Here is a 70,474-nt window from a genome sequence, read left to right as displayed (position 1 = left end):
CCGAGGTTTGTCAAGTGGCCTTGGTATACCACCGGTAGACCACCTATCAAGTTTCGTTCCATTTGGAGGTCGTTCGACGCTCCAACAGTTAACCGGGCAACCGCAAAAGCCTTTTGCATGTTGCAGCAAAACCCCCCTCCAAACAGCCCAATAACCCATCTAAGTCCCCTCCATGCTCTCGGTCGTTCGATCACGATCGTGTGGGCGAAAACCGCACTCCATTTGGAGTCTCCTAGCTCCCTCTAGCTATAAATATGTCCTCCTCGTCCAAATCCGGGTCCAAACCCTAGTCTTCCCCTACCTCCGCGCGCCGGACACGTCCGCCCGGCCGGACGAATCGCCGCCGCCGCCCCGAGCCTATCGCCACGCGCCACGTGGCCCCAGCCACCGCGCGCCGCCGGCGGCCCGCCAGGCCCGCGCGGGGCCCCCGGCCCGCTCCGCCGCCTCGTCGCCTCCCGCTGCCGCCCGCCTCTTCGTCTCCGCCGCCGCCTCCTCCTCTCCCGCCGGCGCCGCCGCCCGCACCTGCGTCCGCCGCCGCCCGCACCGGCGCCTGTCCCCGCTGCCTCCGCCCGCGACGCCGTCCCCGCCGTCTCCTCCCTCTCCGGCGCCCGGCCTCGTCCCCTCCGGCCGTCTCCTTCTCCGTCTCCGGTGCAACTCCGGCGAGCCGCCCCGCCTCGGTTCGCGTGCCAGATCTGGAGAAGTTGACCCCATATTTTCCTCCAAGTCCCGTAATTATCACATTTTGTTGCTCTGTTCATCGCATCATATCTCACCGTATACTGTTCCGTTTTGTGTGCATGATATATCGAAATGTTCATCAGGTTATGCTCTTCATTTTGTTCCATTGTGCAATGCTCGTTTGAGTCCATTTTGATGCCCAAATCTCTCTGGTGCAAGAGTGCTATATGATGTTTACTGCTGTTCCTTACAGAACTTGATGTTTTGTTATTTTTGTTGCATTTGATGTGCGCATCTTATGGGCATGAGCTCTACAGGTGTTTTGATCTATGCCATGCCATCTTTACAGAGGTGTATGCCATGTATTTTTGTGATCTATGTGGTGACTAGCACAAGCATGCAAACTAGGCTTCGTGATGTTTCTGTTTCCAGGAACTTAGGATTTTGCCAAGTCTGTTACTGCTGTTATTTTGTTGCAATGTATCCATGTGTCTACAGTGAGATCCATGCTTATTTTGAGTATGTTCAGTAAGGATGTTTTGTAGATATAGTTGTGTTCTATCCATCCATGCCCCTGTTTTTAATCTTGCTCTACCTTTGCTATAAAATGTTCCTGGCAGATTGTTAACATGATATTCAATTTTGCCAAGGTTGTTGTAGTTGATCCATACATGCTATATACTTTCTCTTGCCATGGTTAGCTTCATAAACATGCCATCTTGCTGTAGGTATGCTTGTTTTGTCATGCATTTCTTTGTGATGAGTGAATCGAGCTCACAAAGATGCCTTCATAATTCTGTTAATGCCATCCTCTGTTTTCTGCCAAGTCTGAAATCTGTTAACGAAACTTGCTATGTTTACATGGGTGCCATCATACCTTCTGATACTTTTTGGCTCATGGTCAGTAAGGGATATTTGTTCTATGCATTTAGTAGATTCATGACATGCCTTGTTTTGCTCTGTTAAGTTCCTGTATCATGTTGATTTCTTGCTCTGAACATTGTTACCTGATGCTGTTTATGCCATGTCCAGTAATTTCGCCAAGTCTGTGAAGCTGATATCTTTTGCACTTTTTCCATGCTTGTTTGAACCAGTTATTTTGTGATCTAACCGTAGCTCAGTGTTCATCTTTTGTCAAGCATCTCCTGTAGATCACTTCCATAGGCTTTGTTGCTATGTTGGGGTGCCGTAGCATAGTTACTTGATGTATTCTAAGTGGCATCATGCTGTTAATCGCAGATTCGTGTCATTCTTGTTTTGCTTGCCATTTGCAAACCGTGCATCCGTTTCCGGTGATCTTTATATCGATTTCGACCGAAATCATCTTATCTTTCCAGTGGCATACTTGGTTTGTCATGTTACTTCCTTGTTCATCATTTTTCTTCCGGAGCACGCATACGCATAGCATATCACATCTCGCATATCATGCATGTATTGCATCATGTTGCTTGTGCATTTCCCGTGATTGATTGTTTTTCCATTGCTTGTGTTCTTGCTGTGGTTAGAGCCGGGAGACGAGTTCGTGAACGAGGAACCTGTTGATTACACTTACGAGGATCAAGCTTTCGACAACTCTGAGAACCTTGCAGGCAAGATGACCATACCCTCGAAATCACTTCTATCTTTGCTTTGCTAGTTGTTCGTTCTATTGCCATGCTGCGCTACCTACCACTTGCTATATCATGCCTCCCATATTTCCATGTCAATCCTCTAACCATCTTTTCCTAGCAAACCGTTGTTTGGCTAAGTTACCGCTTTTGCTCAGCCCTTCTTATGGCGTTGTTAGTTGCAGGTGAAGTTGAAGTGGGTTCCATATTGGAACATGGATATTTTGTCATATCACAATATCTCTTATTTAATTAATGCATCTATATATTTGGTGAAGGGTGGAAGGCTCGGCCTTATGCCTGGTGTTTTGTTCCACTCTTGCCACCCTAGTTTCCGTCATACCGGTGTTATGTTCCTTGAGTTTGCGTTCCTTACGCGGTTGGGTGATTTATGGGACCCCCTTGACAGTTTGCCTTGAATAAAACTCCTCCAGCAAGGTCCAACCTTGGTTTTACCATTTGCCACCTAAGCCTTCTTCCCTCGGGTTTTCGCGAGCCCGAGGGTCATCTTTATTTTAAACCCCCGGGCCAGTGCTCCTCTGAGTATTGGTCCAACCCGTCAGTCGCCGGTGGCCACCAGGGGCAACTCTGGGCTCACCTATCGGGATATGTGCAGCTCCTATCGGGATTTGTCGGCACATTCGGGCGGCTTTGCTGGTCTTGTTTTACCATTGTCGAAATGTCTTGTAAACCGGGATTCCGAGACTGATCGGGTCTTCCCGGGAGAAGGTTTATCCTTCGTTGACAGTCAGAGCTTATAATGGGCTAAGTTGGGAAACCCCTGCAGGGTATTATCTTTCGAAAGCCGTGCACGCGGTTATGAGGCAGGTGGGAATTTGTTAATGTCCGGTTGTAGAGAACTTGACACTTGACTTAATTAAAATACATCAACCGTGTGTGTAGCCATGATGGTCTCTTTTCGGCGGAGTGCGGGAAGCGAACACGGTTTGAGTTATGCATGAATGTAAGTAGTTTCAGGATCACTTTTTGATCATTTCTAGCTTCGCGGCCGTTGCGTTGCTTCTCTTCTCGCTCTCTTTTGCTTAGTGCTTGCTGCAGCTCCACCTCTTTACTCCATCCTTTCCTATAAGCTTAAATAGTCTTGATCTCGCGGGTGTGAGATTGCTGAGTCCTCGTGACTCACAGATTCTACCAAAACAGTTGCAGGTGCCGACGATACCAGTGCAGATGACGCAACCGAGCTCAAGTGGGAGTTCAACGAGGAACGTGGTCGTTACTATGTTTCGTTTCTTGATGATCAGTAGTGGAGCCCAGTTGGGACGATCGGGGATCTAGCTTTTGGGGTTATCTTGTTTTCATTTGGATTTGACCGTAGTCGGTCTATGTGTGGATTTTGGATGATGTTTGAATTAATTTATGTATTGTGTGAAGTGGCGATTGTAAGCCAACTCTCGTTATCCCATTCTTGTTCATTACATGGGATTGTGTGAAGATAACCCTTCTTGCGACAATACCACAATGCGGTTATGCCTCTAAGTCGTGCCTCAACACGTGGGAGATATAGCCGCATCGTGGGCGTTACATGGCACTACAATGGGTAAGATGATGCCTCACGCTGCGGACGGAAAGGTCCGGACACCCCTGCCACCCTGGCCACAATATTGGTCGATCTGTATAAAGGGGAGAAAGAGGAGTTCACTCGCCTTAAGCACCAAGAGGGATTCTCCATGTACAATCCCCCTAGCTGGGTGAGTTTTAATTCCACCTCCTACTCAATCATTTCCCCGACTCATGTTTAATTGACATTTACCCATCCATTTTTAACAGCAATGGCGGAAGGCTATCGCGGGGATTTATAGCCCCACTCCACAGCCGAAGGACCATAACCGAGACCTTGATCCCGGATTTGAAGAGGATCCGGACATATTTATAGAACTCCAAGAGGGAGTCTTCTACCAGGCGAGCTATGATGGCACAGAAGTGGCCATCGTGGCCGATTATCCTAGCCTCCTTCCTGCCTCACATGTAAGTAGCCAGGAGACATCTCCCCCGAAAGAGCTTCCTCATCATGCCTCACCCACCGCACTGTTTCGTGCTCCAAAGGGGAGGTGCTCGGCGCGTCATGCCACACCAGAGGCGTCTCATAAGAGGGCGGCGCCTACATCGGGCGGGTCTTTGAAGAGGAAGGCAAATGACAATGCGGTCGAGCCTTCATCAAAGAGGTATGACTTTTAATATGCCCCCTGGCAGTCACATCGAACCGTGACATTGTCCGCTGTGTTTTATCAGGAAGAGTGTTCGCCGGACTATGTCCGGGGATCCTGCCGGTCGTGCCTCCATCAGTTAGGTTCCAGACCCTGCCTCTAGGGCGGGGGTTGACCCGGGAGCGACGCCGGATTGTCCTCCTTCAAAGGATTCGGATAATGTATCCGTCACGAACTCTGAAGTGGAGAGCGCCATGAATCATCGACGTCGGAGGGCCGCTCTTCGCGACCTTGGCTTTGCTAAAGAGGCATTCGACGCCTTCAGCTCGGCTGATGCGTACATCCGAGCTGCTCGGGATGGGCTTACCAGAGCCACTGACTAGTATTTGAAAGATAAGCGGGTAAGTACGCATTTGTACAGATCTGGTAATCATGTACCAGTAGCCCCCGAGACTTGAAACAGTTGAAACAACTGATTTAAGGATCATTGTATAATTAGGTACTCACAGAGAAGAACAACATGTTGTCTCATGAGCTGGAAAAGTGCCGGACTCAGCTAGCTGTTGTTACCGCCGAACTAGAGAAGTCTGCCTGGTAATGCTCCCCTCCATCCAGAAAAAGTATAATCATGTACCAGTAATGTTAATACTATTGCGTTTCCAATGACAGGATCAGCAGATCAACTGAAAGAGGAATTGAAAGTCGCGCGGGCGGGTGAACAAGAGGCTAAAAGGCAACTGGTCGCAGGCGAGCGTGTGCTGACACGGGTCAGGGATGAGAAGAACAAGTTGCGGGATTCCAACACCCTGCTGGGCAAAGAGCTAAAAGATGTACGAGCCCAACTAGCTGACACCGTGAAGGAAAATAGGAGGCTACGAGGCGGCATATTCAGTATGCTTTTGAACTTGCCTCCGTGTAATTGAGCGAAAAAATGAGCTGACAGATTTGTGTCTACAGGTATGCTGACTGGCCGTCCCGAAGAGGAAATGTCCGGATCTCGGGGTGATCTGCTGCAAGAGCTGTCCCAAGTGCACGAGCAAGCTCGGCAAGCAATGCGGGGCGTTGCCAAGGCTTTGTGGCCATCCGCCTCCCCTCCAGGAAGTATGGAGGAGCTTGTGAAGTTGTTCCAGGGAGCTCGGCTGCGCTTTCGATTATGGAAGATATCGGCCTGCCGAGAAGGTGCGCGAGAGGCCTGGGCCATGATAAAAACACGGTACACCAAGCTCAATCCGAATCATATGGCCCGGGTCGGTCCTCGGGGATCAGAAGGACAAGAAATTCCAGTGAGTTTGGTATATGACCAAGTAAAGATAGCCGCCAAGTTCTCCCAACAGGATTGTAAGCTAGACAGCCTGTTAGACAGCATAGAGGAAGAAGTTTTTGAGTCCAAGTGACTATGTACTTCAATTGACAAATTTTTCCTAGCCAGATTGTAAAACAATTGTCATGGCAGACCTTTTCGCTTCGACCTCTGGACCCGAAGGTGCGGAGTGTTTCCGAATACCGGAGCGGCAATATAGACCGGGGTATGCGTGGAAACCAGGCATATGGGTCATAGTTGCTTGAACAGACAAGTTGTATCCGGCTAGCTGTGTTATATTACTTGTTAATTGTAAGAAACGTCTTCCAGGGAGAATAGTTCCGTTAAGGGTTCCTTTCCCTGGGTGAACATGTGTTAGTGTGCATGCCCGAACTGTGATTGAAAAATCGCAGTATACGTAACATCTGGGGGTTCATAGTGTAATGAGGGTAAAACGTCTTTAGTCCACAGACCGAATATTCCCTTAAGAACGCTAGCTTTCGGCTTCACCCAGTCTGAGGTATAAGTCTGGATGACCCGGCTGTAACAATCGCCAAGGTGCTCCCTTTATGCCCTAGCCGAACAAACGGGAACGTAGGGCATAAGCACAGGAGCCAGGCAACCCAGCTTGGCAAAAACTTAAGTCATAACGGTGCATATAATGGCGAAGAAAAGGTACATATGAGGAAAGGACACATATGTGGGAGCTTGATGCTCGGAAAATAATAATAATAATAATAATAAGCTTCTGTAAAAGAAGCCCCCGGGTATCATGAGCGTATACATTTAAGGATGTGTACGTCGTAGGTGTGCGGTTTAGCCGCACAAGAGCTATAGAGCTGGAAAAAAAGGTAAAGAGAGAAAAAATGGGAACAAAGGGAGAAGAAGACGAACAAAGAGTACGGCTCTAGGCATAGAATCTTCGGAGTCTGGCGGCATTCCATGGATTCGGCTCTAAGCGATTGTCCGATGCATCATGCAGGCGGTACGCTCCTCCAGTGAGAACTTCATCTATGATGAAGGGACCCTCCCATTTGGGCTTGAGTTTGTCCTTTTTCTTTTCTGGCAAGCGTAGAACGAGTTCACCAACATTATAAGTCTTGGCCTGCACTTCTCTGCTTTGGTATCTGCGAGCCTGTTGTTGATAGAATGCAGAACGTGCTTTTGCAACGTCGCGCTCCTCCTCCAGGGTATCTAGACTGTCCTGCCGATCCAGCTCGGCCTCTCTCTCTCTTGATACATGCGCACTCGAGGTGAGTCATGAATGATGTCGCAGGGCAAAATGGCCTCTGCGCCGTATACCATGAAGAATGGTGTGTATCCGGTAGTGCGATTAGGCGTGGTCCGCAGCCCCCAGAGTACGGATTCGAGCTCCTCAACCCAGTGCTTGTCTGATTCTTTCAAAGACTGCACTAATCTAGGCTTAATGCCGCTCATGATAAGACCATTAGCTCGTTTGACTTGACCGTTTGTTTGTGGATGATAGACCGAGGCGTAATCGAGCTTAATGCCCAGTTTAGCACACCAGGTTTTCACTTCATCCGCTGTGAAATTGGAGCCGTTATCGGTGATGATGCTGTGTGGGACACCATAATGGTGCACGACACCGGATATAAAGTCCATCACCGGTCCGGCTTCGGCCGTTTTAACTAGTTTGGCCTCTATCCACTTGGTGAATTTATCTACTATGACTAGTAGATATTTTTTCTTATGGCTTCCTCCTTTAAGGGGTCCGACCATATCAAGCCCCCAGACCGCAAAAGGCCAAGTAATGGGGATTGTTTGTAGAGCGGTAGGCGGCATATGGCTTTGATTGGCGAAAAGCTGGCATCCGACACAATGTTGGACAAGGTCATGTGCATCTGCTCGGGCCATTGGCCAAAAGAAGCATGTACGGAAGGCCTAACTTACGAGGGGCCGAGCCACGACATGGTGACCGCCGAGACCAGCATGGATTTCGGCCAGGAGCTGTCGTCCCTCTTCTTCGGAGATACATCTTTGAAGGACTCCGGTAGCTCTTTTCTTGTAGAGCTCTCTGTCATGGACCTTGTAGGCTTTCGAGCGCCGAACAATGCAGCGAACCTCATTCTGGTCCTCAGGGAGCTCTCGCCTATTAAGGTAGGCCAAGAAGGGTTCGGTCCATGGGGCAATTACTGCCATTATTACATGGGCCGATGATGTAATTTCGGTGGCTGAGCCTCCGATGATATCGGTATCGTGTTCAGAATCTGGGGGTCTAATCAGATCCGGACTGGTGTTGTTGCTCTCACCCTGCCACACCACGGATGGCTTGAAGAGTCTTTCCAGAAAGATGTTAGGCAGGACGGGGTCACGCTTGGTGCCCATGCGAACAAGGACATCCGCCGCTTGATTACTTTCTCGAGCCACATGATGAAACTCGAGTCCCTCGAACCTAGCTGATATTTTGAGTATGGCGTTATGGTAGGCCGCCATCTTCGGATATTTGGCGTCGAAGTCTCCATTTATTTGGGATATTGCGAGATTTGAATCCCCGCGCACCTCCAAGCATTGTATGCCCACGGAGGCAGCCATCCGAAGACCGTGCAATGAGGCCTCATATTCGGCTGCATTGTTGGAGTTTGTGTATAATATTTGGAGTACGTACTGGACTGTGTCTCCAATGGGGGACGTTAAGACGACGCCCGCTCCTAAGCCGACCAGCATTTTAGAGCCATCGAAGTGCATGACCCAGTTGGAATATGTGTCGTACTCTTTAGGGAGTTCAGCCTCCGTCCATTCGGCGATGAAGTCGGCCAATACTTGGGATTTAATGGCTCGGCGTGGTTTGTATGTTATGTCGAATGGCAGGAGCTCAATGGCCCACTTGGCAATCCGGCCCGTAGCGTCGCGGTTGTTTATTATGTCATTGAGTGGTACTTCGGAAGCCACCGTGATCGAGCACTCTTGAAAGTAGTGTCATAGCTTCCGGGATGCCATAAACACCGCAGATGCTATCTTTTGGTAATGAGGGTACCAGGATTTGCATGGTGTGAGGACAGTGGATACATAGTATACCGGTTTCTGGAGTGGGAATTTGTGTCCGTCCTCCTCTCGCTCAACGACGAGCATCGCACTCACTACCTGGTGTGTTGCAGAGATGTATAATAACATCGGTTCGCCGACGTTCGGCGCGGCCATGATTGGGTTGCTTGCTAAAAGAGCCTTTATTTCTTCCAGTCCACCCGTTGCCGCATCCGTCCACTCGAAGTGGTCGGTGCGTTGGAGAAGGCGATAAAGTGGCAATGCTTTTTCTCCTAGTCTGGAGATAAAGCGGCTCAAAGCTGCCACGCATCCGGCTAGTTTTTGGACCTGTTTAAGGTCTTTTGGTGTAGCCAATTGTGACAAAGCTTGGATTTTGGTTGGATTTGCCTCAATTCCTCTATTGGAAACGATGAAGCCCAGCATTTTTCCAGCGGGAACGCCGAAAACACACTTTTTTGGATTGAGCATGATGTCGTATGTGCGGAGGTTGTCGAATTTGAGACGCAGGTCGTCTATTAATGACTCAACGTGCCTAGTCTTGATGACGACGTCATCCACATATGCTTCAACTGTCTTGCCGGTTTTTTTCTCCAGGCATGTTTGAATCATGCGTTGGTAGGTGGCGCCGGCGTTTTTGAGCCCGAAGGGCATAGTGTTGAAGCAGACAGGCCCGTATGGGGTAATGAATGCCGTTGCGGCTTGATCGGACTCCTTCATTTTGATTTGATGGTATCCGGAGTATGCGTCGAGGAAACACAGTGAGTCGTGTCATGCAGTAGCATCAATAATCTGATCGATGCGGGGGAGGGGGAAGGGATCCTTAGGGCAGGCCTTGTTGAGGTCTTTGAAATCGACGCACAGGCGCCAGGATTTGTCCTTCTTTGGCACCATCACCAGGTTTGCTAGCCAGTCCGGGTGTTTTATTTCTATAGTGAATCCGACCTCGATTAACTTGGCTAGCTCCTCCCCCATAGCTTGTCGTTTGGGTTCAGAAAAGCACCGCAGTGTTTGCTTGACCGGCTTATATCCCTTCAATATATTGAGGCTGTGTTCGGCCAACCTATGTGGGATTCCTGGCATATCAGAAGGGTGCCAGGCGAATATGTCCCAGTTCTCTTGCAGGAACACTCGTAGTGCGGCGTCAACCGTTGGGTCCAGCTGTGCCCCGATGGAAGCTGTCTTCTTGGGGTCCGTCGGATGGACTTGAAATTTGACTATTTCGTCTGCTGGTTTGAAGAGGTGGATTTGGGCCGCTTATCAAGGATTACATCATCCCTATCCACCGTGGAGCGTAGTGAAGTTAATTCTTCAGCCGCGAGGGCCTCGGACAGTGCCTCGAGGACCAGGGATGCGGTTTTGTTTTTGGCGCGGAGGGCTATGTCCGGAACACTGGCAAGAGTGATAATATCGTTGGGCCCGGGAATCTTGAGCTTCATATACCCGTAATGAGGTATGGCTTGAAAGCGTGTGAATGCATCTCGCCCCAATAGAGCGTGATATCCACTGTTGAAAGGGGCCACTTGGAAGGTTATATCTTCGGACCGATAGTTCTCCGGCATGCCGAATACCACGTCAAGTGTAATTTTCCCCGCGCATCGCGCCTCCCGGTTGGGAATGATTCCTCGGAAGGTCGTATTACTTTGCTCGATGCGGCTCCTGTCTATTTCCATTTTATTGAGTGTGTCCTCGTAGATGAGGTTTAGCCCGCTGCCGCCGTCCATGAGCACTTTAGTGAGCCGAAAGCCATCCACAATTGGATTGAGGACCAAGGCGGTTGGTGCCCGGACTGACCAGAATTTTGGTTCGTCACTGGCATTGAAAGTTTTGGCCGTGTCGTTCCAGGGGTTTATTGCTGCGACTTGGCAGACTTCGGCGAGGTCGCGGAGTGCCCTCTTGCGCCGATTGTTTGAAGTGAAAGTCTCGAAGACCGTCAATACTCTGAGGTCGTCGTCCTCCGGGGGTGTTGCTCTGAGGTGTCTTTGGTGAGGATATCCTCGCCGCTCTTGGGCACTTGCCGGGTATCCAACATGCTCTAAGGCTGTGGGTTGGTACGGTATCCGGTGTCGTGTGTATTTTTGCATGGCCTATCGAGCCATCCCTCCAGAACGGTTCCGCGTCCCGTAGTGGGCTTAGTTTTCTTCACTATGGGGTCGGGTGCCCCGCGAGGGTGCATCCTTTTTGTTCGCCACAGGGTTTGAGTGGAGACCTGTGGTTCCCAGCGGGCTGTCTCAGTTTTCCAGGCGCTTTCCATTGCGCAGTACTTCTATACTATGGTTGCTAGGTCAATGAAGTGTAATACGCGACGGCGGTTGATGGCGTTGAGGATTCCTTCGTCTGTGCAATTATTGCAGAATACTGAAATTGCGTCCTCGTCGCGGCAATCTTTAATCTTGTCTTTGACAAGGAGGAATCTGGCCCAAAAGTGATGGACTGTTTCCTGAGACTGTTGTCATACGTACATGAGGTCGCATATATCCGGAGGGCCGGAATTCCTTGGCGAATATTGCTTGTGGTGGGTGGGTGGCTTTAAATCCGATCCCTGGCCCAATTTGGAGTCCGGAGTTTGAAGAACTTCCGAGCTTATTAGTTCGGGCTCCGGGATGATTAAATGATTTTCCAGGCTTGACGCCCGATTCTAATTTCGGGGGACCGGGAGTGTCGTCCCGTAGACAGGTATCCGGCTCTTCGAGCTCGGAAATCCAAACACAACTCGTCTTCAACATAGGGGAAGAGTTGTTGTTTTGCTCCTCTACGACCGCTATCTGATGGGTGATCGGCGGAGATTTGATTTCTCTCTGATCGGCTTTAAGCCCAATCTAATCATAGCCTGTAGCGACCCCCATGGCGGCGATGTGATCCAGGAGTTCGTTTAAAGATGACAACTCCGCCGGATCCATCCGTTTGGAGTATTCGGAGTCAACACGGAGACGATTTTCGATGACCTGAGAAGTCATCATCGGCTTGACAGCCGAGCGGGCGGTCATGGTAAAGCCGCCCAGCCGGAGGGTTTGGCCTGAGGCCAGGGCTCCTCCGGAGGTGATAATGTCCTTGATAACAAGGCGAGCCATCAATCCTGTCTTCGACGTCACAGCGGAACTCTCAATGAAAGCACCAATGTCGGCGTCAAAACCGGCAGATCTTGGGTAGGGGGTCCCGAACTGTGCGTCTAAGGTCGATGGTAACAGGAGACGGGGGACACAATGTTTACCCAGGTTCGGGCCCTCTTGATGGAGGTAATACCCTACTTCCTGCTTGATTGATCTTGATGAATATGAGGATTACAAGAGTTGATCTACCACGAGATCGTAATGGCTAAACCCTAGATGTCTAGCCTGTATGATTGTGATTGCCTCTATGGACTAAACCCTCCGGTTTATATAGACACCGGAGGGGCCTAGGCTTATACAGAGTTGGTTTACAGAGGAAGGGATCTTCATATTCGAATGCAAGCTTGCCATCCACACAAAGGAGAGTCCCATCCGGACATGGGAGTGTCATCTTTTGTCTTGTATCTTCACGGCCCATCAGTCCGGCCCACATCACATAGGCCGGACGCCCGAGGAACCCTTAATCCAGGACTCCCTCAGGCGGCTGTGGCTAGGACGGCCACCTTCCGGCCCTCCTCTGAGGCCGCCACGGCCTGGGCCCAGGCCGCCCTGACGGACGCGTCGGCCTGGAGCCACCCCGAGACCAGCTCCAGGCGCCCCGATGCCCTGCTCCGGTCGGGGCCATGAGGATCGTCCCAGAGCCGGTCCAGTGTGGAGAAGGCCTCCTCCAGGGCACCGGGGACGGCAGGAGAACCATGGACCATTGGCGTGATGGCTAGGGGAGGAGACAGCGTCGGTGTCAAGACTGGCGAAGCAGCAGCAGCGGAGAGGGCCGGGGGCTCCGGAGCCCTCGGGTCCTCAGTAGGCGAACTAAGGGCGAGCACCTCCGGGGTCGGCTTGGCTGTAGGGACTATCTTCTCCTGAGGCTGGGCCCCAGAAACTCGGGAGGGTAACCCTGCCGCAGGAGCACAAGAGGCAGCCTCGCCCTTCTGCGCCGGAGTCATTGCAACCACGGTAGGTCGCTTGGCCTCGGCGGCTCCGGTGTCCTCTTTCTTCCTCTTCGCCGCCGACGTCAGCCTGGCATCAAGATGGAGACATTGAGTACTGCGTCGAGATCAAAGAGCAAGGGCAAGGAAATACACTTACTGATCCTCGGTGACATAATCCATCTTCCTGCCCAGGAGCGCAAGCTTCCCGGGCATGGGCATCATCGCGCTCTCACGGGCAGACGACCGTGCGGTCAGCTCTGCAACGGTAGCGGCCAGCGACAAGGTGGAGCTGCTGCCCTGGGGAATCAGCGCCGACCTATCCTTCTTTGGGATCCCCTGCCTCAGCCTCTTCTGGTGGGTGGCCCCGGAACTCATGGTGACCCCAGTGGAGAGCGGCGACTCCCTGACTGGGTGCTCACCGGCGTCGTAGTCATCAGAGAAGGCCCGGAGGAGCTCACTCTGCCACGGGGGAGAGGTCTCTTCTACCTCCTCCAAGGTCGCCTCTGAGTCTGCCTTCTCCTCCTCCTCGGACTCGCCGGAGGACACTGACACTAGGGAACCCAGGGGCTGGGAAGGCTTCAGCGGCACGAGCCTTTGCTCGTTCAAGGCAGACATGACGGCAGCCACCTTCTCCCCGTCCTCGCGATGGTACAGCGGGAGATGGTCTTCTAGAGGGCTGCCCTAGTCCTTCCCGAGCAAGGTACGCACGACCTTGCTCAGCTCCTCGTCAGACAAGACGTCCAGGCGCAACCGGAGGTCAGCTTCCGCACCCTTGAAGCTCCATAAGGGACGCGAGTGCGCCTGGAGCGGAGCCAGGCGCTGCGTCAGGAACTCCTTGACGATCGTGGCCCCCGTCAGCTGCTCCACGTCCAGGTCAGCCGTCATCTGCTCCAGCAACCGCTCCGCCCGGGGGTCGGTGAGCTTCTCGTGAGTCCACCGGTCCAGCTTCGTCGGGAAGGCGGTCGGTAGCTCCAGCCGAGCGTGGGAGCGCTTGGCGTCCATGAAGATCCACCTGTGCCGGAAGTCCTCCACCTTCTTCCCAGCCCTCGAGATCGCGTTGCTGCCATGAGCCGCGATGAAGCTGGCGCACCCAGAGCACTGGTCGCTGCTTATCCGGAGGTAGAAGAAGTGGCGGAACAATGCAACGGAGGGCATCACCCCCACGAACGCCTCGCAGTAGAAGGCGAAGATCGACAGGAAGAGGATGGAGTTGGGACGAAGATGGAGGGCGTGGAGCCCGTAATGGCGGAGGATGGCGTAGAAGAAACTGGAGAGAGGGGGAACCAGCCCAGTGAAGACGCTGTGCAGGAAGATGGGGTAAAAGGTGTCACCCAAGGCTTCCGACTTGGTAGAGCCGACCCAGAGCGTCATCTCTCCCCCCTCATTGCCTTCGCCCGCCGTCAGTGGGAGTACGGCAGCGAGGTGCTTCTCGTCAGCGATGGTGGACGGGCTCAGGGCCGGCTCGAACCAAGAAGCCCAGCGTGTAGCCAGAGCCGAAGACTTCGCCTTGTCGGTGGCCATCAGCAGCGAGTTCAGGGGAGGGATTCAGCAGATCTGAAGGCGCTTGGAGCAGAGGAAGAAAGGGGCCTGGAGCAAGACGAAGGTAAGGCAATAAAGGGTCAGTGGCAGGCGCCAGCCTTTTTGATAGCCGGGAACGGTTGCCGAGGCCGCGTAAAGAAGCGGAGACGCCCATATCCCATCAATCGCCATGCGTCAACCAAGGCTGCAGGCGGTCAGGGCCCGCGGCGCTCCGCACTTGCCCTTTGGCTTCGCCTCGAAGCCAAGCTCAAGCGTGCCTTGGGCCCGGGGGCTACTGTCGGCGTTCTCGGAACAGGGGTACCTAGACTTGCCTGCCTGCGGCCCACGGCATGGCTTCACCGACGGCCTGGTACGGCCCACCTTCAGCATTGACAACTCAAGACCCTCGCGAGGGGCCGAGCCTCGCGAGGGGCCGAGCCTCGCGAGGTGGACGATGCCAAGACCTCCATGAGGAGCGGCCTCCTCAGGCTGGCTCCTGAAGAGCGGAGATTTCTATGCATGCTTCACCTCATGAGGTTCGAATGACGTGAGCCATGATGACCAAGGCCAGGCAGGCACCAGCGGACGCAGTGTACCAGTTTCCTCTTTGGTGCTTAGGAGGCAAGCGCAGACACGGAGTCCCGAGGAATCGGCCAAAGGTTTCCATTCTGGTGCAACAAGACCAAGACCGCCAGGACGGCAGGACGGTGGTCATCGCCGAGCCCACCGCAGCGTCACGACCAGAGGCTTTTTGCAGGCGGAGACTACTTTTGTCAGGATAGCATGTACTAGTTGTCTCCCTTCAAATTTGATCGTTGTGGGAACCCTTCCCGCCTTCATTTTGGGAAGAGGACCAAGGCCACTATAAATAGGGCCTAGCCACCACCATAGAAGGGGATCCGAACCAGCGATATCATCCTCTCCCCCGCCAGCTCAAGAACACACCTTCTAAGGTTGTTCTCCCACTGTACTAGTTCATACTCAGCCCCTCGAGGCCAATCCACCACAAAGCAGGAGTAGGGTTTTACACCGCAAGGTGGCCCAAACCTGGGTAAACTGTTGTGTCTCATTTCCTTCCTATTCATCGAGCTAGGCCGAGAGATTGGTGAGTAGGCAGACTGGGGAGGTTGAGTTCTTCGCACGCACCCCAGAGTTCGAACCTCTCAAGTGTCTGCGGAGCCCGAAATCCGACAGTGTACACTCACAAACACATTAGTCTCTTAACCTATAAGTCTTCAATACACCAAAATCACTAAGGGGCACTAGATGCACTTACACTCTCCCTCATATAAAATTGCAATAAAGATTACCGGTCTAGTTATCGATTGCCTAGGGACAAAATCTTTCTCTTGTGTTACAAAAAGCTATCTACTAAAGAACTAACTTTATTATCTTGCAAATTACTCGTAGTTTTATTCTCTCTAGGTACATCTAGTTTTATTCTTGCAAACCTATCCTATCACCTACAAAATAGTTTCATACTTGTTCTAGGTAAAGCGAGCGTTAAGTGTGCTTAGAGTTGTATCGGTGGTTGATAGAACTTGAAGGGAATATAAATCCTACCTTTAGCTCCTCGTTGGGTTTGACACTCTTATTTATCAAAAAAGTTATAGTTGATCCCCTATACTTGTGGGTTATCAATCAACTATAAGATGTAATCAACACTACTAGCAACCCATATGTACCAATCTGAGTTTTTGAGACAAAGATTGAATACAATAGATGAACTAGGGTTTAAGATGAGATGGTGCTGGTGACGATGTTGATGAAGATTGATCTTCCCAAGATGAGATGGTTGTTGGTGATGTCGATGGCTTCGATTTCCCCCTCTCAGAGGGAAGTGTCCCTGGCGGAATCGCTCCGCCGGGGAGCTAAAGTGCTCCTGCCTAGGTTCTGCCTCGAGACGACGGTGCTTCATCCCGAAAGTCCTCTCTTGGTTTTTTATAGGTCAAAACCCTTCATATAGCAGAAGATGGGGGCCAGAGGCTAGCTGTGGGCCCCATAGGCATCAGGGCGCGCCCAGGCGGTAGCCGCGCCCTATTGCCTTGTGGGCAACTGGTGGGCCCCTTTGGTACTTCTTTGCTCCAGTATTTTTATATATTCCATAAAAATTCTCCATTAAATTGTAGGTCATTTGGAGTTCTGCAGAATAGGTATCTCTGATATAGCTTTTCTAGGTCTAGAATTCTAGCTGCCGGCAATCTCCCTCTTCATGTAAATCTGGCAAATTAAGAGAGAAAAGGCAACATGATGCAAAATGGACGTATCACTCCACCATTGCCAAGGAACGTCACTCCTGAGCCAGTCATTCGCCCTGAACAAACTGGACAAGACTTGGAAGCTCCTTCTCCGCCAAGGCCAACTGAATCAGTGCCTGTGGCCTCCACTGCTCAAGTTGATGTACCCTTGAAATATGCTTCTGAAGAGGGTCAAATTCCTCACTCCGAGCTCTCTGCTGCTCCTTCTCAAGATGCTCCGAGAGTCTCCGATCCCGTTGTGATCGAACAACAACCTAATCCCGTGGCCAACTTAGTACCACCAGCTGCTCAAGGATCCACACCAATTTCTCAAAACAAATCCTGTCCAACAACCGACTGTTTCTGAGGCTCCATTATCAGTAGCACCAACCCCATCACCACTCAAGTTGACAGTTGATACATCTGTGAGAACAAATGAAGCAGGTCCCTTTGCAAGGACATCAGTTTCTGCTTTCCATCCCGACTCCATTGTATATGATGATGATTTCCTTTCGCCAGAAGAAGAACTCAAGTACCCCAATCCTCGAGAGGAATTTCCCATATTCTCTGATGGTGCTGATGTGAAGGGTCCTCTATTCGACAAAAATGTGCATTCACAATTCTTTCAGGACATCAAATATGATGGACCTCGCTCTAAGTGAATTTTTGAGTGGATGACCAAAGGCAAATGGATCAAGTGCACTTCAACGCATTTCACCTCGCATTTTCATTTTCCTCTCTTTGAGCATGGAAATACTGAGATTCGAGTGCACAACATGATGTGATCTCTGATGAAGATTTTAAGTGCACAATGGACAAGGAGAAGATTCGCGACTACTCTGGTCCTCCTCGTCCTGAACATTTAACTTTTGAGAACCAGACTCTATATCATCCGCTCTCCTACACCATATGCCCATTGGCTGGCATGAACACTGACAAGACCATATCTGATGTTCTTTGGAATGCCATCTATGCAATCTTTAAAAGATACATCTTTGATATTGAAGATATGTTTCTGCGCATTCTGAAGGATTCTGCTCAGTTTCCTTTCACCGTAAAGGTATTCGCTCCATGGATCCAGAAAGTCATTGATCATGCAATGGGCACAGTGTATCTGGCAAAGGGAAGCCACAAATGATTTATTCCTCCTGTTCGTCATACCATGCAAGCAATGGAAGATTTCACCTTGGGAAAGTCCTCGGTGTCCCCTCAAGACTACCACCAGAAGTTTGATGGTCCTCTCCTTCCTCAACATGATCGAATGGTTTCTCCACAGCCTCCTTGACAACTTGAAGTCAGTTTGCGCACGCAACAACTGCTTCTGAAACATATGGAAGATGATAGGCAGGAGAATGAACATCTCGCCAATGAGCTTAATGCTATCAATAACCGCACTGGGCTGATGCATTTGATCGCTGATGAGAACAAGAAAAGACTTCGGAAACTACTTTGCAAGTTCTTCACCGAGAAGAAACTCCTGAATATGAACCTCCAAGAGCTCTATGATTATATTGACAAAGGCTTCACAGTTGAAGACTTTCAAGAGCATCTTACTCCTCTACTGCCTGCTCGTGAGCCAACCACCGATCTCCTTCATCTGAAGCTTCGCAAGCTGCTTGAAGAATCCGAAGCCACCTCACCAACAGTAAAGCCCTCTGAAGAAAATGTCTTAACTCGTGTTCCTCAGACAAGACCCACTTTAAGACGCAACGAGATATTGCCATCTGTTAGTGTCAAGTACAACATCTATGCCATGTCCCAGACCTAAGGTCCTCACATGTTCTAAGGATGAGGGTCAACTCACTTAGGGTCTATCAAATGCTACTCCATAACTGGGTAGTTATAAAGGTAGCTTTCGAGTGAGTCGTGAGACATGCCGTGAGACATGGCTGGCCAAGATGGGATTTGCCCCTCCTATTTGGAGAGATATTCTCTAGCCCCCCTCGAGTGATCAGATTCGGAAAGCATGGCCATGCAACTTGGGTTAAGTGTTAATCCAGTTCGGGAATTTGTATCACGGTGTCGAGAATAGAGGTCGAGCTACCACAAGGGTGACAAGTACTCGCCTTGAGTTTGACAACATATATCGTGAGGCAAAAGGGATGTTGGATATGAGACACATTGACGAGGTTCGTCAAACGACTTTACGCACACATGGGAGTTGGCACGTTCTGCTAGGAGCCGCTACCAACAATCAACTCTGGTCATGTCCATTGTACGTGAACCTATAGGGTCGCACACTTAAGGGGTTGCAGCCCATTCGGAGGGGATCCCAGTGGAAATGGATGTAGACTCCTAGTGGGCTCAAGTGTTAAGCCCACCTCGGAGGTCTATATAAAGGGGAGTGGGCGCACCACTTAGGGTTGATCTTTTTCCACCCTGGACAACCGCTGCCACAACTCCCCACACGCATGTCATGCGACCGGACCTAGCAGTCCGCCGCCCGACGCTGCACCCCGCACATGTGGATACCTTGGAGGGATCGCACTTGCGGTGCTTGGATGAACCGTTCGAGGGATCCGCGAGGTGCCATTCGTGGGAGATCGCCGTTCACGGATCTTTGCTGTTCGCGAGAGATCGACGACGCGAGGAGGAGACACCTCGGGAGATCGAGTACACGCATCACGAACTCTACTTCCGTTGTGGTGACTGGGCTTCTAGTGGTAAACTCGATTTCATGATCTATTTCCAGTAGCATGATCTTGGGTGTGTGGTAGAAAATTTTTGTTTGACGCTCGCATCGCGTACCGCATGTCCCAACACCAACACCATGTGTGGTGCCGTGTTGGCCCGTGTGCGATGCAATCACCGATTAGGCCCGTGTACGATGCAACCATCAATTAGGTTTAGTAGTAGGGTAGCTTGCGTGCTAGATCCTTCCCTGTGGTATCCAGATAAAAAAGAAAGGACTGTAATACTCGCCTGACATTTCCCAGGGTGGAAATCTAGCACGAACGAACCATTCCCCTAGGAAGTGGGAAGGGGGCAAGTCAATGTTTCGTGGGAAACTACCCCAGCACGGAGTGCTCCTGTTGGACGCCCTCAGCGCCGCTTAGACTAGTTGGTGCTCGCAGGCGACTTATAACGGGCCGACCTAGTAACCTGCTCTGAAACACAATAAATGATAGATTCTCAAAAACAAAAACAAAAAAAAACACAGAGAAAAAAGTAAATGGGTTATTCCTCACGTTAATTTGGTAGAAACAGGTTATTTTTTAGCGCCTTGGGAATAACTTTTAAATGTAGTTAAATTCTCACATCTGGTTGTATTATTAGTCGAGACGTTCGTTGTACGTGCACACTTACTAGTATTAATATTAAAGGGAGGATTTTTTTTGTTCTCCGCCCATCACTCCTCCTCCTTCCCAACTTCTGTACATTGTCGATTATTCTTGGGTACATTGACTCCTGGGGCCAACCTCATGTGTGGTGCCGTGTAGGCCCGTGTATGATGCATTCACCTATTAGGCCCATGTATGAGGCCCATTGGGCCTCCGGATGTTGCCGCTTGGCAGGAGCTCCTTGAGTGCATTGCTCTCCAGTCATCCAACGTGGATCAGCCGATCGATCACATCTCCTGGCATCTCGAGTCTTCGGGGAGATTCTCCACCAAATCGCTATACCAGGCCTTTGCGACTGCTCCTGGTCCAGAGCGTCTTGTTGATATCTGGGCTATTAGACTTCCACTGAAGATTCAGATCGTCCTGTGGCAATGAATCCGGGGCCGGGTTCCTTCAAGGTGCAGGTACTTAAGAGGAATGGCCCGGGTAATGGAATTTTCCCCTTGTGTGGGACGGCGGAGGACTCGAATCACATCTTACTCGCGTATCCATGCAATTCCTCTGGAGTTGCTTTCGGGAGGTGGTCGGTGAACATTGGTGCAACAACAATTTCCCCGACCTCTTCGCGGAAATCCAGGCCTCTCCGCATTGTGCCCGCCACATTAGGTGGCTGGGTGTTGGAGTTCTCGCATGGACGCTTTGGACGGTCCGCAATAAACTTGTGATCCAGCGTGCGCCTCTTCGACGAGCTACTGACGTGGTTTTCAAAATGTATGTCTATTTGCAACTCTGGAAGCCGCTTAGCCGCCCTCAGGACCGAGACGCCATCTACATCCTCATTGCTGATCTTCGAGCGATGGCCCTTCGCTTGGCGCCGCCGCTTCCTCCTCCACCGCCTGAGCCGGATTAGCCACTTGGTGGCCTGAGCTACCCTTTTTTCGTTTTATTTTGGGCTTGTTGAGTTGTGCCCTCAGCAATACCCTCTTGAACTATTGTGTATGCGACCTGTGTGCGTGCGCGCATGCGGTGTGAACCATTGTTGGATCTTGTGGCTCTGGTGGTTTGCTTTATATATAAAGCGGGGCCATAATACTCACCTAACATTTCCCGGTGTGGGAATCTAGCACGAACAAATCATTCCCTTAGCACGGGGGAGGGGGGACGAGTGAACGTTTCATGGGAAACCACCCAGCACGGGGAGCTCCTGTTCGACGCCCTCAGCACCGCTTAAACTAGTTAGTGCTCGCAGGCGACTTGTAGTGGGCCGACCTAGTAACCTGCTCTGAAACACATCGAACGCAAGATTCTAAAAAGGGCAAATGTCAACGGGTTATTTCTAACTTTAATTTGGTAGAAGCGGGATGGTAGGAACATGGATGGCCGTAGGCAATAAGCACTAGGTCGGGCTCATTTAGTTGTCCACTAGAAGAAAACAGTGCTATTTAACCCTTTCTTTAGTAAACATATACTACTATATACCCAACATAATTTATATGAAATCGAAAGCATAAATCTGAAAATGAATTCTTCAAACTAGTGAAAACAACCACAAATTTTAAAAAAAAGGTTTATAAAAATTGGAAAAAATCACATAAATGAAAAATGTTTGTGAATTTGATAAAGTTCACGAATTAGGAAAAAGTTCATCAATTTGAAAAAATTTCACAGATTTTGAAAAATGTTTATGAAATTTGGAAAAAGTTCATGAAATTTGAAGCTAATGAATTTGAAAAAAAAAATCACGTGTGAAAAGATCATGCATCTGACAAAAGTTCATATATTTGAAGAAAATATTCACTAATTTGAAAATTTTAATCAATTTTGAAAACAAGTTCACAAATTTGAAAAAAGTACCTCGACTTTGAACAATAGTTCATTGATTTTCGAAGAAGTTCATTGATTTTGAAAAAATCATTGATTTTGAAAAAAATCATCGATTTTGAATTAAAAAGAATCACAAATTTGCAAAAAGTTCAGCAGGTTTTTTTAAAAAGTTCACGGATTTGAAAGAAATTCATATATTTTGATAAAAAAAGTTCATGAATTTGAAAAAGTATCACGAATTTGGAAAAAGTTCACCTGCTTTTGAGAAAAAGTTAATCTATTTGAGAAAAGTCATCAAATTTGATAAAGCTTCATATTAAAAAAATCATGTATTTTTAGAAAAAAGGAAACCCTGAGTAAAAACCAATGAAAATCGGTCAAACAAAGACAAAAAAATAGTCCGAAAGGCACGGAATAAGAAGTTGAAGAAGTTTTAGTAGGCTCATTTGAGCCGTCCTAGTTGGTTACCACATCTGGAAGTAAACACTGAGGTTCAGAGTTCCAATCTCACCACCCACAGATATTTTTGAAGGTTAAAAAAATGAATATGGGCCCAGCCCAGGAAGCAAGGGGGTGTGCTCCAGTTTGTTTCATTGCCTTTAACGGCTAAAGGCACCAAATAGGGAGAGCAACTCTGGGCGCTTCCTCCCGATTTTGTTTTTTTTTCGCACGCGTTTTTCGCTTTTTAAACGGTTTTTTCCCGGGTTTTTTCGACGTTTTGGTTTTCCACCGGTCTTCCTTAACTTTTCAAAAAAAACGCGAAAAAACGCGTTTTTTTCCTTTCCCAAGAGTCACGGTTTTGCTTCCGTGAGAGGCACGGTTTTGCTTTCGCGGGAGTCACGGCCGTGCCTCTCGGAAACGAAAAAAAAAACGCGTTTTCTGTTTTTTTCCCTTTCGTGAGAGTCACGGTTTTGCTTCCGCGAGAGGCACGGGTGTGCTTTCGCGAGAGTCACGGCCGTGCCTCTCGGTCTCGGAAACGAAAAAAATGCGTTTTCAGTTTTTTTTTATTTTCACGAAAGTCACGGTTTTGCTTCCGCGAGAGGCACGGTTGTGCTTTAGCGAGAGTCACGGCCGTGCCTCTCGGAAACGAAAAAAAATCATTTTCTGTTTTTTTTCGCGAGAGTCATGGTTTTGCTTCCGCGAAAGGCACGGTTGTGCTTTCGCGAGAGTCACGGCCGTGCCTCTCGAAAATGGAAAAAACGCGTTTTTCTGTTTTTTTTTTTCCTTTCTCGAAAGTCACGGTTTTGCTTCCGCGAGAGGCACGATTGTGCTTTCGCGAGAGTCACGACCGTGCCTCCTCGGAAGCGAAAAAAAGTGTTTTCTCTTCTTTTTTTCTTCCGCGAGAGTCACAGTTTGCTTCTGCGAGAGGCACGGTTGTGATTTTGTGAGAGGCACGGGCGTGCCTCTTTCAAAAAGGGAAAAAACCCATGCTCTCGGTTCGGTTTTTTCTTCCTTTTTTTGTGAAAAAAAGTTCGTCAAAACCTATCAACATGAGATCTAGTTTTGAAGATCACGACGCGGGGAATCCAACGGTGAAAGCGGTTCGAGATTTGGACGCACGGTTTGAGAGATAAAACGTTTTGGATAAACGGATCTACGAAAAAGGGAAAACTCCCAGGTTGCGACAAGTGGCGCGCTGCATGTGCGTCACCTGTCGCAACCATGGGAGTTGGAGTGATCTTTGCAACGAGTATTCCTCAACTAGTGATTTCGCCAAATAGTCGGTCCAGCACAACCCCCTTGACCTCAAATTTTTTGAGGCTATTAAAAACAACATGTGGTAAGGAAATTGGACCCAAAAAGGGCCCAACTTTAGTACCACAAAAAACAGGCCTTAAAAAAGCTAAAATAGTTGCGTCCGACTTAATTAAATAAAACCCTAAAAACTTAATTAAATAAAAACATACAAATTTGGCATCCGTTTTATAATAAAAATACCGTGTAGCTGGCGATTCAAAATAATACATATACTGTATGTACTTTTATGCGAAAAGTTGCCAATGTCCAAGAAAGTAATTTGCCATAGCTCTGAACTGAAATTGAATTTGCCATGGCATCTAAATTTGCAAGTACATGGCAAATTTGCATACTGAATAATAAAAAGACCTATAGAAATTTCACCGTGGTCTTATAATAAAAATGCCATGCTCTATATTTCTTTGTCATAACATATAAATCACATGCATTAAAAATAAATTTGACACGGTAGAAACAATAAAAGTGCCATGTAATGCATCAAAATTTGCCATGGTTAAGATAAAACACTGCAAACATATGCAAAGATGTTGTGAAAAATAAATTGCCATGGCACTAAAAATATTTGTCTTGGGGCCCAGGAAAAACTAAGTTGACACGATGAAAATAAATTTTCCATGGCTATGAAAATAAATTTGACATGGTTTAGGAAATAAAAATTGCCATTGGCCAAGAAGAAACTAAATAAATTTGCCATGACATTGAAAATAAATTTGCTATGGTCCAGGGAAAACCTAAGTTGCCATGGCTACGAAAATAAATTTGCCATGGTCTAGCAATGCAATTTCCCATGGTTTATGAAATTAAACGATCTCTAGCTCATGGCAAATGTAGAAAAATTTATGTCATGACAAATTTACAAATTTTATTCTCTAATTGATGAGAAATTCTGAAAGAACATAGTACATTGACATGGCAATCGCTCTACAATTCATAGCAATTTGCCATGGTCTATGAAATTAAAAGGCCACATATGCAAAGATGACAAAATGGTTGTGTGCAACCAAACACGCCCTTGTTCTCCCATGTTGAAGATCCAAAAATCCAGACAAAGTTTGGCTCCAGTTGGACCACATTGATACTTCTACATGGCACTTGCTGCAATCCACTAAGGCGTGGTGGATAGGTTTATCCGACGTGACCGTCCCAAACCGCAAGGCCATGGCCTCTCTAACCATGCTCATCTCTTGTATAATTTGGAACAAAAGAAATGCACGGGTTTTTCGACACAAGAGCACTCCTCCTACGATCCTTATTCAAAATATTAAGGCGGAGTTATCGCTATGGGTGTCCGCGGGTGCGAAGCAATTGGGCTTAGTTATGTCGCGAGAGTAGCAACTCTTGTTGTAAGGGTGTGTTGTAACGCAAGACAATCGAACTCTTTCCCCACTACATTCATACTAGATAGGAAACGCGCATTGGCGCGTGGTTCCTGGCTCAACCCATTATCCAAGCGTATAAACAAAGTATATATTATTGCAAGAAAAGTTGCCGAGAATGGATCAGTTTAATGCATAGAAGTGAAAAATTGCCTTTATAGATAACATGGTTGTGTCCAATACATGGCATATGCCCAGACAACACTAAATGGGCAGTGCAATCAGTCACACCAAATGCTCAGCAGCATTTTGGCACCAAAAATAAACCAACGTGACAGGGCACACATAATATATATTTCAGAGGTAACAAATGGCACACATAATATAGATAACTGAACCATCATATGGATTTCTAAAAGTAAGATGCTTGTGATAGTAATGGTTCGATCATGATAGACGATTCGGATGACATGTCTTCCAAATGCCGAGGTCACAGAAATTGTAACATGGAGAGAAACGATATGTACTGTCCATCTACGACATATGTCAATAGCAGTGTATCATATAACTTTGTCTGAACATCTCGCTCGCTTGGGTGTTGTGACGAAAGACCTGCTGATGGTGATCACGTGCTCGATCCGTCTCGCCGATGTGGTAGGCCATGGCGAGCAAGCCAGACTTGCTCGGGTGTTGTGATGTGAGGACCTGCCAATGGACATATCATGTCAGCAAAAGAATTCAGTGTGTTTTATTTATAGTGAGAATATAATTCACGCATCGACCTTCTCATAGCTTATTAGTACAGCTCCACATGCCAGCCTAACAATCATCCTCGCCATCATAAATAAGTGGATCTCACCATTGCACTATGTCCGGCATCAAGGATCTATTTTTCTAAAACATCTCAATGTACACCTAGCATCAATTGGCCCAATAGTAGTACTACAAATAAAATGTGCCACTGTTAGAGCATGCCCCTATTTTTTACTCTAGCCAACAAATGAGAAAATATGGTAGTTCATATAGTCTTAGAGCTTACATTAAAGCAGATTTTATTTTGGTACATAACCATAATATGGTAGTTCGTGCCAGAGTCTAATTCGGTCACCCAATGAGAATTGATATTTATAGAGAACCACACTATTTCAATAATATAAGTACTTTGACTAACAATGAAGATTACAGTTACAACCATACCATTCTGAAAACCCATATAGACTAAAATATTTTAGTAGTGCGAGCAACACAAGTGGAAAAAATCTGGAATGAGATGGCTACATAGTACTCCAATTTTTTTTGAGTAGTGAATAGAAAAGACCACCGTACATGAAGACAGAGAAGCATGGAAACACATTTGTAAATTGGCAAACAGATCTTAGAGGCATATCCTTAATATTATCAATCAAAAGGTACATGGAACTGAAACTATACAAGAACATTTATATCCTAAGAGCTAGTTTCAGTTCCCATTAGATCCGAAACTCAACCAAACGCGAGATTCATGTCCAGAACAGCAAGCAGACTAACCAGATGTTTTCCCTGGACCTGCATTTCAATCGTTAAGGGGTAGGTATGCCTTTCTCCTCTCCGGCAGATGGTGATGTGTCCCCCACCATTGCGAGCCTCCTCGTCGCTGGCCTGCATCGCTGCGAAGGAGTGGTGGCAGCGGCTGTACCTCCTGTTGATTGCCGAGGAGCAGCGGCTGCCAAAGTCCAGCTGCGAGACGACAAACGAATCAGGAAAAGACACACAATAGACAACAAGAAGATGACCGGACGAGAGCAGAGGAAAGACTACATGCAATTGTGAATAATTATTAAGGTTGTTCCAGATTCACTAAGACATGAAAAACTGGTACAATAGTTTTTGATTTTCAGAAGACCTTGGTTATTTTCAGCTTTACATTACCAAGGAAACCTACATGTACCTACTCTATGGGCAACCAATAATAATATATAGTACTATCTATCCATTTCCAGCTTTGTATAGAAACATCAGAACCATTCAATAGATACTGATGCCACATACAAAAAAGCATAGAAGATATAATAGACGACTGGAGCATTTTTCATGCTTGCCTTACCCTTGATGCCACAAAAGCAGTATTAAGCCCGAGCATATCAACAAAGGACTCGCAAAGAAGATGAGAACCTCACCATGGCAAAGCTATACCATTCCTTCTGCTTCATGGTGATGAACTGATGATTATGAGCTCCATACTCACCGCCGCTCCGCCTTGATAATCTCCTTGTTATCCACAGCATGGCACCTCGCATCAAAGAAATAATTTTAGAACCTGTAAAACCATATTTGGAACTAAGGAGACCTAACATTTTGTAAGATCGGAGTCGTTGAATATATGCAAATGTGCAGGAAAACAGCGGTTGTCTCCTAAATTAGCTAAAGCTATAGAGAATAATCCATACTTGTCCATGGACTCAACATGCCAGAACTAAATTGGCAAACACTCGATACACACACCCTTATCAGGAACAGGACCAGTATAAGCAAAACATAAGTTCGCGACCAACTCGCCACCTCAGACCGAGTTCCTTAGTGTCTTGTAGCAACACAAGTTTTTAAAACATCTCTCTTAGCAACACCCAGTTCCCTTCCCCGAGTAAAGTTGGAGAGCATACCTCTGTTCGGCTTGAAGTTCTACTCCAACGAGTGAGCTAACTGACAATGTTGAATGAATAACAGGTCCAAAAATTTTTATAAGATCCAATAGCATTTCGAAAGCAACAATAGCGTTCCTACAAATTTGAGGCGACATAATTAGAAGACACAATAGTTGCTGCTAAGCTAACCATTTTCTACAGCAGGATGCCAATATAAGCATTCCTTCACATATTGCAGGATAAGTGTATGGGTCTGAACAACACAAGATGATCTTTCTATTTCAATAGTACAGATTTGCAAGAATAAATAATATAAGTATTAACAAGAAAAAATACAAAAAAGAAAAATGAGAATGAACCTTCCACTCTCCTATATTATCTGAAAAGCAATGCTGCTGAATCAAAACAGCGAGTCAGATTTTTTTTCCTTTGGAAGGACTGTGCAGGCAGTCTATGGTTGTACTTAAGATACCTTCTGTTTTTTTAACATTCAGCAAGACGGGTAAACTTATTTCAGAAAGCTGCAATGGAAATTAAAATAGTAGTGTTGATTGAATACAACTTAGGATGTACTTTAGGAGATGCTGAAAGTTATAGCACTATTACATATAGCTCGAGTCTTGCAGGGAAACAAAAACAGGGATATTGCTGCGACATAAAATCCAACAGGAGTAAGAAAGCTTTCTTATTCATAAATATTCCATTCCCATTCGTATCACACTTAATAGGATTTGGAGCCTACTATAATGCAAATGTAAATTAATTATCACAATGCAGGGGGGAAACCATTGCGTTTCAACGGATACAAATGTTTTCACTTGTAATTAAATCATGACCATTAATTATACAGGACACGACACCAAACAGAACTATCCTTGGACTCATGAAAATAATTGTGAATACTGAACCTGATGTACAGTATAATAGAACCGGAGCCGCATGTACATGTGTGCAGAAGAATAGCAATAAAATTCAGTAGCCAAAGAGAAAAAAATCATGTATTCGAGTATATACTAATACAACGCAGGACAATCAGCTAACATGATAACATACAATTGTCCATGAGCATACCAACAGAGGGACAGGACAATCAGCTAACATGATAAGACTAGGGTAGAACACAGGCCCTCCTGGCATATAAACAGAGCCGATCATTTTGTTCCAATCCATGATATTACCAAAGACATATATATAGTCAGACCAAACAACTCCAAATTGACAAAAATATTACCATGTTGCAAAAGAAAAGACCACGATAGTAATAGCACATTTCAAAATGCCCCAGCTGAGGCACACCTCAGGCAAAACAGGAAGATGATGCCTGCACGATATCTGCCATAGCGAACAGTAAAGAAAAACAATGTTTGGGATCAGTTGGTCTCTTGCGCGACATATACATTGGTCCACCCCTCCAAGCACAGATCCATCGTGTCACTCACGAACATATGAACGAAAAGGCAGTTGGCAGTATGTCGGGTGGTAGGTGCGACATATGCCAACGGGTGGCTTATCATTGTGGGTGCCAATAAGACGTCGCCGGTGCCTGGAAACGGGATGAGGCGAAGACATGCACGCCGGCGGATCTTACCCAGGTTCGGGGCTCTCCGAGGAGATAACACCCCTAGTCCTGCTCTGCGGGGTCTCCGCATGATCACTAGATCAGGAAAAGTAGCTACAATCGCTCCTAAAGCTGTTGGGTTCAAGGGAGAAGAAGAACAAGGCTAGCTCTTGCTTCTCTCTCTCTATGGTGTGTGTGCTATGCTCAGAAGCCAACCCTTTGCATGGGTGCCCCGGGGGGTTTATATAGGCCTACCCCCCGGGGGTACAATTGTAATCCGGCTGGGCTCTGGTCCCAGCCGTCAGTGTCTACGCTCGCCGGCTGTTGGGGCCCGCCGACTAGTGGGTCCCGCCGGCTGCCGGCCTCTTGGTCGACAGGCCGGCCCCACCGCCTAGGATCTTGTCGGCGGCTGCTTACTGTAGCCTCGCCCCTGATGACGAGGGCTTCGTTGAGGTAATCGTGGCTACCGTGGGCCGCCTCGAGAGCCCTCACTGTAGCCTTACCTCGTCTTGTCTCCTTAATGTGGCGCATGCTTCGAGGGAGGGTGTAGCCGACTTCTGGGGGCCGGCTACGCCCTTGGCCGACTAGGGGAGGTCGGGCCGCCTCCGTGCCTCTCTCTGGCTGAAGGGGCCCGCCGCCCGTGGGCCGTACCGGTGTCTGCCGTGGGTGACGTCGAGGCTAGCATGGCTACAGTGCCGAGCCGGACGGGGGATGGCCGTCCCGTACAGCGTCCTATGGCCATGCCTGCCTCGGGCTTCGGGGGTAGTGGGCCGCACTGTGGCCTCACCCGTCTTGTCACCGTTATGTGGCGTAGCTTGGGTGGTTGCGGTCTTGGCCGGCTTCTTGGAGTCGGCGTTCTTTACGGCCGGCTTCCTGGAGTCGGCCACCCCGTGGTTATCCTGGGGGGGAGGTTGCTGAGGTTGGGCCGCCTTCCGTGAGTCGGCTTCAGAGGTAGCCGGCCAGGGAAGGTGGTCCAATGCTTGGAGTGCTTGAAGGCCCAAAGGCCTGATAATTTTTTAGAAGAGCCAGGGGGCAGTCGGTCAGGCTACCCGTGGCCATTTACTCCGACAGTAGTCCCCGAAGCTGATTGGGCTTCGAGGTTGGGTAGGAGTTGAGAAGCTCGATCGGCTTCCTATCTTGACAAGTCGGCAGCTGGGAGCCGGCTTTGGTTAGGCGCGCCGCCTTGGTCGAAAACTCCGGAGTCGGAGGGCGGGAGCTCGCCAGTGCGTGCACCGGGCCGCGGGCCGGCCACTTGCCGTCTGCGAACCACGTGGCCTCTCTCGGCCAGAAAGCCTGCCAGCCCACGTGCGCGACGGGACGTCGCCGCAGGGCGAGGGCCCGCCACGTCCACGCCCGGGCCCGGGCCCAGGCGCGGATTCTCTGCAGCCCGAAACCACCCGCACGTCTCCTTGCGGCAGTTTCGGCACGCCTTTAGGGCGTAATAATCGCGAGGCGTGGGGGGAGTGGGCGCAGTTAATCCCACGTCTCACCCCACGTCCGGCCTCCCCGGCCTCACCTCGCGAAGCTATAAGTAGGGGGAGAGGGAGAGCGGCAGGCTCTCGCACGCTCCTCCTCCTTCCACCATCTTCTTTCTCTTGCCGCTTCTTGCGACAGCGCCTCGCCGCCGCGCTCTTCCACTACTCGTTCCTCCGCCACCGCGCTCGTTTTCACCATGCCTCCCGCCACGGAGAAATATGGCGGGGATTGGGACGGCTCCAACGTCCACGAAGATCACATCGAGTTCCTCCGCAAGACGCGGCGGCTGCCCAGCGCGGACAAGGTGGAGGTTCGTCTCGCGCCGGCGAAGGAGCTTACGCCGGAGCCGCGGGAGGGCGAGCGGGTGGTCTTCCGCTCGCATTTCTTGCGCGGAATCGGCCTGCCCGTGAGCGCCTTCTTCCGCTCTTGGCTCGAGTTCTACCAGCTCCAGCCACACCACCTCACCCCGAACGCGGTGGTGCTGCTGTCTGCCTTCATCTCCTTGTGCGAAGGCTACCTCAGCATCCTCCCCACCCTCGATCTCTGGGGGGAGTTTTTCCAGTCCAAGCTGGGCACGCGCTCGCAGGGCGTGCAGGCTCAGACTGGCGCCTTCATCGCGGCGCGGAGGGTGGTTGCCGACAACCCCTTCCCCATCATCATGCTGATCCAGTCGGTGAAGCTATGGCAAAATTCGTATTTCTACGTCAGAAGCATCGCCCCGCAGGGCGACTACGTCAACCTGCCGGCTTACGTAGCCAGCCCACCGGCGGGCAGGCGGCCCCAGTGGTCCTACCGGGCCGTGACTCTGACGCCGGCTGGGTCCGCAGCCGTCGCCCGAGTGCGAGCGATGACCCAGTCGGAGGGCTTGACGGGGCCCGACCTGCTAGCCGCCTTCGTCACGCGCCAGGTACTTCCGCTCCAGAGCCGTCCTCATCTGATCTGTCAGATGAGCGGTCAGCTCGATCCGAGCCGGATGTGCACCAAGGACATGCCGCACGAGGAGGTCGCCTATATGGTGAACTACCTCACGAATTGCAAACTCTCCGAAGAGTGGCAGTTCGGCAAGGAGCCATATAGCCGAGCCAATCCACCGCCCACGGTATGCTCTCCTTGTCTCTTCTTTTCCTCTTAACTTTGTCGCCGAGTTCCTTTGGCCGACTCTGACTAGTCGGCTTGTCTTTGACAGAGTCCGCTCCTTCGACCTGCCAGCGGGTCGGATGCGGAGCGCCGATTCGTCCCCGATCATGCGCAGCACGACCTGGAGGACCCCGACTTGGGGGCGGCCGCTATGGACGACAACACCGAGTCGGGTGGTGGCCAAGCAGGCGGCTCCGGGCACGGAGTCACCTTCGACGACTGGCCGGACGATGATGAGGCCGAAGCCGTCTCGCGCCGCCGGCCGGCGTCTGGACGTGGCGCGGGTTCCTCCGCTGCACCGCCTGCTTGGGGTGGAGGGCAAAAGCGTCGCGCCGCCCAGGGTTTGTTCGGCAGTCGGACGAAGGAACCCAGGGGCGGGGCGGCAGCGACCAGACGGGAGGAGGCGGCCACGAAGGCGGCTCGCTTCCGCAAGACGGTGAAGCAACCACAGACTGTGTCGGCGTAAGTTCGAATTCTTCTGTATACTCTTTTTTCTTTCTTTTCTCTGGTGGTTCCTGAACCCTTGTCTTTTTCTCCAAACGACCAGAGCTCCGTTGTCGCTTGAGCGGGCGGCTGCCGCCTCCGTCGTCGAGTCGCCGAGGGGGTCTGGGAGCACCACTCGCCGCGTGGACCCCCGTGCCGACCTTCAGGAAGCGACAGAACGGAACGCGCGGGAAGCGCGGGAGGAGCAGGAGGCGCGAGAGGCGGAGGCACGGAAGGCGGCGCAAGAGGAGGAGGCGGCGAAGGCGCTCGCCGACGCCGCAGCCAAGGCCCAAGCGGAGGCTGCAGCTGCGGCGGCGGCGGAGGAGGCCTTGATGGTCACCCCGCTGCGCGTCGCAGCGCCTGGGGCCATGGAGCCCTCGCCAGAAGGAGCCGGCGGCGACCAGCCAGGGCTGGAGAGGGACGACGACGTCATCGTCCTGGAGAGGGCGCCGGTGCCGACCCCGCCAACTGGGGCGGCTCAAGGCGGCCGGCCTGATCTGCCGCCTACGCAGTCGGCGGGGGGCGAGCCGGTCGCGGGGACTGAGATGGCGGTCCGGATGCCACCGAGCCGTCGTGCGGGAAAGGCTGCGTCGGAGCCACAGAAGGCCGCGTCGGAGCCGCAGCCGGCCGTGGGCTCCAGCTCGTCGGCCCAATGTGGAGGTGGCCAGCGCTACCTCGGGGTGGACGCCAGGCGGAGGGACGGCCGTGATGAACGTGGCCGCGCAGGACGTCCGGACCCGGCTCCAGGCCCAGGCGACGGCGCTGAGGCATTTCACCGACGAGTTCCTTGCGACGCGGGCGGCCATCCGGGTTAGTCTTCCCATCCTGCTTCTTCTTGATCTTGATTTCTTCCGTGGGAGCGCGCCAGTGCACCCACTGGGTGTAGTCCCCGAGTTCCGAGTCGGCTGCTGAGCAGGCGGCTTGGAACTTCTTAGTGGATTTGGCTTTGCTATTCTTGTTCTTACTTCGATCTTCTGTCTATCTTGCAGGACTACCACAATCTTCGTGCGGCCGCCTTCAACTCCCAGGCTCGGGAGCTGACCCAGAAGACCGCCGACCTCACTGAGAGCCGGGGTACGTGCCTTGTTCTTTATCTCACGTGGGGGCGCGTCAGCGCACCCACTGGGTGTAGTCCCCGAGATTCGGGCCGACTGCTGAGCAGTCGGGTCGAATCTTCCTCGACGACTTCCTCTTACTGTTCTTTCTTTCTCTGCCGTCTCTGCAGCGGCCAACGCCGGTTTGAGGGCACAGCTGGGAGAGTCTCAGACTGCCCTCCGTGCCAAGGATACCGAGCTCGCCGCCTTGGTGCAGGAACGCGACCGCCTGGCCAAGAAGTTGGCCGACCAGGAGGAGGGCCACAAGGCGGCTCTGAAGGCGGTGCAGGACCGCGAAGCCGCCCTCCAGGCCGAGTATGAGACGGAGGCAGCTGGCTGGGCTGAAGCGAGGCAAACTCTGGTCTCTGGCTATGGTCAGATCAAAGATCTGGTTGACGGTAAGCCGCCTACTTCTTCGTCCTTTCTCGTCGTCTGCCGCTTTTGGCTCGTTTTCTGACTTGGTGTTCTTTTCTTCCTTTCTTCTTCTTTCTTGCACAGAATATTTCCCTGGCTATTCTACCGCAGCCAACCAGATCATCGAGGCCCGCCGCCAAGCGCGAAGGCATGCCGGCTTCGAGATTTCACCAACCGCCGGCCGTTCGCTGGAGGAGCAGCTCTTGGCGATCCAGGCCCGCATCCAGCCGGCTCACCGACTGCTCCGCCGGCTTCAGCGTGCCGGGGCGCAAGTGTTGGCTGCCCTCTGGCCCGGCCAAGTGGTTCCTCGCACCCCCAGTCGGACCGCCGACTGGCTGGAGGTGGCAGTCGGCCGTTTCGAAGCCTGGAAGGCCTCGGCGGCTCGGTCCGGCGCCAGGCGGGCGCTGGAGTTCGTCAAGGCCTGGTATCCTAGCCTGAGCCTGGATGAGCTGGCTACCTGGCGGCAGCAAGCCGACACGGAGCTGGAGCCGGCGCGGCCGGCTATCATCCGGCGGGCTTCGGCGATCGCCGACTACACCAACACCAGCGTCTTCGCCCCCGAGGTAGATGAGAACGGTGTCGCCCAGCCGGAGGAGTGGTTCGGGCTGAACCCGGTAGATGGTGAAGACTCGGCGGAGGAGATCGACTCCAGCGACGAGGGCGAAGAGGAGGAGGAGGAGGGTGAAGACGCCGAGCCGGCTGGTGGAGCAGCCGACCAGCCTCAGCCTGACCGCGCCTCCAGCACCACGTCGCACGCGAGTGCGTCGCCTGCCACTGGTGGTGACCAAGCCGAGACCCGCTAGGCGGCCACTCCTTCAGCCGGCGAGGCCGTCTCCACCGACCAGCTCGGCTCCCGCACCACGCCCTAGTCTAGTCTGCCGTCTTTTGTTTTCCTGTCCTGTTACTTTTGGAACTCTGTTAAGTCTGCACAATTCCACCCACTGGTGGTGTATTTGAACCATGTTGATTGCCGGCCTGTTGGGGGCTTTATATGTATATATAACTTATGCATGCATTTGGCTTTTCCTCGTACTTTGCTTTTTATCCTTCTGCTGTTTCCTTTGCCGCCCTCCCTTGGTTGCCGCCTCCCCAGTCAGACAGTTGCTCTGCAATCTGTAGCTGGAGGAGTGCTTGGCCAATTGGGGGGGGGGGAAGTACTCTAGCTTTGCTGGACTAAAGCTAAGTGTTTAGGAAGCCGGCCAGCCGGCTGTTCTGACAGCCGGCAAGCATGGTTGGAGGCCGTCTTTTTGCTATATAAGTTCGTTGGTCCTTAGCCGTTTTTCGTGTGGGCATCCTTTCTGCCTTGCCTCTTGCTAGTCGGACAGTCGGTTCTTCGAGCTGCGACTTTCAGCAAGAGAGGACTCGGGAGCCGGCACACTACTTGTCTGACTTCAGGTAGAACTTTTAATATAGCTCAAGGCGGCCAGTCCCCGGGCCGACTAGTCGAACCCGGTGCCCAACAAGAAATCAAATGTAATAATACATTCATGGATACGACACTTGTCATTCATAGATAAACAAAGGCAGTCCCCGAGTACTGTTCGGGGGGCCTGTTGGTTTGTACTTAATACAAAAGGGTAGCATGATACTTACTGCTTTCAACTGTAAAATCGTCTCAGGAGGTTTGCGTTCCATGGTCGCTCCGACTCCTTGCCGGAGTCGTCTCTCTTGCGTGCTCTTGGTTTTTGCGCGTTGATCAGGTAGTAGGAGTCGTTGCCTAGTGCCTTGCTGATGACGAAGGGGCCTTCCCAAGGGGCCGAGAGTTGTGCTGGCCGGCTGTTCGCTGGATCAGCCGGAGCACAAGGTCGCCCTCTTGGAAGGATCTTGGCTTGACCTTGCGGTTGTAGTAGCGGCGCAGCCCTTGCTGGTAGATGGCGGACCGGCTGAGTGCTAACAGCCGGCCTCTTCCAGTAGGTCGACGCTGTCTTCTCTTGCTTCCTTGGCCTCCGCCTCCGTGTACATGGTGATCCGAGGCGAGTCGAACTCGATGTCTGTTGGGATGACAGCCTCGGCACCATACACGAGGAAGAATGGAGTGAAGCCGGTTGACTTGTTGGGTGTAGTGCGCAGACTCCAGAGGACAGCCGGCAGCTCATCGAGCCAGCAGCCGGCCGATCGCTCCAGTGGTACAACCAGCCGGGGCTTGATGCGGAGAGGATGAGTCCATTTGCTCGCTCGACCTGGCCGTTTGACTGCGGGTGGGCAACGGACGCTAAGTCCAGTCGGATGCCCTGCGTCGCGCAGAAACGTGCCAGTGCTCCTTTGGCGAAGTCCGTGCCGTTGTCGGTGATGATGCTGTGCGGCACGCCGTACCGAGTAGTGATGTCAGTGATGAATGTCACGGCAGTCGGCCCGTTCAGCTTCTTAATCGGCTTTGCTTCGATCCACTTTGTGAACTTGTCCACAGCGACAAGTAGATGCGTCAAGCCGCCGCGGGCTGTCTTGAAAGGGCCCACCATGTCCAGTCCCCAGACGGCAAAAGGCTAGGTGAGGGGAATGGTCTTGAGGGCAGAAGCCGGCAGGTGTTGCTTCGAACTAAAAACTTGGCATCCTCTGCAGCTCTTGACTATTTCTTTAGTATCCTCCAAGGCAGTCGGCCAGAAGAAACCATGGCGGAAAGCCTTGGCCACAAGTGATCTTGAGGCTGCGTGGTGGCCGCATTCGCCTTGGTGGATATCTTTGAGGATTGTCACTCCTTTTTCTGGCTCGACACAACGCTGGAAGACTCCAGTGACGCTGCGCTTCACAAGCTCTCTGTTGATTATTGCATATGCTGCGGCTCGTCGTTGCACTAGTCTTGCTGAGATCTCATCAGCCGGCAGCTCTCTGCTGACTAGGAACTTGAGGATGGGCTGGGCCCATGACGGAGTTGTGACTTCTTCTTCTGTTAGTGTAGCCACCATGACTCGGGTGGGTGGGTTGGGTGGCGTGGAATTGGAGTCGGCCACTGCTTCTTGTGTCGTTGCAGTCCCCGGGCCGGGTTCTGAAGTCCCCGGGCCGGGTGCGACTACGGCAGTCCCCGGGCCAGTTGTCGAAGTCCCTGTGCCGCCTGCGGGGTTCCCCCAGTCGGATCCGGCTGTATCTGGCGCAGGCGGTACGAAGATGGAGTCCGACTCTGGAGATGGTTTGATGGACGGCTTGAGGAGGCGCTGGAGGGAGACGCCAGTCGGTATGGCTTGTCGGGTGGAGCCGATCTGTGCTAGGGCATCTGCTTGGTCGTTGTCGGCCCTTGGCACGTGAAGGAACTCGCACCCTTCAAAGTATCCGCTGATCTGCTGGACGAGGAATCGATAGCTCGCCATGTTCGCGTCCTTGGCGTCCCAGTCGCCAGACGACTGCTGGACCACCAAGTCTGAGTCGCCGTAACACAGGATCCGGCGTATGCCGAGCTCTTTGGCTAGCCGGAGCCCATGTACGAGCGCCTCGTACTCGGCCACGTTGTTGGAGGCGGCGAAGTGGATCTGCAGCGTGTACTTGAGCTTGTCGCCTTTGGGAGAGGTGAGGACGATGCCGGCTCCCAAGTCGGTGCGCATCTTGGACCCGTCAAAGTGCATCCGCCAATGAGTAGAGTCGGGAGCCGGCGGTAGGTACTGGGTCTCGGCCCAGTCGACGAGGAAGTCGGCCAATGCTTGGGACTTGATGGCGGTGCGGGGTTGGTAGAAGATCGTGTAGGGCGCCAGTGCAATGGCCCATTTAGCCACCCGGCCGGATGCATCCCGGCTGCCTATGATCTCGGCGAGCGGGGCGGTGCACACGACCGTGATGGGGTGCTCTTGGAAGTAGCGCTTCAGTTTCTTGGCGGCGAAGTATACCCCATAGCACATCTTCTGGTAGTGCGGGTAGTTCTGCTTTGAGCTGGATAGCACTTCGCTTAGGTAGTACACCGGCCTCTGGACTAGCTGGGCTCGGCCTTCTTCCGGGCGCTGGACCACAACAACAGTACTGACGACTCGGCTAGTCGCAGCGATGTAGAGGAGCATGGGCTCCTTTTCAGTCGGCGCTGCCAGGACAGGCGGAGTGGTCAGCATTTTCTTCAACTCATGGAAGGCTTGGTTGGCTTGGTCGTTCCACTCGAAGTGAGTGGACTTCTTCATGAGTCGGTACAGGGGGGAGCCTTCTCTCCTAGTCGGCTGATAAAACGATTCAGGGAGGCCAAGCAGCCGGTGAACTTCTGCACATCTCGCAGTTTGGTGGGAATCTCCATCCTCTCGATGGCCTTGATCTTGACGGGGTTGCACTCGATGCCGCGTTCGGAGACCAGGAAGCCTAGCAGCTGGCCGGCTCGCACTCCGAACACGCACTTCTCGGGGTTGAGCTTGATTTGGAATCAGCGCAAGTTGGCGAATGTTTCTTTTAGGTCTTCCAGCAAGGTGCCGCGCTTCTCTGTCTTCACCACAATGTCGTCTACATAGACGTGGGCATTTCTGCCGAGTTGTTTCAAGAGGCATTTCTGCATGCAACGCTGAAAAGTGGCACCGGCATTCCTCAAGCCGAATGTCATAGTCAGGTAGCAGAAAGCTCCAAAGGGTGTGATGAAGGCAGTCTTCAGGCGGTCAGCTGGGTCCAACTTGATCTGATGGTACCCTGAGTAGGCGTCCAAAAAACTCAACAGCTCGCATCGGCTGTGGAGTCTATCACTTGGTCAATCCGTGGCAGAGCAAACGGATCCTTTGGGCAGGCCTTGTTCAGGCTGGTGTAGTCTATACACATACGCCACTTGTTATTCTTCTTCAGAACCAGAACTGGGTTGGCAAGCCATTCTGGAAAGAACACTTCCATGATAAAGCCAGCGGCAAGGAGCCGGGCTATCTCTTCTCCCACGATTCTTCGCTTCTCTTCTGACAGTCGGCGGAGGGGTTGCTTGACCGGCTTTGCGTCGGCGCGGACATGTAATTTGTGCTCGGCGAAATCCTTCGGGACACCCGGCATGTCCTTTGGGGACCATGCAAAAATGTCTCGATTCTCACGGAGGAAGTCGACGAGCTCGCCTTCCTATTTACTGTCCAAGTTCGCCCCAATGACAGCGAACCTCTCCGGGTTCTCCGGGTCCAGGGGTATCTTCTTCGTCTCTTTGGCAGGCTGGAAGGAGCCCTGCGCATCACAATCTTTGGGGTTGGGGGACAGGGCCGGCTGCTTGCCGGCCATGGCCACAACCCGCTCCAGCATCTTCTTCTCCTCTACCACTACGAGGGATTCGGCCAGCCGGCTGCTGGCCATGGCACACTCGATGGACTTCTTGTAGTCGCCGGCTACCGTGATGATCCCCTTCGAGCTCGGCATCTTCATCTTCAGGTAGGCGTAGTGGGGCACAACCATGAACTTGGCCAGAGCAGGTCGGCCAAGCAGAGCATGATAGGGGCTCTCCAAATCCACTACCTCGAACCAGATTGCTTCTCGGCGAAAATGATCTTTGTCTCCGAAGAGAACATCCATTTTGATCTTGCCGATTGGGGAGCAAGACAAGCCGGGGACGATACCATGGAAGACGGTGCGGCTCGGCATAAGCTGCTTCGCTTTGATGTTCAGCTTCTCCATGGTATCGCGGTACAGTATGTTGATACTGCTTCCGCCATCTATCAGGACGCGGGAGAATCGGGCAGCTCGCCTCTCCGTCGCGAGGGTGACATCCAAGACCATTGCATAGGAGCCAAGAGAGGGCATCACCTCTGGGTGGTCGGCCTGGCTCCAGCTGATTGGCTTCTCTGACCAGTGCATGAACTCGGGGGCGCTAGAGGCGACTGCATTAACTTCTTGATGCTGTCTGCGCCGACTGCGCTTGTCGTCAGCTTGACTGGTGAAGACGACGTAGGCGGCGTGCTCTTCGGGGAATTCGTCTTGGATGGCGCTGACTGCCGGCCGAGCCGCCGGCTGCTGGGGGGCTGGAGGCGGCGGGCCGGGAGGCGGAGGCGGCAGCAATCCTTCGCCCTTGGTGATTCGCGTGAGCCAGTGGCATTTTGGGGTCGTGTGGTTAGACGGCTTCGCGCCGCTGTGGAACTTGCAGGGGGCGTCAAGAGCCTGCTCGTACGAGAAAGCCGGCTGCCAAGCCGGCCTGCCACCCTTCTTCTTGGGAGCGGGCCGTTCTTCGGCTGCTCATCTTCAACGGTGGCCACCTACCGACTGGTGGAAGTCGGCATGGGGGCCTTGCACTTGTGATCGTTCTGGTAGGGGCGCCGATTAGGGTCGCCAGCCGGCGTCTTGGGAGCCGGAGCAATCACCTCCCTGAGGCGTCTACTCGAAGCTCGGTCTTCATCGAGGAGTCGGCCGTGGCGTACTTGTCCGCGATGACCAGCAACTCGTCGAGGGTAGCCGGCTCGTCGCAGAGGAGTCGGTGCTTGAGGAGGGTGCCCTCTCGGCACCCGGCGGTGAAATACTCGATGGCCTGAACCTCGTGCACCCCCTCGCAGGAGTTGCGGAGCTTGGCCCACCGCGTGAGGTAGTCGCGGGTCGACTCGTTGGGGCCTTGGACGCAGAGGGAGAGCTGGCGAGGCTTGGGAGGCCGCTTGTAGGTGCTGGTGAAGTTGCGAACGAAGACTTCCGTGAAGTCCAGCCAACTGTTGATGCTGTAGGGCTTGAGGCTGTTGAGCCATGTGCGCGTCGTGCCTTGCAGCATGAGGGGGACGTACTTCACGGCGACGCGCCGATTGCCGTTGGCTATGCTGACGGCCGTGGAGTAGTCGATGAGCCAATCTTCCGGCTTCACTGAGCCGTTGTACTTGGGCGTGTCTCTGGGGAGCGAGAACCCTTTGGGGAAGGGCTCGTCGCGGATGCGGGGGCCAAAACATGGCGGGCCGACATCGTCTTCTTTTTCTAACGCCAAGGATCGAGCGAGGCGGTCGATCCGGTGGCGGGCGTCGTTCTCGCCGACTCCTTCTCGGCGGCCGAGTCGGTCACCAAGAGTCGGGTGCGTGATAGGCGGCGGGGTGAGATGTCTTTCTCTTCGAGGCGGGGGAGGAGGCAGATTTCCTTGGTGCTCCACCGCTCGCGGGCGGCCTTCCGCGTCGCGCTCGATGGTGATGCGAGTCCGGCTGCGGCTAGTAGCCGGCTCTTTGTCTTTCTTCTGGCGGGCGCCGCTCGCAGTCGGCGAGCGGGATGTCGCGGCGTGCTCCCGGCGCGGGGGATGACTATCAGCACGGGCGCCGGCTTCGTGCTGTTCTGCAGCCGCGCCGATCAGCTGCTGGATCCGTCTTGTCATGTAGGGGAGCTCATCGGCTCCCAGCCCATTGAGCTCTTCTGTGGCCGCCTGAGCGGCTCGCAGGTTCTCGAGCGGGGTGGCGTAGACGGGGCGATCTGCCCCCAGCATGCTGGCGACGGCCGCGCCGCGCTTCTGGACGAAACCGGCTCGGCTCGGGCCGCTAGGCGGCGGCGTACCGAAGGCGGCGCGGTCAACTTCGCGCTGGTGGGCCTCGGTGAGGCGTCTCATGGAGGCTATCTTCTGGCCTTCCGCGATGAGGGCGAGGCGGCGTGCCTCCAGGGTCTCGGCGTCGGCATCGGCCGGGATGGGGACGGAGAGGTCGTGCATCGCCGCTTGCAGGGCGTCGTGGGCGTTCTCGCCCGAATTGGCGGCGTGGCTGATGACCAACACCTCGATGACAGCGCTGCTGCCGCTGTCAGCTCGAGGGAGAGGATCGTCGAAGACCACCACGTCGGAGGGGTAGGCGTCGAGCGAGGCCGTGTCGGAGTCGACGAGCATCGGGTCGGTGGAGCCGACCGACTCCACATCTGCAGTAGGCTCGCCGGAGACGTGAAGCTGGTCGAGGAGGCTGACGAGGCGGCTCTCGGGGTAGTCCGTGCCTGCGTCGGACGCAGGCTCGTCGGAGATGCGAGTCTCGCCGAGCAGATCGGCGAGGCAGCTCGCTGCGCAGGCGTCGTCGACGCCTTGCAGCGCGTCGAGGCAAACGCCATCGGGCGCAGCAGGCTGGCTGCGCTCGCGGGGGAGGAAGAGGGTTCCCGTCCAGAACAGGTCTCCGGACGACGGTGCACTTGGCCCCACAGTGGGCGCCAAATGTCGGGTGGTAGGTGCGACATATGCCAACGGGTGGCTTATCATTGTGGGGTGCCAATAAGACGTCGCCGGTGCCTGGAAACGGGATGAGGCGAAGACATGCACGCCGGCGGATCTTACCCAGGTTCGGGCTCTCCGAGGAGATAACACCCCTAGTCCTGCTCTGCGGGGTCTCCACATGATCACTAGATCAGGAAAAGTAGCTACAATCGCTCCTAAAGCTGTTGGGTTCAAGGGAGAAGAAGAACAAGGCTAGCTCTTGCTTCTCTCTCTATGGTGTGTGTGCTATGCTCAGAAGCCAACCCTTTGCATGGGTGCCCCGGGGGGTTTATATAGGCCTACCCCCCGGGGTACAATTGTAATCCGGCTGGGCTCTGGTCCCAGCCGTCAGTGTCTACGCTCGCCGGCTTCTCCGCCGGCTGTTGGGGCCCGCCGACTAGTGGGTCCCGCCGGCTGCCAGCCTCTTGGTCGACAGGCCGGCCCCACCGCCTAGGATCTTGTCGGCGGCTGCTTACTGTAGCCTCGCCCCTGATGACGAGGGCTTCGTTGAGGTAATCGTGGCTACAGTGGGCCGCCTCGAGAGCCCTTACTGTAGCCTTACCTCGTCTTGTCTCCTTAATGTGGCGCATGCTTCGAGGGAGGGTGTAGCCGACTTCTGGGGGCCGGCTACGCCCTTGGCCGACTGGGGGAGGCCGGGCCGCCTCCGTGCCTCTCTCTGGCTGAAGGGGCCCGCCGCCCGTGGGCCGTACCGGTGTCTGCCGTGGGTGACGTCGAGGCTAGCATGGCTACAGTGCCGAGCCGGACGGGGGATGGCCATCCCGTACGGCGTCCTGTGGCCATGCCTGCCTCGGGCTTCGGGGGTAGTGGGCCGCACTGTGGCCTCACCCGTCTTGTCACCGTTATGTGGCGTAGCTTGGGTGGTTGCGGTCTTGGCCGGCTTCTTGGAGTCGGCGTTCTTTACGGCCGGCTTCCTGGAGTCGGCCACCCCGTGGTTATCCTGGGGGGAGGTTGCTGAGGTTGGGCCGCCTTCCGTGAGTCGGCTTCAGAGGTAGCCGGCCAGGGAAGGTGGTCCAATGCTTGGAGTGCTTGAAGGCCCAAAGGCCTGATAATTTTTTAGAAGAGCCAGGGGCAGTCGGTCAGGCTACCCGTGGCCATTTACTCCGACACAGTAAGAGCCTCGAAAAGAGGCACAAACGACTAACGCAAGCAAAAGATGCATGTGACAAATTAAGGAATAAAAGAAAAACACCCCAACAGACCTAGAAGGGGGAAAATGGCAGTTTGAAAAAGATTAGAAGGACGCAGGTATATAGATACCAAAATACAGGGGAAAGAGCATGGCTCGCCTAAAGACGATAAAAAACAACAACACAGACCAACCAAAAACACAAAGTCCTGAAATAGAAAGATGTAGCAGAATCAACCACAACAAACATCATAATCAAAGTAAATAAGAAATCTTAGAATCACGACCGAGGCAACCAAACAATTACCAGTATATCAACATAGGTAGCATTCAAATCGCAACAAGCAGAGTATCAGAAAACAAAAATCGACCAGAACAACCAACAACAAAGCAGCTATGTCTCATATATAATTATAAACTGGAAACTTGGAGCTGATAGGATAACCAAATTAATTTAGCACCCAAGAACAACATTTCAGTCGACAGGACTGCAACCACAATAAGCACATACCCGAGAGGCAGGACATGAAATCTAAGTTACATATCTGAATAGTAGCTACCAGCTCAAGTTTGACACAATCAACCATGGAATAGAGAAGAAGGGAGGAGGAGTGAGCTGTAGCGAGCAGATGTACCTGCTTGAGTTGGCCCCTTCTCTTGGAGAGGACGAGACGACGATCTGATTGTTGAGCATCTTCCAGGCCCTTGAAGCGAATCTCGACGATGTCGACGGCGGAATTCCTGCTGTCGGCCACTTCACCGGCCAGGTGGCACTACTTCACCGCATTCAGGAGCGACCCGGTTGCCACATCGAGTCTGCTACGCTCCTGCATAACCAGTTTTCAGTCCACTTCCAATCTACAAAATAAGATAAAATCGTGATTGAGAAAGAGATGGACCTGTAGGTCATCGACAGTCACTTCGATGAATTTTTTCATGGAAGTCATCGTCACATTCCCGAGAAAGCTAAAGTTCTGGTGTTATATCGGAACCTACAAATACAGAAGATCGACTGTCAGACATCATGTTACTGAATTAAATTCAGAAAAGGGTTCAATCCTTACAGTCAATATCATGGACCAATCCCATGTATCAAATAATTTAAACTTCTGGAGAGTCATTATCACTTATCATATCACCACCCTTACAAAAAAGAGGGATGAAGCAAACAATGACGGTAGAAACAAAAAAGAAACATTGTGGCACAATAGACTTACAGTGTGTGGGGCATCCAAATCCTCCATCAGTTAATGATTCAATCGGGTTAGATCTGACATAAATCAGTGTAAACTAATCAGTACTAAATGGCAAATTACACCACTGGAATGAAGAGATGTAAAAAAACAGTCTAATTTGCACGGATGTGTGTGTGAGGAGAAAAGAAGCGAGTAGGAAGATGAACTGGGGTAATCCGTTGATCTGAAACCAGCGGATCTGGACTGGATATATGTTGCCGCTGCGTCCCCAGCATGGCGACAAGACCATGCTATCCACTGCGGCTCCATGGAGATGTTGTGATTTTGAGCACCAAGTGGCGGCAGCCTAAGTTAGGATCAGCTGCCTCAAGAGCACGTCGGCGGGACGATAAACGGGGAAAGAAGAAGATTCACGGATGATAAACGATTGTACTGTACTTTGATTATTTATTTCACCTCTAACTGAACTGTTACTACTCAAAACAAAAATACACTGCATATGTACCAAGAAAAGTAATCCTTGATTTCCCTTTACACAGCAATAATGAGATTAAACAGAGGAGAACATGATGCTTACATAGACATGATAATTAAGCACTAGAATTAGATATTTTGTCAGTAGCATAGCACACACATAATAAAGTAAAAGCCCAGGAAAAGAAAATTTTGTGAGAGGAATGGAATATGGAGAGAAACAACCTTGGAATCATAGTGAAAGAGAGACCACATGTACGTGTTGCTTCCAAGAATTGCCTCGTTCTTCAGGCCATTGCAGATCTGGGAAATAAAAAGCAACCGAGGTTGACATCAGAGAGAGAGATGGCCGGGGTGCTTTGCTCCCTGATGAACCGTGGCGAGCCAGCGTGCTGCACAGGAGCAAATGGATGGAATCCAAGCAAGAAAGCGACAGATAGAAGAAGAGGGATGGTGGACCTTGGCATCCTCGAGGTCTCTCCCGATGGAGCGCAAGAAGAAGCATGCGGCCTGGGGCTCCTCTCCCAGCGTGCGGCCCAGCTTGAAGAAGCACTTGACCACTGCCCGACCAAGGAAGAACGGCGGACGTTGTGTCGGGAAGAGCGGCATGGCGCACGCCCATCCTCCCCTTGACCCGCGATGCCTCCGGCGACCGCTGCGCGAACCCGCGGAGGCACGCGCACACGCCGTTGCGCCGGCATGGGTCCATGACACCGGCGACGCCTCCCTCTCTGGTCGCTTCCTTCACAGCGCCGTCCGGTAGGTGGCGGCGATGGCATGGCGGCGGCGGACAGGGAGGATGGGGGCGGCGGTGGCGGACGGGGAGGATGGCGGTGGCGGACGCGGAGGATGGTGGCGGCGCGGCGGACGGGAAGGATGGCGCCGGCGGCGGCGGACGGAGAGGATGGCAGGCGACGACGGCTCGAGCGAGGGGGAGAGATGTGCGCGAGAGAGGGACAGGTGAGGAGAGCCGAACCCTAGCACTGATTGGGGAGGAGTCAACGAATCGGAAAATGACACGTGTTGACCTAGACGTGAAATGACGAAAATGCCCCCGGCGGGCAGTCTAATTACACGCGGTGGCACTGCTTTCTCCCCGATATCTGTATCTGCTTTCGGACGGCCAAACAAGCAAGAAGAAGCTCCCATAATCCGCCTTTTTTCTTTCGTAAAATTAACTGTGTAACTATTCATTGTAGCAGTAGCTCCGGGTCGATCCGACGGCCCAGCTTCTCCCACCGCTCGATCCGACACCCGGAAACGCATCAAGCGACTCGATCCAACGGTCGAAATGCCATGAGCTCTGAGAAGCCTCAGGTTCCCCCAACAAACATATTTCGTGATACGTGGTAAATCTTTTGCCCGGTTTAAAACAAAATCCAGACAAGGAGAGAAGAGCGTGCTTCATGCAGACGCCGTGAGTGCCTGGACTCTCGCACGCCACCCCATGCCAGCAAGCAGGCTTTGCTTCCCTCACGTCACGTGGGATGGCCTGGTTTCTCGTGGGCGGACGACGCACGGGCACGGGCGGCCACGCGCCAACGGACACGCGCGTCCCACGAGTGCCCGCAGCGCACGGCGATCCGTGGCAGAGACGCCCTCGGCCCTCCGCTGCTCTGACCGCGCGGACACCTGTATGCATCACCGTTTCGAGCTGACAGTGCCATCTACCGCCGCCGGTTCTGTAAGAACGCGGCTGAGAACGTCGTGTGACGGCATGACCCAAACATTGCTCCAGGAGACGCAGCGCATCGCTTCCCCTCTCTTGGATGCACCGTGTGTGCACTCCGTTTCCGGCGGCATGAAAACGACGGCAGGACAACCCACCCAGGCCACCGGCCGGCGGGCGAGCAGCAGAGCAGGTGTGTTATTTCATTTCATTTGACGATCTGCGTTGGTCGCGAGCCAGCGGCGCTCCACAACTGCTCCAAATGCAGCATCCCCACCGAATACAAAACACCGCATATTTCCATCTCCGTTTTCGTCGGCGCCTCCGTGGCAGGGAGCTTAGCCATCCCAATACTATGTTTGATCGAAGCATTGACCAACCACCACGAGGCGATCACACAATCAATGACGGGTTGTCCACTTGGACGCGGTGCAGATTAGTTACAAGAAGACTACACGAACAAGCGAACAAGTTCCCGATGGATGGACGGAGTCTGCTCAGAGGAACCCATCCATCCGGCCAAACAAAGCCACCGCCACCACCACCACCTCACCGGCCGGCCGGCCGGTGACGAGCAAGTCTGGCCAACCGCTGAAGCTAGCGAACGACTAATCCGTTGTATATGTTTTGTTTCCGCCCTCCCGTCGCTTTCCTGCCACCCGATCCTCCACTCTGTCACCGCCCGTTTCTTTCCGCTAACTACCAAGCAACAGCACAAGACCAGCGACCCTTCCTCCTGCTGCCACTGGCACAGCAACGGCAGCTCTCAAGGACACATTGCAATCATAAGGTTCGTGGCCAAAATACACAGCACATGGTGTAATTCAAAAAGGAAATGTTTCTCAAAAGACATTTAAAAACTGTGCACATATTAATTATATTCCTTTAAGTGATACTACTAGACACGTTCGCGGCTCTTTTCGAAGATAGGAAAGGGAGAAAAATAAGTAGCGGAGGTGATCAGCAGATTCTTGCCATTTGCTTGTAGCTCTGGTTCCTGTCTTCTTTTAATCACGCTGAAAACGACGGTTAAACTTATAATATGATGGATATCTTGTCCACGGATATTTTCATCGGTTGATGGGGCGTCTAATCTAACGAGAAATGTTATGACGCGACAACGAAGGAGCTTGTCAGAGGTTGCAATGGTCACTAGCTAGACTCAAGGCGACAATAAAGAGAAGAATGGTGACACATCATAATTCTTCAGAGAAAAATGACACATCATAATAGTAGAACGCAACCCAGATTAACCCATAAACCTTATTTTACAAGTTTTAACTAGTGGCATGGAGCTTCGACAATGACAAACACTTGTCGAATCTGTTCATCGCGATTGTTTTGTTCAAAATGCCCTCAGAAAAGCCAACGACAATGGTTTCACTAAAACAACTTCATTTTTGAAAGCGGAGGACCCTGTCATCTGCATTAATTGTTGCATTCGATCAGACAAGTTGCTTAAGACAGATCCTAAAAATGGTGACAGGTTCAACCCGAGAGAATACCTATCCGTCCAATTGAATTCTCGACGCATATCTTATTCTATCTACGCATAACAAAATGAACATATATACATAAAGAGATTATGAATGCCAATGTAAAATCCATAGGTAATTACTACAATATGTGCACATGACCCGCAAGACGCCTCAGATATGAACATGTCATCCTAGAATTTGCGATCACCCTGTGCTACGAGCCGCACGACGCCCAATGGTATGGAGATCGTGTCGTAATGCATAGCTCCACATTTCTTGAAATCTATAAATCCAGTCATTGTGCGATCGCCCTGTGCTACAAGCCGCATGGCGCATCGAATGTTTTTTTTTTTAACAAGGCAAAATATTTGCCATTTAATTGTCAGGAGGATAAAGGAACATGCCCATCTATGGGTTCTAGTGGGTGCGAAATACTTGTGTAATGCAATGCCGCGAGAGTAGTTGTTTTCTTTCCCGCGTTGCGGGCATTAGTCGAATGGTATGGAGATCATGTCGTAATGCATGGCTTCACATTTCTTGAAATCTATAAATCCAGACAATGTGATTAAAATAAATTACGCACTCTATTTTTCTTCTTCCAGATTTTGCAACTACTCCCTCCGTTTCAAAATAGATGACTCAACTTTGTACTAACTTTAATACAAAGTTGGCTCATCTATTTTGAAACGGAGCGAGTAGAACGGAAGTACAAGATCAACTATTATCCTCTCCATGGACCTCATCACAATGGCTGCTTTGTAAATAAAATCTTTACTCTCCCCCTTCCCGGTCAAAATCCATCTCCTCTTCCCCAGAGCGACATTTGCTCTCCACCATCCCGTGCCTTTCCTCTTCCTCCCCACCTATTTCATGGTGCTCTGACCTACCCAAGCTCCAATCCCACCCAATGCAGCTCTAAAATCTCTCCTGTACTCCACCACCGCTGCTCCCCTCCCTAGAGCTGCCGCCGCGCGGTAGCTCCGCGCCACCGCCGACGCCTCACACCCCCGCAGCCTCTCCGCCGTCGCTGCCGTCGCCGCGCCTCATTGCGACGTCGCGTCCCTGCCGTCTCCACCCCGTCAGCGATCTCGGGCGTTCGTTTTTGAGGTATGAGCTCGTGGCCATCCGGCGATTCCCAAAACCCAAACCAGCATCCGCAAATTTTCTAGATCCGCCCCTCCGGCCCTCCCCGCAGTTAACTCAGTCAGTTAATCCGGCATTTATTAACAGCTTCCGAGTCAGCCGAAATTGGAGTCTCATAATTGATCCGTGATGATTTTGATTTTGCATCAATTACATCTTGCTTTGCCTTAATTGATTGTATTCTGTTTTTTTCAAGGTATTGTGGAGAGCTCTTCAATTTCATCCGGCTCTGTTCTTCTGAGCAAAGAGTGAGAAGAATCTTTCGCCTGATTGTCCCCAAAGATGCCAGGAATCATAGTGGATGGAGTTGTTACAGAGGAGATTCAGCATGAGGTGGGTTCCTCTCAAAACAAGGAGAATTTGACGGCCCCGACCATGGCGCCAAGCATGCAGAGTGAGACACTTGAGATGCACGTTGAGAATTCTGGTGCCGGGGAGCCCTCGATTGAGCAACTCTACAACAACGTGTGTGAGATGGAGAGCTCAAGTGAGGGTGGTGGATCCCCATCACGCGAGAGCTTCGGGTCGGATGGGGAGGAATCAAGGATTGACTCGGAGCTTCGCCACCTTGTTGCTGGGGAGATGGAGGCCATGAAGGTCATTGAGGAGGAGGAGGAGAAGGAGAAGGAGAAGGGGAGTGGAAGTGTTACCAATGCGGTACCTACTGCTGGGAATGGGACCCCTGTCAGGCCTCAGTCTTCTAATTCATCCAAGAAGAAGGCTACAAAATCACAGCTTGAATCTGATGCTTCTGTTGGCCCCAATGGCAAGGCATCCCCCGAGGAAGCCGAGAGTGAGGTCAGCAAGCCCGGAAGCCGAGTTGGCCGTCGCCGGAAAGCTAGTGCCAAATCACAGAATGGAACAGAAGATGCTGGTCTTGATAACCCAGACCTTGGTCCATTTCTTCTTAAGCATGCAAGAGACTTGATTGCCTCTGATAATCCGCGGCGAGCGCTGAAATATGCTCTCCGTGCCACCAAATCATTTGAGAAATGTGCAGGTGGAAAGCCAAGCTTGAACTTGGTCATGAGTTTGCATGTTGTGGCTGCAATCCACTGCAATATGGGAAAGTACGAAGAGGCTGTACCTGTGCTACAACGATCCCTCGAGATTCCTGTGACCGAGGAAGGTCAGGAGCACGCTCTTGCCAAGTTTTCTGGTTGCATGCAATTGGGTGACACCTATGGGATGCTAGGTCAGATTGCCCTCTCACTGCAATGGTATGCCAAAGGGCTTGATATCCAGAAGCAGACATTGGGGGAGCAGGATCCAAGGGTTGGAGAGACTTGCCGGTACTTGGCTGAGGCTCATGTGCAGGCACTACAATTAGATGAAGCACAAAAATTGTGCCAGATGGCTCTTGACATTCACAGGGATAATGGCCAGCCAGCATCACTTGAAGAAACGGCTGATAGGAGGCTAATGGGTCTTATTTGTGACACAAAGGGTGACCATGAAGCTGCGTTAGAACATCTAGTGATGGCGAGCATGGCCATGGTCGCCAATGGCCAGGAGACTGAGGTGGCCTCAGTGGATTGCAGCATTGGTGACATTTATCTCTCATTGGGTCGATATGATGAGGCTGTATGTGCTTACCAGAAAGCTCTTACAGTATTCAAGACTAGCAAAGGGGAGAATCATGCCACCGTGGCTTCTGTTTTCCTGCGGCTTGCTGATCTATACAACAAAACAGGGAAGCTGAGGGAATCAAAATCATACTGTGAGAATGCTCTCAAAATTTATCAGAAACCTATTCCAGGCACATCTCTTGAAGAAATTGCCACTGGTTTAACTGATGTTTCAGCCATATATGAGACCATGAATGAGCATGACCAAGCACTGAAGTTACTCCAGAAGGCCTTGAAGATGTACAATAATTCTGCTGGCCAACAGAGCACGATTGCTGGAATTGAAGCTCAGATTGGTGTCTTGCACTACATCTCTGGTAATTATGGCGATGCATATGACTCCTTCAAGAGTGCGATTACAAAGCTCCGCACATGTGGTGAGAAAAAGTCCGCCTTCTTCGGTATTGCCCTGAACCAGATGGGGCTGGCGTGTGTTCAAAGATACTCCATAAATGAAGCTGCAGAACTCTTCGAGGAAGCTAGAACCGTTCTGGAGCAAGAATACGGGCCATATCATGCAGATACTCTAGGAGTATACAGCAATCTTGCTGGAACTTATGATGCAATGGGAAGGTAAGCTCCGTAGTGATTTCCTTGTCAAGTTGTTTCTTCTATAATGCAAAATAGACCATACATGTTTCTTTGACCATTTAACTGTTAATTTCAATCTTGCTAATATGTTTGTTTGACTTCTCATTATTGTCATCCTTCTAAGCCCTGCATAACCTACGTGTGAAATTTTATAAAAGTGAAATGCTTCCATGCGCACCTCGCCTTTCTTATTATCCATGATTTATGGATCCATTTGGGTGCTCTCAAGTCTCAACTAGGCCACTAATTACCTGTTCCATGTTAGCCCTCAGATGTCCTGGATATAGTACAGGATATGAGTAAAGCCATAAAGTGCTCCTATAAATGGCAACTGTCGAGCCTTTGTTGTTGTTTAGCATCTTCCAGCTTGGCACATGATTAGTCTCTTTATGCAGCTTTATGCAGCCCAAATTGAATTGGGCAGATGCGGATTGCGATAAAGTTGGGCCTACTTAATTGAAGTAGGACCATAATAAAACCATCTTTAGTTGCTTGTCGTTGGCTGTTGAGTAAAAGAAAGATCACAATGCTTATCCTCTTGCTTTACCTTCTCCATTTGCATCTTTCTGTCCGTGTGATAACTTCATGCTGCTTTGTTAGACCTGTGTGTCTGCCAGCTTTTCTGTAATATTCTTCCTAATCATGATGCTAGTTCTGAACTAAGAGTAGCCAGTTGTACTCTGGTCTAGCTGGCCAGATCAGGTTTCTGAAGCAACATGCTATCTCAGCTACTTCTGAAAGCAAATCTGAGATTAAGAGATTGAAAACTGCATCTCCCTCTCAGAATATGTCCAGTTGATAATATTTCTGTTCTTTTGTGTTGCCAGACTGGATGAGGCCATTGAGATCTTGGAATACGTTGTCGAAATGCGCGAAGAGAAACTAGGTACGGCGAACCCAGACGTCGACGACGAGAAGCGGAGGCTTGCCGAGTTGCTGAAGGAGGCTGGACGAGGGAGAAGCAGGAAGGCAAAATCCCTGGAAAATCTTCTAGAGACCAACCCATACACCATCGGGAAGAGGACTACAGTTGCAACGTGAGTGAACTACAGCTTTTGAAAGAGAAAAAGGAACACTATGACGCTAAGAATTTGTGTATCAATTGGTTTATTCAAATTTGGTGAGAGGGGTAAATGGGAATAGCAGTAGCGTTTTGAGTATCGAGATACAAAAATGGTCTGATTGATTGTTGTAAAGTTGCAAAGGCTATTTTCACTTGTTATTACTTGCTCGGTGTCTAGAGCAATTAACTGTGCTCGTTGAACAGGTGTGTTTTGCCTAGTCCTACTAGTTACATACACTACAACAAATAATGAACAGTTATAACCCTTCTGTTTAGATGGCACAAAAATGATCTGGTTGGTTGTTGTAAAGTTGCAAAGGCTATTAACACCAGGAATGCCTTTTAATGCTCGGCGCCAGTGAGTGCGATCTTTTTCGCAAAATAATCAAAATTCATATTCCAAAGTTTTGAAAAAATCTGATTTTTTTTCACATTGTCATATGGATGCATATTACATGATTAAATACATTAACAAGCGAGCTACGCAAAAATGACAAATCAATAATTTTCACCCTGTGTAGCTCGAGTGTTGATGTTTCTCGTGAAATTTTACACACATGTACTATATAGAATTTTTTGAAACACTAAAATGTGATTTTTTAATTTTTTTAGAAAAAGGCTACATGGAGCTCGAGCACACAAACACAACATTCCACTTGTTATTACTTGCTCAGTGTCTATAGCATTAACCATGGTTGTTGAACAGGTGTTTCGCCTAGTCCTACTACAACAACTAATGAACAATTACATGTTAGAGCAACTCTAGCACAATCGACATAATTTGAATCGACGTCCGTCATATGAAGCACGCTCCGTAATGATTTGCAGGCTACCCAGACTGGGGGCAAACACGTATTCGACAAACGCATCATTCATACTCCCCAAGCTCCCTTCGCCTCCCTCCTCCCATGTCCCCGACCACGCATCGCGCCCAAGGGCGGCTCAGGGGAGAAAGATGCCGCTGTCAGGAGGCACCCTATCGTCCTCCCCTCGATTCGCCGCCACTGGAGTTCCCACTGACGCAGTCGTGCTAGCTCCAAGGAAGGTGACGGGGGGCTCGAGTCGTAGACGATGTTGCCGCCCCTTCATCAAGCAGCGGTGATGGCCCCAAGGTGGCGACCATGGTGAGGTCCTGGCGGTTTGGTTTATGGCAGCAGCTACCTCTGGTGGTGCGCCGGCCTGGCTGTCAACGAGCAAGCGAGTTTTCGCGGCAATCCCCTTGCCAGTGCGCCTTCGGCCCCGTCGGCCCCGAATCTGCGTCTTCTCCAGCATCCATGGCCCACCGACATCTTTGTACGTGTGGTTCCTGGCTGTGTTCTTTGGAAGCTACATTCTCTTCCAGCTTCCTGGCGGCTCCGGATCTGTGTTCCCCTCCAGACGTTGGCTCATCGGCATCGTCAATCATCATCTCATCCCCTACATCGGCTCTCTCGGCTCTACCGTCTCTCCAACCCCATCCTTCACATGCCTCGTCCTTCTCCCGCCAGATTGAGAGCTCACATGTCCAGTGGCATCCGCTGCTACCTTCTTCTTCGGCGCCGACACAACTCCTCTTCCTGCGATGGCGGTTCCAACCAGCGATCTGACTTCCTCGTCTCTGAATCCTGATTCGACATCTTTAGGATTGCTCAGACAGAGACTAGAGAAAAATCCCTGCTCGGCTTGCCGATGCTGGCAGCGGCGACACCCACGGTGTCCTTCCCTTCTTGGAAATGCTGCCATGGCCTTTGTCCATGCCCCTTTTTGAGCATCGGGGGAAACCCTAGATTCAATCCACCGGATCGGACAGCGATGGCGTCACGCCGTCGTTCCCTTTCTTTGAGGCACTGTCTTGATTGCTCGTGGAGTCCCCGGTGTTGGATTTGGAGATGTTGGATGTGGTTTGGGTGCTTCTGTTGGCGTGGGCATCTGGGCGAAATGTATGACTTCGCTGGTGCTTCCTTCTTGCTTCTGCTTCTGGCTCAGCCTGGTCCTGCAACCCACTCGCCGACTCTCTGCACTTATGGTGGGGCGTACGTTAATTGAGTCGGATCTGGAGTCTTGGCTGCATGAAGAAGGTGGCTCGTGATGTTCGTGGGGAGGTCTGGTACCCTGTGTCTCATCTCTTCGCCTCCATGGTGGAGTCCCGGCAAGGTGAGCTCAGTTGTGTTGTATCCTCTATTTGGGTAGTGCATCTCATGTTTCTCTGCTTCGAGAACCATGCTCATGCCATCTAGCATTCGTATTGTGTGATGTACCCTCCCTTGTACTCATCCTAACTCTTCTATCAATGAAAAGGTACAAAAGCTTTGCGTATTCCGGAGCTGAAGCCCTTGCGGGTGCTGGAGCCTACGGTGCCGTGGGAAGCGGCAGGTCCCCCGTGACCGCCATCACGGGAGCCGCCACTGCCATGCGTGCCACCAAAGGAGGATCCATTGACTGTCATGGCTAGTGTGCCGAGAGCAGAGTTTGCACCGCCAGTGCGCCGTGCCCAGGACAATGTGGCTAGGGTTTTGATGATGGGGACGCCTCGCTGCAAGGCTTATATAGGCACGAACAGTTACGAGAATTTGAAGATGATGCAGTGCGGCAGCCACCCGTCAAACCGCCACGAGAATTTAAAGGAGTGGCCGCGTCATTAATACAACGGTGTCGTGTACTGGCGAAGAGAAAGCTTCAAAACCTGCTTGTGGCATACTCTCTCCATCTTTAAAAGAGTGTACTTCCAACTTTGTTGGAAAGTCAAATTTTTTTATGTTTGACCGTATTTATACAATAATAGACCAACATCTATGCCATCAAATTTGTAAGATTAGATTCATGATAAAATATATTTTCGTCATATATCTATTTGATTTCACAAGCATTGACATATTTTTTCATAGTCACAACTTTAAGATAAATTGACCCTCCAACAAAGTTGGAAGTACACTTTTTAAAGGACGGAGTGAGTAAGGAAGAAGTTTGAAACTTCCCTCCGAGCAGTTGGGTCTAGAGCTTCATCATACGAAGTCGTTTTTGGAGCTAGTTCTGATCCCGGATGATATTACCTCCATAATTTTTGACCGGTATGGCAACTAGCGTGCCATTTTAAGAGACTGCTTCTACGTTGCACTCCCTCTATAAAGAAAGATTGTGGCAATTTCAAACAATTTATTCTATAAGCCGAGACGAATTATCAGAAGAAAAGCCAAATGTCACTGAAAATTATGAAATAGAAGCACGACATCGAAGGTAGTAAAATTTCACATGCAGACACAAACTGAGACCCACCAAATTCACACTTAAATTCCAGAAAAACAGAGAGATCCATCAGTAGCTCTCAGGGACGATTTGCTGAACAGTAGTCGACAAGGATACATGTGGTTTAACAAAAATCCAAGCTCAAGGAACATCAACCACCCATCCACTATTCTTAACCAGGAGTTACCACTAATAGCACTAAAGTACGATAACCATGAAATAACTTCGCCCCCCGGCCATGACTGTCTTAGTGACCATACTTCTGGAACTCCCACTCGCTGTTGTCTGCAATGCAAAATAGAATTTCAGGATAGTGAAAAGTAGCAAGCAACAGTGATGCTGGGGAAAATCGATAGGGAAACAAACCTAGAGGGCACACTTGACGGGTCTTGAGCCAACGGCTGATGCAGTGGAAGTGGAATGCATGGTTGCAAACTCCTGAGAAAATACAAACAGGCCATTAACTTAACTCGGTTAATAGCAAGCCCTTAAACCACATAGTCAGGTGCAATCCTCTGCAAAATGAAATGTAAACAACAATGCAGTGTCCAAGGAATCACTAGAAAATAGCGACTATGATAATCTTCCAGGGGAGAAAATTCACTACCAGGGATAATTGCACATAATGTTTGTCTAAATGAGTAAGAAGCTGATGTAGTGAAAATGCAGACTTTGGTATTATAGAACAGAAACAAACAGTCCACACATGAAAGATCAAGAAACTATTTATCAAACAATGATATCATCATATGCAATATTCTTGAAATGACAGCTTCTGATCTAAATACAGATCCCTTGATACGCAATTGAAGTCCTAAACATGATGACAAGAAATCACTTCAGATCAATTTCCTATAACACCTGACTCAGGTTTTGACATTGTTTACTCTGTGGTAATTGGTAGGTGCTTCACAAAAAAAAAAACTGGCAATTAAAAATATGGAGACTGAAGTCCAAGCCATTGATCCACATTCTAACCTCTAGTCCTTTCAAGTTCAAACCAAATGCCATGTTATTACTTCAAGGCGTAACCATGGTTAAAGGCGTGCCTAGGAGTGCGATAGCAAAAAGCCTAAATCCTAATGTGTGCATAATTGCACATAAGTGTGTGCTTTGGTCAGAACAGCGCAAGTCGGTGGCAAAACACACAGTTAACGGCTAGATGTGAACAATTATAAATGGTTAACTGCAAGGGAAGTCATATTTGCCTATCTTGTTAAGTGCACAGTAGTACCTTCCTTTCGCAATCAACAGATGCTATACCTGAATACAAGAAATGCCTTACACTATATGCTGGAAGATCATAGAAACTATTGGGACTTATATTTGCAAATGGAGGGAGAACTAAGTGCAGATACGAACATAGATTAAACTGAATATTGTGTCACTTTCCTAAATTGATTTCAGCCTACAAAGAAGTGAAGAACAAATGAAAAAATTTCATTATCCACGTCCAACTAAATTCAAGTCACTGTCAGTCAGATAAGGGGAACCATTATTACATGTACATAACACATACCCAGCTTCATGTGACAGTGCCAAATAAGTAAATCCCCTTGCACGGAAACCACGTGAATCCAAGAACTCCCAATGCCATATAGGTTGTAGTATATAACTTAACATGGCTCACATCAGACAAGCAATATTGAGCAAATAATTAGTAGCACAGCAAAACGAACCAACCAAAATATATATTACATTGTAACAGAGCCACAACCAAAAAACTATCGTGAGGCATCAGCAAATGGCATACAAAATTCTCCAATAGTTCAATCGATGAAACCCCTAACAAAGCCACGACAGACTAAGAAACTTGTTAAGAGTTCTAAAAACACAGAAATATTCACAGCATGACCAATACCAGATTGAGCAGCTATTAATACTCTAATAACCCTTACATTAACAATGACAACTACGGCAATTGCAAGATTATACAATAGTAGGGGAATTGCAACATTATACAGCAGGAAACAGGGGAAGCAAGGTATGAAGATCTGTATCATACCCCAAGCGACGGTGCACTCCTCGCTGGTGGCGCTGGCCTGGTTCGCCTGGCACTCGATGCCTGCATACACACATAAACGTCACAGGTTAGATTTCACACGGAAAACCCTAGAATCGTCGAAACAAAATCGAAGCGACGCGGCGAAACGCGACGCGTGCTCACAGAGGTCCATGATGTGGTTCCGGCAGATGGCGCAGTTGTCGACCACGATGTCTGCGCGCAAAATACGGAAGGACGAGATCAGAATCGCATCAGGTCAGGCGAAAATCAAGCGAAGGAAAGAGCAGAACGCGATCGATTGAGCGAGAATAGGTTACCCCAGGCCCAGAGCGAGCGAGCGAGCGACAATAGCTTACCCCAGGCCCAGAGCGCGACGGCGTTCCACTTTTTGATCTCGAAGCGCTTGCCCTTCTTGCAGCCGGCGCCGGCGCAGGAGGAGGAGGGGGCGGCGGGGGGCACGGCCACGGCGACGTCGCCCTGGTCCATCGCGAGCGAACCCTAGGCGAGCGGAGGGCAGGAGGAGGCTAGGCGAGACGGGAGACCGGAACAGAGCTTTCAAGTTTGGTCAAGGGGACGGGGCCAATAAAAGGGGGCACGCGAGAGGTAGGCCTGGGCGTGCGTGGGCTGCCTAGGTTTGCACGATCGACCGCATCTTAGCCGGACTCTTGCTTTTCACGGATTATTATGGGCTGATTTTGTTCTAATTTTTTTCGACGGGCCTAGAGTTGCACTTTCCCGTATCCTTTCGACACAAAAATTAAAATTGATACTCTAGACGAAATCGCTAATTAAGGAGTGCAAAGAACACTCCACTCTCCCAGATCGCGACAAGTGGCGCACATGCAGCGCGCCACTTGTCCCAACCTGAAAGGTTTTCCTTTTTTAATCAGTTTATTCAAAACGTTTTATCTCTTAAACCGTGCGTCCAAATCTTGAACCGTTTTCACCATTGGATTCCTCGCATCGAGATCTTCAAAACTAGATACAATGTTGATAGGTTCTGACGAACTTTTTTTTCAAGAAAAAACCGGCGAAAAAAACCGGGCGAAAAACTGAACCGGGAGCACGGTTTTTTTCCTTTCCGAAAGAGGCACGCCCGTGCCTCTCGCGAAATCACAACCGTGCCTCTTGTGGAAGCAAAACCGTGACTCTCGTGGAAGAAAAAAAAACAGAAAACGCGTTTTTTTTCCGTTTCCGAGAGACACGGCCGTGACTCTCGGAAAAGCACAACCGTGCCTCTCGCGAAAGCAAAACCGTGACTCTCGAGAAAGAAAGAAAAACAGAAAACGCGTATTTTTTTCCCTTTCCAAGAGGCACGGCCGTGACTCTCGTGAAAGCACAACCGTGCCTCTCACGGAAGCAAAACCGTGACTCTCACGAAAGAAAAAAAACAGAAAACTCGTTTTGTTTTTCCCTTTCCGAGAGGCACGGCCGTGACTATCGCGAAAGCACAACCGTGCCTCTTGCGGAAGCAAAACCGTGACTCTCGCGAAAGAAAAAAAAACAGGAAACGCGTTTTTTTTGTTTCCGAAAGGCACGGCCGTGACTCTCGCTAAAGCACAACCGTGCCTCTCGCGGAAGAAAAACCGTGACTTTCGCAAAAGAAAAAAAACATGTTTTTTTTCGCGCAAAAAAATATTTTTTTTGGATTTTTTATCGAAAAGCTAAAAAAGACCGGGGAAAAACCAAAACGTCGAAAAAACCCGGAACAAAATCATTTAAAAAGCCGAAAACGCGTGCGAAAAAATAAAAATAAAATAAAATCCGGAAGGAGCCTCCAGAGCGCAACACGTGGCGAATGGCTGAGAGCGCGCCAAGTGACGCTGATCGTTACGAGGCTCCCGAAGGAGCGCTCGTTAACTAGTTGCTCCATACTCTAGATCCTCACAAACAAAAAAGACTCTGGATAGGCTTTCTTCCACTTTATATAACCATCACAACCAGTGTCACAAAAAAAAGCAACCATCACAACCAAACAACAAGTTCAAGCGCCGCATCGAAAATAAAAAGTAGTCTTTTGATGCATCAACACAAACACAAAATAAAGAGGGAAAGACCACCATGTGGTCGGTAGTTCAGGAGATCTGCGGCGAAGCAAGATGGCGGGCCGCTGCAGTCCAGGCGTTCAACATGAGTCCAAGGCGGTCGTGATTCGCAGCCTAGAAAGCAGGCGACAATGTTGCAAAATACAAGAAATTTGAAGAACGAGTTAGAGCCCGCCCAAGAAAGACCCGCTCAATAATCATCTTGTTATCGTCTATAGGGTCCAAGCTAACGCCACAAATACAAGCCAGAAGAGGCGTCTCCTCCTCCCGGTCTGGTTGGCATGGTTTTATAGGAACCCAACCAGATCTAGGGCCTCTCAATCGGCCCAAGAGCCCCACAGATATAGCTCCAAAGAGCACTCGCTATCGAGCATACGGAGGAGAAGATATACGTCAATATCTCTAAAATATTACAAAGGGGACACATCCCATCCGCGTGGCCGCATCGCTTGATCGCCTCCGTTCCGAATGGGAGGCGATCCCGCAAAAGCTGCCAAACAAATTTCTTTTCTGAGAGGTAAGGGGCTTTTTCATAGCGGAAATGTCCAAGAAAGGGAAGGCTGGCGACATAAGGCATGATAACCTAAGCCAATAGAAAAGATCCCCAAGGGGGTCGGCCGCCAAGAGACGGTGTCCGGATGGTCCGCAAACACTCGGCGGGAGGGTGACCTACAAGTTGGCCCACTCAGCAATCTCTACGGGGCCAAATGTCTGTCGGAACAAGATGTTCCAATGACCATCGTGGGCGCCATGGAAACCAACAACATCGGATCCAAGCAGATAGCAAACACGCTAGGAAACTCCATACGCAACAGCGACCCACCAATCCATGGATCTAACCAGAAAAGGATCTCCTCTCCATTGCCAATGGAGAAGGATATCACATAGTGAATCTCATGCTTGATCTGTTGGACGGCTCTCTAGCATGAGAGCTCTCCCTACGCGCAAAGGCAAGGAGGGGCTGGGCCTGCAGGTGCTTAGCTTGAATCAGTTGTAGTCATACCCCCACCCCCCGCCCCTTCCCATGGAGGATCCAGACCCATCTCGGCATAAAGGGCACATTCATGTGATGGGATGCAAGGATGCCAATCCCTTCCAAGTCCTTTGGAATGCAGATATCAACCCACTTTATCATGTGGTATTTCTGCAACCTCTGCCGCTTGCCAGAAGAAGCGGGAGAGGTATTTATCGAAAGAGGTATGCCTCCCTTCTAGTCATAAACATGAGACTAGACAGGGAGGGGTCGATAAGAACGGTCTTACTCCCTTTGGATGTAAGACGACCGCACCATGGCTCTGGACGCAACCCGACCCATAAGTGGGTCGAACTCACTCAAGGGTGTCCTAGAAACAGATAGTTGCATCCTTAAGTAGGTAAGTAGCTTCCCGCCACATCACTCGAGGGTATCCTCGAATTTTGTACTCGCCCTTCTAGAAAAAAAGTTTGCCAAATTTCACAAAATGTTATGCCTTTGCACAAAGCATTTTCTCATGCTCTGTTGTTCCTTTGCTAGTGGACAGTTGGACAGAGTCGACTAAACAAACTTTTATTTCAATAAAAGATATGCACGCGGTTTGTATTTTTTTGCATGGTAATACGTGTCTCATTCATATCATAAAGAACAAAGTACAAGTCACGTAAAGACCGACATGACAAAATTGAAAAGATAGCAGAACATCTCTGAGCTTGACACCAACGCCTGTAACCTGCCTCCGGCACCACCACAGAAGCCACCGAAGAAAAGAATGATGAATCACCTCCTCACCCGAGCTCGACGCGGCTCCATCGCTGATATGCAGCTTTGCGGACCTCCAAGGTGGCGCACAAAAAGTGAAGCCCTTATTGTTGAACGAATCAGACCGAGACAACACCCCGGACACGCCATCGAACTCCAGATCTGGCACCCCACCACGACTAAAACGCCGAAGGAGGAAACCATATCTGCCATCCACGAACCACGAGCCTAGCACATGCTCCGTCTTCCAGATGTCGTCGATGTAGACCACAATCTACATCCGCTCCTGGACTACCTCCCAAGCTCCGCGCCGACGCTGGAGCAAATGCCGTCGCAACGGCGGAGCCCGAGGACACAGGTCCTGAAGGAAATATGCCCTAGAGGCAATAATATAGTTGTTATTTATATTTCCTTATATCATGATGAATGTTTATTATTCATGCTAAAATTATATTAACCGGAAGGGATTTTTACATCTGTGCCCCTGGTTCCTTAGCCATACTCATTCATCCCCACGCTCTTAACTTTTGCTCACTTTACCCCACTCCCTTGCCCGAAACCCTCAGAACTGGTCACAAACGGTGGATGCCGTCGGGTCAGTGCTTTGACCATTAACTCTGACGAGTGGGGCCGCGCTGACTGTGTCGCCCGTTGGACCTGATGAGTGGGGTCGCGTCGGACGGTGCCGCTGTTCGCCCGTTGGGCCGTGGTTAGACTGTTGGGCCGTGCGCGCGCCGCAACGCCAGAAGCCTGTTATGCATGCACGACATGTCTAGTTAGCCTGCTATGCATGCATGTAGCTAGCCTACCAGCATGCGCCGCTACCCACCGCCACGATGGGCTGACCGGCTTCTTTTTTACGGGAGCCGCCACGGACGCAGGGACGGTTGCTGTCGCTGGTTTGTCTCATCTCCCACGCGTGTCTCCTCGATGTAGATTATTGTTTCACACTTTTCGATCCACCCGCATCTATTCAACGTGGCAATTAAAACCTATTGGCAATTAAAGTGGCATATCGATCGATCGATGCGGCTCGTTTGAACGTAAGCGCGACCGGTGCCACTCCCCTTCCCTTCCCCTTTACCTATTTAAACCACCACCCCTCCACCTATTCTCCACACATCCATTTGCGCCGCCCCCTTCTCTTCTTCACCCAAACCCAGAGCACTCTCAAAGCGAGGCGAGGATGCAGTACAACGGCCCACCTTCCAGCACCCACTGACCGTGCCGGAGAGACGGTATCCGGCCGGCGCCGTCGTGGAGAGGACGCTCCGCATGTGGGCGTTCTTACGCTGGAGGGGTGCAAGGGGGTTTTCCCAGTGGTTCCTCGGTGCGGGCTTCGCCCACCTCCCGGCGGGCTCGCCGGTGATGTTCCGACTGGAGGAAGTGCGTCCAAACTCCAGGACTCCACCGATAGGGCTCACCGTCACCTTCACCAACAGATTTGATGCGTACTACCTCCTTGGCAAGGTGTTTTGGTGTGGATGTGAATTCATCGCATTCACAACCCACAACATCTTCACAAACTTCGTCTGCATCTTCCCCACCTGCGACGGTATGCACAGCCTCCCCTACTACATCGGCGAGGACGGCATGAAGAGGAGGAGCAGTGAAGAGGAGGCACAGTGAAGATGGTGGTGAAGGCCCGGTCTCGTGAGCTTGTCTTGCCCTAGGGTGTTAGGGCTTTTTATCTTTTATATATTTCTATCTTAATTATGTCGTTGGTTGTACCGTGAACTCTGTCGTGTTATCCCCTAAGAACTATGTTATGCTTGCTACCCTTATTTGATATGTCATTGGTTATCTGTGTTTTGCTTGCTGTGTCTATCTTATTTGACGTGAGATATCACTAGATGGATATGGTGCCGTACGCGAGCCCTTGTGCTAAATCAATCAATGAAAGGGTATCGCTCAATGAAAACCAGCAAGTTTTGGGGTTAGCCTTGTAAAAATGGTTGGAGGGTAGCCCATTCGTCTTGTTATATTCATGGTGTGTACTTGTGCAGGTCAAGTTTAAATGGCCCATTTAGAGTAGGGTCAAGTTTTCTCACGCGCGGATAATGCACTAGCTGAAGTGTCAGAAAGGAAACTAAAGCTAGAAAAATGAGCCATGTTGAATTGTTGGTGGCCCTATTCCGTATATTATATGAATAAAACAAGCTAATTTTTGAATAGTTTGTGGCCTATGCTATGCTTTAGGGCACCTTATGTTTTATGTAAGAAGTATGCTATGGTTGCTACTTTCTATGTTATGGATGTATGCTTGCTACGTGAGATATCCGTAGATGGATATGGTGCCGTAGCCGAGCCCTAGACATGCTCTCTAGATGGATATGGTGGCTAATGGTGCCACCGGACTTTATTTTAGACGTGGTTTCAGATGCATATCATGATCTACATAATTAAGTCTGACATGCTCTTAATAACAAAAACAAAAACAAAAAAATTGTGTATACAATATTTTTATTGCAACAAAAACATGTTTATAATACCCGCATGTCAAAAAATCAAAGTGTTGGGCCGTAGGCTATATACAGAAGGAAAAGGGAAACCCCACGATATGTACAAATAAATTTGACATGGGCAAGTCCAACAATAAAGGATTTACCATGGCAGTAATCAAGGAAAAAAACAGAGCCAGCGCGTGCACTATTTTCTAGGCCTCTTTTATCTTTGTGGGCCTTCGACACTCAACGCAATGACAGGGCCCAACCAGAGCTTAGTTTCAATTTGGGCCCTAGATCTACGGTTTTTTTTTCTGCGGTCGGTGTTGTCTGACGAAACTGAAGAAACTGAAAGTGTACAAATCTGATGAAACTGACATGATCCACAAATTAAGCAACACGGAGCATAGAGCACATGATCTACAAATTAAGCAACACAAAGCATAGAGCACATGATCCACAAATTTAACCAAATCCTAGAGCACATGATCCACAAATTTAACCAAATCCTAGAGCACATGACACCACACTAATAACATCTCTAACGAGTGATGACCAGCAAGTAAGCAAATCCTAGAGCAACTACACAAAAGTAAAAGGGATAAAATCCTAAAGCTATCAGATTCGGCTGCTTGTTCAATTGAATCATCTGCTTCAAGTTCTTGTTCATCTTCTTTATTTCTCCCTTCAGAGCTGCATCCCCAACTGTCAGAGGAGCACTTTCAGAGACCAAATTCGTTGGTGCTGACGGCAGATTGAGCTCCCGGGTTGGGGCCCCATTGAATTGAATCCGCTTAATGTAGTCATCCAGCCATTCAAAATGTGTGCATTTCTTCACGATCTGAAACGAAAACATGAACCCTAAATCCTAGATCGAAAAATAATTAAAAGCAAATAGAAAAATAAATCATAGAAAAATCATGAGATTTAACCTGCCCCTCTAGCTTACTCTCGCATTTCACGAACTCGCACCCATAGTTGCCATTCTTGACCTCCTTCGAAGTCAACCGTATCAGTGGCGCGCTACATGGGCAGTCAGGACATCGCTCCATGGGAAGTGGACCGTACTGGGTCCACGAGGGGCGGGAGGCTGAAGTGGAGCTCGACATATTGCCCAAAGTCGCCGGAGAAGGAGAAGCAGAGGAGTGGCTCCTCTCATCGCCGGAGAAGAAGAAGCAGAGGAGGAGTGGGTCCTCTCGTCGCTGCAGAGTAAGCACCGGAAGAAAGGGGAGGCACAACCAACAAGTCTCGCGGATCGCCCCATGATCCAACGATGTGGAGCCATCCATGCGATCCAACGGCGCGGAGTCTGCACGCAGCCTGCCCTTGGAATTCCTTCTAGAAGGCCACATTTGACGTTTGTCGCTTGGCGCTAGGGTATGATCGGACGACTGACGTTCGGAGCTAGGGTTAGGCGAAACCCCGCGGGGTTTAGAGGGTTTTGAGCTGGTCAACGGGGTATCAAAGGCTTTGATTGAGCATAACTAATTTAAAAAAATCAAAAAAATATGAAACCTTCGCTGTTCGTCGTTTTATAGGACACACTAACAAGGAAAAATACTAAACTTGGTATACGTACATTTAGAGAAAAAAAACCAAGTTAGCACGATCGAGGTCAAATGAGCACCATTAATTAAAAAAATCAGAAAAATAATAAAACATGCGCACAATGTTGTCTTGTGTGACATGTTACCAACCAAAAATCATAAACTTCGTCTATGGACATTTTCATGAAAAAACCTTCACACATATGAGCTATCACGTACAACATTTCATAGTGACCAAGGAGAGGAGGTAGGGTTTCCCTTTGGTTTTTGAAAATTAAAAAAAAATCACCAAAGCTTGATTTCAAAGTGAATAAGAAGGATCTGAACTTAGTTTTCCATTTTCATATGGTAAACGTGTTTTTAATGGTTTTTCTATTAAAGTATATTTTTTTCAAAAAAAATGTAAAAATAGAAAGATTAATTCAATAAATAGTGATTCTTCGAATCTACACTATATATTTGGCTCATTTGGAGTAGGTCCAAAAAAAACTTGATTACAAATGGGGCTGTTGTTGGGGAACGTAGTAATTTAAAAAAAATTCCTACGCACACGCAGGATCATGGTGATGCATAGCAACGAAAGGGGAAAGTGTGTCCACGTACCCTCGTAGACCGAAAGCGGAAGCGTTAGCACAACGCGGTTGATGTAGTCGTACGTCTTCACGATCCGACCGATCAAGTACCGAACGTACGGCACCTCCGAGTTCAGCACATGTTCAACTCGATGACGTCCCTCGAACTCCGATCCAGCCGAGCTTTGAGGGAGAGTTCCGTCAGCACGACGGCGTGGTGACGATGATGATGTTCTACCGACGCAGGGCTTCGCGTAAGCACCGCTACAATATTATCGAGGTGGACTATGGTGGAGGGGGGTACCGCACACGGCTAAGAGATCCAAGGGATCAATTGTTGTGTCTATGGGGTGCCCCCTGGCCACGTATATAAAGGAGTGGAGGAGGGGGAGAGGGCCAGCCCCTATGGCGCGCCCTGGAGGAGTCCTACTCCCACAGGGAGTAGGATTCCTCCCCTTCCAAGTAGTAGGAGTAGGAGACAAGGAAGGGGAAGAGGGAAGAGAAGGAAGGAGGGGGCGCCGCCCCTCCCCCTAGTCCAATTCGGACTAGTCATTGGGGGGCGCGCGGCCTACCTCTCTCTCTCTCTCCCCTAAAGCCCAATAATGCCCATATACTTCTTCCCCCGTATTCCCGTAACTCCCCGGTACTCCGAAAAATACCCAAACCACTCGGAACCTTTCCGATGTCCGAATATAGTCGTACAATATATCGATCTTTACGTCTCGACCATTTCGAGACTCCTTATCATGTCCCCGATCTCATTCGGGACTCTGAACTACCTTCGGTACATCAAATCACATAAACTCATAATATAAATCTTCACCGAACGTTAAGCGTGCGGACCCTACGGGTTCGAGAACTATGTAGACATTACCAAGACACGTCTCCGGTCAATAACCAATAGCGGAACCTGGATGCTCATATTGGCTCCCACATATTCTACAAAGATCTTTATCGGTCAAACCGCATAACAACATACGTTGTTCCCTTTGTCATCGGTATGTTACTTGCCCGAGATTCGATCGTCGGTATCTCAATACCTAGTTCAATCTCGTTACCAACAAGTCTCTTTACTCGTTCCGTAATGCATCATCCCGCAACTAACTCATTAGTCACATTGCTTGCAAGGCTTATAGTGATGTGCATTACCGAGAGGGCCCAGAGATACCTCTCCGACAATCGGAGTGACAAATCCTAATCTCGAAATACGCCAACTCAATAAGTACATTTGGAGACACCTGTAGAGCACCTTTATAATCACCCAGTTACGTTGTGACGTTTGGTAGCACACAAAGTGTTTCTCCGGTAAACGGGAGTTGCATAATCTCATAGTCATAGGAACATGTATAAGTCATGAAGAAAGCAATAGCAACATACTAAACGATCAAGTGCTAAGCTAACGGAATGGGTCAAGTCAATCACATCATGCTCCTAATGATGTGATCCCGTTTATCAAATGACAACTCATGTCTATGGTTAGGAAACATAACCATCTTTGATTCAACGAGCTAGTCAAGTAGAGGCATACTAGTGACACTCTGTTTGTCTATGTATTCACACATGTACTAAGTTTCTGGCTAATACAATTCTAGCATGAATAATAAACATTTATCATGATATAAGGAAATAAATAATAACTTTATTATTGCCTCTAGGGAATATTTTCTTCAGTCTCCCACTTGCACTAGAGTCAATAATCTAGTTCACATCGCCATGTGATTTAATACCAATAGTTCACATCACCATGTGATTAACACCCATAGTTCACATCGTCATGTGACCAACACCCAAAGGTTTACTAGAGTCAATAATCTAGTTCACATCGCTATGTGATTAACACCCAAAGAGTACTAAGGTGTGATCATGTTTTGCTTGTGAGAGAAGTTTAGTCAACGGGTCTGCCACATTCAGATCCGTATGTATTTCGCAAATTTCTATGTCAACAATGCTCTGCATGGAGCTACTCTAGCTAATTGCTCCCACTTTTAATATGTATCCAGATTGAGACTTAGAGTCATCTGGATCAGTGTCAAAACTTGCATCGACGTAACCCTTTATGACAAACCTTTTGTCACCTCCATAATCGAGAAACATATCCTTATTCCACTAAGGATAATTTTGACCGCTGTCCTTGCTAAACTCAGTGTAGGGTATACAAAAGATCTGGTACACAGTATGGCATACTTTATAGAACCTATGGCTGAGGCATAGGGAATGACTTTCATTCTCTTTCTATCTTCTGCCGTGGTCGGGTTGTGAGTCTTACTCAATTTTACACCTTGTAACATAGGCAAGAACTCTTTCTTTGACTGTTCCATTTTGAACTACATCAAAATCTTGTCAAGGTATGTACTCATTGAAAAAACTTATCAAGCGTCTTGATCTATCTCTATAGATCTTGATGCTCAATATGTAAGCAGCTTCACCGAGGTCTTTATTTGAAAAAACTCCTTTCAAATACTCCTTTATGCTTTCCAGAAAATTCTACATTATTTCCAATCAACAATATGTCATTCACATATACTTATCAGAAATGCTGTAGTTCTCCCACTCACTTTCTTGTAAATACAGGCTTCACCGCAAGTCTGTATAAAACTATATGCTTTGATCAACTCATCAAAGCGTATATTCCAACTCTGAGATGCTTGCACCAGTCCATAGATGGATCGCTGGAGCTTGCACACTTTGTTAGCACCCTTTGGATCGATAAAACCTTCAGGTTGCATCATATACAACTCTTCTTCCAGAAATCCATTCAGGAATGCAGTCTTTACACCCATTTGCCAAATTTCATAATCATAAAATGCGACAATTGCTAACATGATTCGGATAGACTTAAGCATCGCTACGAGTGAGAAAATCTCATCGTAGTCAACACCTTGAACTTTGTCAAAACCTTTTTCGACAAGTCTAGCTTTGTAGATAGTAACACTACTATCAGCGTCCGTCTTCCTCTTGAAGATCCATTTATTTTCTATGGCTTGCCGATCATCGGGCAAGTCAATCAAAGTCCACACTTTGTTCTCATACATGGATCCCATCTCAGATTTCATGGCCTCAAGCCATTTCGCGGAATCTGGGCTCATCATCGCTTCCTCATAGTTCGTAGGTTCGTCATGGTCAAGTAACATGACCTCCAGAACAGGATTACCGTACCACCCTGGTGCAGATCTTACTCTGGTTGACCTGCGTGGTTCGGTAGTAACTTGATCTGAAGTTTCATGATCATCATCATTAATCTTCCTCACTAATTGGTGTAGGAGTCACATGAACAGATTTCTGTGATGAACTACTTTCCAATAAGGGAGCAGGTACATTTACCTCATCAAGTTCTACTTTCCTCCCACTCACTTCTTTCGACAGAAACTCCTTCTCTAGAAAAGGATTCATTCTTAGCAACAAAGATTTTGCCTTCGGATCTGTGATAGGAGGTGTACCCAACAATTTCCTTTGGGTATCCTATGAAGACGAACTTCTCCGATTTAGGTTTGAGCTTATCAGGTTGAAACTTTTTCACATAAGCATCACAGCCCCAAACTTCAAGAAACGACAGCTTAGGTTTCTTGCTAAACCACAGTTCATACGGTGTCATCTCAACGGATTTAGATGGTGCCATTTTTAACGTGAATGCAGTTGTCTCTAATGCATAACCCCAAAACGATAGTGGTAAATCGGTAAGAAACATCATAGATTGCACTATATCCAATAAAGTACGGTTATGACGTTCGGACACACCATTACGCTGTGGTGTTCCAGGTGGCATGAATTTGTGAAACTATTCCACATTGTTTTAACTGAAGACCAAACTCGTAACTCAAATATTCGTCTCCTGTGATCAGATCGTAGAAACTTTATTTTCTTGTCACGATGATTTTCCACTTCACTCTGAAATTCTTTGAACTTTTCAAATGTTTCAGACTTATGTTTCATCAAGTAGATATACCCATATCTGCTCAAATCATCTATGAAGGTCAGAAAATAACGATACCCGCTGCGAGCCTCAACACTCATCGGATCGCATACATCAGTATGTATTATTTCCAATAAGTTAGTTGCTTGCTCCATTGTTCTGGAGAACAGAGTCTTAGTCATCTTGCCCATGAGGCATGGTTCGCAAGCATCAAGTGATTCATAATCAAGTGATTCCAAAATCCCATCAGCATGGAGTTTCTTCATGCGCTTTACACCAATATGACCTAAACGGCAGTGCCACAAATAAGTTGCACTATCATTATTAACTTTCCATCTTTTAGCTTCAATATTATGAATATGTGTATCACTACGATCGAGATCCAACAAACTATTTTCATTGGGTGTATGACCATTGAAGGTTTTATTCATGTAAACAGAACAACAATTATTCTCTGACTTTAAATGAATAACCGTATTGCAATAAACATGTTCAAATCATATTCATCTCAATGCTAACGCCAAATAATATTTATTTAGGTCTAACACTAATCCCAAAAGAATAGGGAGTGTGCGATGATGATCATATTGATCTTGGAACCACTTCCAACACACATCGTCACTTCACCCTCAACTAGTCCTTGTTTATTCTGTAACTCCTGTTTTGAGTTACTAATTTTTAGCAACCGAACAAGTATCAAATACCCAGGGGCTACTATGAACACTAGTAAGGTACACATCAATAACCTGTATATCAAATATACCCTTGTTCACTTTGCCATCCTTCTTATCCACCAAATATTCAGGGCATTTCCGCTTCTAGTGACCATTTCCTTTGCAGTAGAAGCACTCTGTTCCAGGCTTTAGTCTAGCTTTGGGCTTCTTCACGGAAGTGACAACTTGCTTGCCATTCTACATGAAGTTCCCTTTCTTTCCCTTTGCCCTTTTCTTGAAACTAGTGGTCTTGTTTAATCATCAACACATGATGCTCTTTCTTGACTTCTACCTTCATCGATTTCATCATCATGAAAAGCTCGGGAATCATTTTCGTCATCCCTT

At 49.8% G+C, this 70,474-nt stretch overlaps 3 protein-coding genes across 10 annotated transcripts; 1 reads left to right on the top strand and 2 right to left on the bottom strand.

Moving 5' to 3' along the window:
• Positions 1–24,910: 24,910 nt before the first annotated feature.
• Positions 24,911–45,316, bottom strand: LOC109777149 (uncharacterized). 7 transcript variants are annotated; one of them, XR_012187963.1, is made up of 10 exons: positions 44,824–45,316; positions 44,590–44,667; positions 43,912–43,964; positions 43,594–43,686; positions 43,330–43,521; positions 27,363–27,479; positions 26,880–26,992; positions 26,251–26,439; positions 25,506–25,665; positions 24,911–25,428 (listed from the first exon to the last, which is right to left on the bottom strand). XR_012187963.1 is itself a non-coding variant. In XM_073501961.1 (9 exons), the coding sequence occupies exons 7-9, from the start codon at positions 26,985–26,987 to the stop codon at positions 25,270–25,272; spliced, it is 456 nt and encodes a 151-aa protein (XP_073358062.1). In that variant the 5' UTR covers positions 26,988–26,992; positions 27,363–27,479; positions 43,330–43,521; positions 43,594–43,686; positions 43,912–43,964; positions 44,590–44,667; positions 44,824–45,303; the 3' UTR covers positions 24,911–25,269. The 7 variants fall into 7 exon arrangements, 5 of the variants coding, with proteins under 5 accessions (XP_073358062.1, XP_073358058.1, XP_073358061.1 ...); XR_005760416.3 differs by having other exon boundaries at positions 26,880–27,479; positions 44,824–45,314; XM_073501961.1 differs by lacking the exon at positions 25,506–25,665 and having other exon boundaries at positions 44,824–45,303.
• A 2,968-nt stretch (positions 45,317–48,284) lies between these two features.
• On the top strand, positions 48,285–52,224 carry LOC109777150 (protein KINESIN LIGHT CHAIN-RELATED 2). Its single transcript, XM_020335800.4, has 3 exons — positions 48,285–48,618; positions 48,851–50,855; positions 51,701–52,224. The coding sequence occupies exons 2-3, from the start codon at positions 48,937–48,939 to the stop codon at positions 51,912–51,914; spliced, it is 2,133 nt and encodes a 710-aa protein (XP_020191389.1). The 5' UTR covers positions 48,285–48,618; positions 48,851–48,936; the 3' UTR covers positions 51,915–52,224.
• Positions 52,225–55,178: 2,954 nt separating this feature from the next.
• On the bottom strand, positions 55,179–57,811 carry LOC109777151 (uncharacterized). 2 transcript variants are annotated; one of them, XM_020335801.4, is made up of 5 exons: positions 57,520–57,811; positions 57,326–57,376; positions 57,164–57,223; positions 55,525–55,596; positions 55,179–55,443 (listed from the first exon to the last, which is right to left on the bottom strand). In XM_020335801.4, the coding sequence occupies exons 1-5, from the start codon at positions 57,647–57,649 to the stop codon at positions 55,406–55,408; spliced, it is 351 nt and encodes a 116-aa protein (XP_020191390.1). In that variant the 5' UTR covers positions 57,650–57,811; the 3' UTR covers positions 55,179–55,405. The 2 variants fall into 2 exon arrangements, with proteins under 2 accessions (XP_020191390.1, XP_073358057.1); XM_073501956.1 differs by having other exon boundaries at positions 57,481–57,739.
• Positions 57,812–70,474: the final 12,663 nt, after the last annotated feature.

The sequence above is a fragment of the Aegilops tauschii genome, chromosome 6, assembly GCF_002575655.3.
Source record: "Aegilops tauschii subsp. strangulata cultivar AL8/78 chromosome 6, Aet v6.0, whole genome shotgun sequence".
NCBI classification, from domain to species: domain Eukaryota; kingdom Viridiplantae; phylum Streptophyta; class Magnoliopsida; order Poales; family Poaceae; genus Aegilops; species Aegilops tauschii.
The sequence above is the reverse complement of the archived record's forward strand: the minus strand, read 5'-3'. Positions and strand labels throughout refer to the sequence as shown.

Coding starts and splice junctions, on each gene's coding strand:
- LOC109777150 (XM_020335800.4), top strand. CDS start 48,937: ATGCCAGGAATCATAGTGGATGGAGTTGTTACAGAGGAGATTCAGCAT. Junction 50,856..51,700: donor ACTTATGATGCAATGGGAAG/GTAAGCTCCGTA, acceptor TTGTGTTGCCAG/ACTGGATGAGGCCATTGAGA.
- LOC109777149 (XM_073501957.1), bottom strand. CDS start 27,056: ATGTTAGGTCTCCTTAGTTCCAAATATGGTTTTACAGGTTCTAAAATT. Junction 26,440..26,879: donor AATGGTATAGCTTTGCCATG/GTGAGGTTCTCA, acceptor GTCGTCTCGCAG/CTGGACTTTGGCAGCCGCTG. Junction 25,429..26,250: donor AGGTCCAGGGAAAACATCTG/GTTAGTCTGCTT, acceptor GTCCATTGGCAG/GTCCTCACATCACAACACCC.
- LOC109777151 (XM_073501956.1), bottom strand. CDS start 57,649: ATGGACCAGGGCGACGTCGCCGTGGCCGTGCCCCCCGCCGCCCCCTCC. Junction 57,377..57,480: donor TCGCTCGCTCTGGGCCTGGG/GTAACCTATTCT, acceptor TTTTGCGCGCAG/ACATCGTGGTCGACAACTGC. Junction 55,444..55,524: donor CCGTCAAGTGTGCCCTCTAG/GTTTGTTTCCCT, acceptor TTTGCATTGCAG/ACAACAGCGAGTGGGAGTTC.